The sequence below is a fragment of the Pongo pygmaeus genome, chromosome 8 (assembly GCF_028885625.2).
Source record: "Pongo pygmaeus isolate AG05252 chromosome 8, NHGRI_mPonPyg2-v2.0_pri, whole genome shotgun sequence".
In the NCBI taxonomy this organism is placed as follows: Eukaryota; Metazoa; Chordata; class Mammalia; order Primates; family Hominidae; genus Pongo; species Pongo pygmaeus.
The window spans coordinates 4,953,878-5,025,966 of record NC_072381.2 but is presented as its reverse complement, the minus strand read 5'-3'; the positions used below and the strand labels follow the sequence as shown (position 1 = coordinate 5,025,966).

At 38.2% G+C, this 72,089-nt stretch overlaps 1 protein-coding gene and 2 long non-coding RNA genes across 4 annotated transcripts in view; 1 reads left to right on the top strand and 2 right to left on the bottom strand.

The window, feature by feature from the left end:
- LOC129006871 (uncharacterized) overlaps positions 1 to 23,067 on the bottom strand; it is a 29,602-nt gene extending 6,535 nt beyond the window's left edge. The window contains exons 1-3 of one of the 2 annotated variants that reach the window (XR_008492106.2): positions 23,048 to 23,067; positions 17,781 to 17,850; positions 15,279 to 16,666 (exon numbers count right to left, since the gene is read on the bottom strand). This is a non-coding gene — a long non-coding RNA (uncharacterized LOC129006871). Of the gene's footprint in view, positions 1 to 15,278; positions 16,667 to 17,780; positions 17,851 to 23,047 lie in introns of those variants that run through there. The other variant, XR_008492105.1, reaches the window with a different exon arrangement.
- A 9,065-nt stretch (positions 23,068 to 32,132) lies between these two features.
- On the top strand, positions 32,133 to 50,902 carry LOC129006869 (aldo-keto reductase family 1 member C1-like). The gene is made up of 8 exons (XM_054437092.2): positions 32,133 to 32,219; positions 34,178 to 34,352; positions 35,985 to 36,100; positions 36,771 to 36,848; positions 38,670 to 38,792; positions 46,651 to 46,760; positions 47,414 to 47,579; positions 48,163 to 50,902. The coding sequence occupies exons 1-8, from the start codon at positions 32,133 to 32,135 to the stop codon at positions 48,235 to 48,237; spliced, it is 930 nt and encodes a 309-aa protein (XP_054293067.1). The 3' UTR covers positions 48,238 to 50,902.
- Positions 36,235 to 71,059, bottom strand: LOC129006870 (uncharacterized). Its single transcript, XR_008492104.2, has 6 exons — positions 70,940 to 71,059; positions 69,166 to 69,280; positions 64,351 to 64,433; positions 62,501 to 62,570; positions 50,882 to 50,975; positions 36,235 to 36,884 (listed from the first exon to the last, which is right to left on the bottom strand). It is a non-coding gene; the product is annotated as an uncharacterized LOC129006870 (long non-coding RNA).
- Positions 71,060 to 72,089: the final 1,030 nt, after the last annotated feature.

The window sequence follows — 72,089 nt, the reverse complement described above, 5'->3', positions numbered from 1 at the left end:
TTTGAATTATTTATCTGGTATTTCAAAATTTCATTTAAGTTAGGATCTATTGCTGGAGAGTTAATGTGTGATCCTAGAGGGTGTTAAACCGTCTGTTTTTTCATAGTTTCAGAGTTATTTCCTGTTTTTTTCTCAATTGCATAAACTATTTTACCCTGTTATGTTTTGCATTTGCTTTTGTTTGGATGACGAGCTTATCAGGGAGCTTATCTTATTCCCCAGTGCAGTGGGCTTGCATCAGCAGATGTCTTTTTGTGTTGAGTGATTCAAGTTCCAGGCCAGTAGGTGGTTCTATGGGAAAGAACTGGCTATGGCTGATACAGAGGTGTATATATGGGATCCTTGTTAACTGAGAGAAGCTATCTGTGTAAGACACTGATCTGACCTGTGGAAGGCACAGCCCTCTAATCTTCCTGCTTAGCCAAGTAGAAGGCCCACCTACAGGTTACACAATGGCAGACACAAGCACCAGCAGGAGGAAGAAGTTTCAGTGGGCAGATATCAAGTTCCTAGAGATATGCCGAAGCATGAAGCTGGGAGACCTCTGCTCTTCACCCAGTTTAACAGAGGTTATTTGGGTTATTGTTGTTGTTGAGTTTTTTAGAATTTTTTTTTTTCCTTTTGAGACAGAGTCTTGCTCTGTCGCCCAGGCTGGAGTGCAGTGGCACAATCTCAGCTCATTGCAGGCTCCACGTCCCAGGTACAAGCGATTCTCTTGCCTCAGGCTGCCAAGTACCTGGGATTATAGCCATGAGCCACCCCCCTGGCTAATTTTTGTATGTTTAGTAGCGATGAGATCTCGCCATGTTGACCAGGTTGGTCTTGAACTCCTGACCTCAGGTGATCCACAAACATCAGCCTCCCAAAGTGTTGGGATTACAGGCATGAGCCACCACGCCTGGCCATAAATTTTTGATATGAGTTTTCTTTCGGATTTACAGTTTGTAAATATTTTCTTCCATTTTGTAGGTTGTCTGTTCACCCTTTTGATTATTTCTTTTGATTTACAGAAGCTTATTTGTTTTATTAAGCCATATACGTCTGTTTTTATGCTCTTGTTTGTGTTCTTGAGGTCATACTCTTGAATTATTTCCCTAAATTTAGTTATTATTTTTTTCCCCAAAGAATTTAGAATTTTCCTTACATTTTCTTATAGCAGTTTATAGTTTCAGTTCTTACATTTAAAACTTTATTTTGAGTTGTTTTAAAACCTTGCAAAGCAATTTGGAAATAAAGGCAATATTGGAAATGTCTAACTTTTTTGAAAAACATCAATTTCATATTATGATTTTAGGGGTCAGGATTGTAATCTCATCAACATGTGATTTACTGCAAAAGGTCTGTTTAGGTCACTCATGTTAATTTCCTTGCCCTTGGCATGTGGTTGCAGTGGGAAGAGAGCTGCTGTGATCCAGTCCTAGCCAATGCCACATAAGAGGGACCATGCTAGGGGCTTCTAGGAAGGATTCCTCACTTCTAGGAAGAAATTTTTAAAATAAGGTGGCCTTTCTTCTGCAAGTAGCTATTGTCCTGCTGCAGTGTGAGTTCAAAAATTGCTTCAGCAGCCTCCACCCACCCTGAAGATAACATCAATACACAGAATAAGAAGAGTTGGAGAAGATGAGAGTGTCTGTGTGTGTGTGCCTGTGTGTATGTGTGTGCACCTGTGTGTATGTGTGCCTGTGTGTATGTGTGTGTGCCTGTGTGTATATGTGTTTGTGTGCTAGTTTGTATGTGTATGCAAGTGTGTGCACGTGTGTGTGCCTGTGTGCATGACTCCATATAAGTGTGTGTACCTGTGTGTGTGTGTGTGTGCGTGTGTATGCCCTAGGATTGCTGGAATGGTAAATGAGCATCATATCTAGGAATAAGATAACCACAGAGGGGAAATATCACTTCCATGAGAATTACAATTACAAAACACTGCTCAAAGGAAATCAGAGATGAGAAAAACAAATGGAAAAACATTCCATGCTCATGGATAAGAAGAATTAATATTGTTAAAATGGCCATACTGCCCAAAGCAATTTACAGATTCAATGCTATTCCCATCAAACTATCAATGACATTCTTCACAGAACTAGAAAAAAACACTCTGTTAAAATTTACAAGGAACCAAAAAGACTCTAACAGTCAAGGCAGAACAAATATGGAGGCATTACATTACCCAACTTCAAACTATATTGAAACAGTATACCAAAACAGCATGAGACAGTAACCAAAACAGCATGAGACTTGTACAGAAACAGACACATGGATCAATGGAACAAAATAGAGAGCCCAGAAGTAATGCTGCACAACTACAATCATCTGATTTCTGTCAATTAATAAAAACAAGCACTGGGGAAGGGACTCTCTATTCAACTGATTGGTACCTGGGTGACAAAATAATCTCTACACCAAACCCCCATGACATGCAATTTACAAACCTGCACATGTACCCTGAACCTAAAACAAAAGATAAAAAAAAGACTGCAATCCAGCATTGATGGACAGTGAGGCAATGTAACTACTGTCTTTACCGATTCCAAGTGTTTCTATCTATCAGGAGACTGCCTTTCAAATGCTTTAAGGTTTTAGGAGTCATGGATGGTCACTGATGTAATGAGGGAAAAGAGAAGTTATGTAACTGCTGGCAGTGGAGATTTTAAGAAGTAATAGAGATGATGCGATAATGTGTGAAAAACATAACCACAATGGCATATCATAAGAACTCAAAAACTGGTAGCTACCATTGTTGATATTTTATTAATATAGAGGAAAATAAAAAATAAAAAAGGAAATTATTAAATAAAAGGAAGAATAGCAAGGATCTGTAATTCTTACCACCAATGAATTGGTAGTATTTACCACAAATAAATGCTTATCTAATGATAAGCAGGCATTTATTTGTCCCTTTATTTTTTGTGTTATGTCTACACAGACATTTTTAGTGCATTGTATTTTCTTGGATATTGGACCCTGGATCATATACAACAATTTACATTTCTGAAACTAACCAAATATGTTGTATATGGTAGACAGGCAGTAAATAATAAATAAAGTGATAAAAGAAGCCTAACTGCTACCAGTAGCCTTTCACACTCAAAATTATTTATTAGTGATGAGCGTATAACTTGTTTCTTCTTCAAAGTAGGGCAGAAAGAGTTCCTACTTCCATTGAGAATTTGAAATAGAATGACTCTTTGCTCTGTAGGCAGATGTACAGGAATATGTTTGAACATTTGACTTTGTGTGTGTTTTGTTTGTTTGTTTGTTTTGAGACAGAGTTTCACTCTTGTTGCCCAGGCTGGGGTGCAATGGCATGGTGTCAGCTAACTGCAACCTCCTCCTCCTGCGTTCAAATGATTCTCCTGCCTCGGCCTCCCAAATAGCTGCGATTACAGGTGCCCGCCACCATACCCGGCTAATTTTTGTATTTTTTAGTAGAGACGAGGTTTCACCATGTTGGTCAGACTGGTCTCAAACTCCTGACTTCAGGTGATACAACCACCTACCTCAGCCTCCCAAAGTGCTGGGATTACAGGCGTGAGCCACTGGGCCCGGTGGAATTTGTGTTTTATGTATTAAGTTCTGGGCAGGGGAGTAGAATTGAGTAATTTATTATTTTGATAATACAGATACTATAAAGTCGTGTTCATAAAAGTAAAAAATGCATACACTCCAGCAATCAGAAAATGAACTTCTTAATATCCACACTAATGGCAGCTTCCTAGAAATCACTGTGCTACCCCCGCCCAATAATGGAATCATTGCAGTTCTTATCATGCATTATCCTTTCTTCTTCAGTCTTGCTGGCCACCCTGATTATCCACTTTCAGATGAATATTAACATGGAGGACTTTGTATGAGTTCTATCAGAGGCCCTGTGTGTGGATGGTGACACAGAGGACGTCTTTATGCTGGTGATTGGACACATCTCCTTTGGCTAAATCTACCCTGCTTAGCGACTTCAGTCAGCCAAATGTAAGTGCACAGGCCAGAAGGGAAAGACAATATTTTTTTTTCTTTCTCTTTGAAAAAATTGAGTGCTCTCTTCCAAAGATTCTTTACCTACTTTGGTCTCCATTACTTGTATGTTTTCTTTCTTTCTGACTCATTAGCTCAAAAACGGTGATTTGCTTATAATTTAGGATCAGAGGGTGGGAGATGATGACAACCATTTTATAGACATTTTTAGGTGGGCATGGGTGATTTCCAGCTTCTGAAGAAGGAGCTGGTGACAGGTATATATCAGTGCATCTTTAGCTATTTGAGGAACAAGAACACACACAGCATGGAGTCTGGAGGGTGAGGGCTATTGACAGGATGACCAGGAATCCATGGACTTCCTCCAGCAGTGCGGGGATCAGATTCCTAGGCTCCTTCCCAGAGCCTAGGAATGAGGCATCCCTGTGGGAGGGGTGTTCAGTGAAGAGGGAGGGCACCCACCCAGGAGAAATGATTAGCAGTCAGATATTGAAGAGGTTTAGAAGAAGGGGGTTGAGTACATGTATGCTGGGAAAAACACACTGGCACCATTTTTTGGATAATTATATGTTGTGCACAAAAGGAAATTCTCTCCACAAGGTTTTAAGAAACCCTAGAGCTGAGAGTCAGGCCTGGACCTCTGATGTGTGCCCAGTTACAGCACTGACCCTACTGGGCTGTGGTGGGAAAGGACATCGAGGACATCATTGACTGATCAGATTCCCCTAAATACCAACCCCATCTTTAGAGAATGTTCTTAGATTCCAAAATATACTACTAATTTATGATACTTGATCTTTTTAAATGTTTCATACATAAAATAAGTGATGGTTTTAGGGGTCAGGATTGTAATCTCATCAACATGTGTTTTACTGCAAAAGGTCTGTTTAGGTCACTCATGTTAATTTCCTTGCTCTTGGCATGCGGTTACGGTGGGAAGAGAGCTGTAAGGCATGCTTACAAGTATAAAAGACAAAATGTTCTAAAGCCATTATATACTACTCTCAAAGTAAGATCAAAATGGTAAATAATACATCTAATAAAGCAAATTTTCCAAAATCCCAAAAATCTTTTGGAAACAGTATCTGCAAAATTGCACAATGTTTTCAAACTTTAGTAAATGTTAGGAACAACTCTTACAAAGACATGTAATTCTTTTACACAGTTTTTAGGGGTACGAAGTAAATCAGTTAATCATGAGGACATAAATTTTCATTTCAGGCAACTCTTTTGAAAACTTGGGATACCCTGGTGAAAGCATTTTGAGGACAGTGGTTTTTGACCTGGGCACACTAACACTTTCACTCTCAATTGTTCTTACTCTGGTGGCCACCTTAACCCCATCAAAGAGGCTTTCTCAAGCCAGGTCTCCCAGCACATTTTGCAGCCCACGATCTTTCCTTAAACTATTTATTCCTTAAAATTGAGGGAGGCTATAAACTTCGGAGTGCCCTAGGCCAATTTCTTGGACTGTTTTCTGTCTACTATCATTCCCTTGATGATCTCTGGCTTTACATACCACCTCTAGGTTGAGAAACACTCCCAAAATATTTCTAACTGAGCTTTTCCCTCCAAACTCCAGGACGGAACATAACAATGTGTGCTCTACATCTCCGTGTTAGTGTCTAATGGACATTCACCCTTAGCATGTCTCAAACAAACCATGTAAACAACTGCCTCCTGTTCCACCTCAACTTTCTTATTTTAAGTAATAATTATTTCACATCTCATAAGGTTGATTGATGTAATTACTAAAAAAAGAGTGACATTTTCTTAAAACTTACAGGTCAAGTGTGTAGTTCCTAAGAAATATTTTAAATTTCAAATTTCTTTAGCATGCACAACATGTTTTTCCAGATGTGAAATAATCATTAGGGCAGTCATTTGTAAATACTAAATCTGCTACAGGCTTATTCCAGTTCTTCACCCTCTATTTCCACAAAATTTTTAGTTAAAAACAAACAAACAAAAACTTACTCAGAATTCTTAAAGCTCAACACTTGGTTTCAGGAACACTTGGGATGTAAGAAAATTGTATAGGGACCTCCAATCCCTGATTTCATTATTTTTTCTCTACCAGAAATGCTGAAGGGAATTGTTCAGGTTGAATAAAAGGAAATAAATAGTAACTTACAGCCATTTAGACCTATAAAGACGTCTAGTCAATGTGAATAGGTGGCAAAATATGAAAACATGTATTTTTGAAATTTTGGAATTGTACTCTATTTTTCTTCAAGATTTAAAATACAAATGTATAGAAATAAATATAATTCTAAGTTAATATGTACAGAATGTAGAAAGCTGTAATTAGTGACAAAACAATGTGAAGTGGAGTAAAAACCTGGGGAAAGGGAGAGTTTTAATACAAAATTAAAGTTAAATTGGTATTGATTCAAAATAAATTGTTATAATTTTATAAAATCATATGTCATACCCACAGCAATCACAGAGAATATACTCAACAGGAAATGAGAAGGGAATCCAAATGTCATTTAAAAAAAATCACACAACCTTACAAAATGATAGTAACAGTGAATATGAGGGACAAAAAGCTATAGAGAGTGGTAAAACATTGAAAACGGCACAAGTAGCCAGGAGCAGTGGTTCATACCTGTTATCCCAGCACTTTGGGAGGCTGAGGCAGGCAGATCACTTGAGGCCAGGAAGGCCAGCCTGGTGAAACCCCATCTCTACTAAAAACACAAAATTAAGCAAGGTGTGGTGGTACAAGCCTGTAACCCCAACTATGCAGAAGCCGTGGAGGCAGAGGTTGCAGCGAGCCAAGATTGCGCCACTGCAATCCAGCCTGGAAAACAGAGGTAGTCTCTGTCTCAGGAAAAAAAAATAATAATAAAGGAAAAGAAAATGGCACAAGTAACTCCCTGTCATTAATGACAGTCATGTGTCGTGTAATGCCTGGGCTATCTTCTGAGAAAGGCTCTGTGAGGCAGCTCTGTCACTGTGGGGACATGAAAGCATGAAGAGAAAATTCTCTCAATGTCATTGCCTCGCCAACTATGTTTATGTCATATTCTAAATCCTTTGCTGTCATTTCAGGAAGGTTTACAGCATCTTTATCAGAAGTGGAATCTATTTCACCAAACCACATTCTTTGCTCATCCATAAAAGTAGCTTCTCATTTGGTAAAATTATGAGATTGCAACCATTCAGTAATATTCAAGCTCCAATTTTAACTATAGTTCTCTTACTATTTCCACTACATCTGCAATTATTTTCTCCACTGAAGTCCTGAATTCCTCAAAGTCATCCATGAGGGTACTAGTACAAAAGCAGGCCCATGGACCAAGGGAACAGTAGAGAAGTCCCAGAAATAATGCTGCACACCTGCAATCATTCAATGAGTGATGCTGTGATAACTAGCTGGCCATGTGCAGAAGATTGAAACTGGAAAGCCTTCCTTACACCGTATTACAAAATCAACTCAAAATATACTAAAACCTTAAGTTTTAAACCTAAAACTATGAAAAACCCTTGAAGATAACCTAGGAAATACCATTCTGAAATAGACCCTGGTAAAGATTTCATGATGAAGGCACCAAAAGCAATTGCAACAAAAACAGAAAGACAAGTGGGACGTAATAAACTAAACGGCTTCTACACAACAAAAGACACTATCAACAGAATAAACAGACAACCTAAAGAATGGAAGAAAATGCCTACACGCTCTGCATCTGATGAAGGTCTAATATCCAGAATCAACAAGAAACTGTTTAAGTTGTCTTCATCCTTATCCTTATCCTTACTCTTAATGGCAGTTAGATGTACTTCTTTAGTGGGGGAATGATAGATGCAGGAAGCAGATGAGGGAGGGCCCCAGAGAATCTCCAACCCACCCCACAAGTGTTTACATCAGATGCTTTTGTGTAAATGAGGGAACCTGCCCAGGGTCCTGTCTGCACATGCCCACAACGTACTGGGGACATGCCTACCTGCTGGAAGAGTGGAGTGGAGCCATGGAAGTTCATGCCATGTGCAAGAGGGAGGGGCCTGGCCTCTTGAGCTCCTGTGTGGTGGCCTGGTACTCAATCTGTGAGGTGGTAGCCTGTTAGCAGGGCCCCCCTCTCACTTTTTTTCTCTTTTTTCCTTTTTGTCCCAAAAATTCTGCCCTGTCCACCCTTCAATGCGTCCACGTGCCTAGTTTTTCCTGGTCACGACACAACAACCTGGATTTAGCTGAACTAAGGGGCAAAAATTCAGCATCAGTGTATGACATTGCAACGGATGAATGCAGAAGCAGAAATGAAATTCTGGCTGTCCTCTATGACACTACTCATGAGATTTTCAAAAACACAAAACCACATCATTTTTCTTTCTGAATGATTTTTGTCTGGTGAAATATTGTATTTTGTTATAAAATATATTATTTATGCTAATATGTGATAGGTTTATTTTTAAATAAATTGATGAATAAATATTTTAAATTTTTTTAGTTTAAATTTCTAATTTGGTGCATATCAATGGATGTAGCACATATAAACTCAAGCTTTGGAGGTCCTCAATAATTTTTAAGAGTGTAAAGTGTTCCTAAGACTAAACATTTTGAGAAAATAGAGTTTCAAATTTATGTAAGGTACTTCAGGCTGTGGGAAAAATACAGAAAACTCTCAATTTATGAGGCTAGCATAACTGATAATAAACCTAAAAAATAAAAAAGGAAAACTATAACTATAGCTCAATTACACTGATGAACCTAAATGCATAATTCTAAATAAAAATATTACCTAATAGAATCCAAGACTGATGGAACAATCTTGATGGGCAATCACTGAGTAACTGTGGTTCACCAACTCCAGTAACACTGGAGTCTAAAATAGTCTAAGTCCTCTACCTATTTCCCTAAAGACAGCCTTGCAAGGCCTGAGGAGTCCGACAATGCTTCATCCCAGCCTTCCACACCCATTGCCATATTTATGGAGGGAGGGAAGAAAGAGAAAAAGAGAGTCAACACTCTTCAGAGGACTCGCTCCTCTTAGAGGTCAGGGATGAAAAATTAGCCAATAAAATAACATTTTCCCACCATTTATGCACTTGATTCATATTAAGATACACGTTTTTAATTCTAGAAATGACAACCTATTGTATCTATATTAAGATAATTCTTTTTTTAACTTTCATTTTAAGTTCACGGGTACAAGTGCAGGTTTGCTACATAGGTAAACTTGTGTCATGGAGGTTTGTTGTACAGATTATTCCATCACCCAGGTATTAAGCCTAGTACCCATTAGTTATTTTTCCTGATTCCCTCCCTCCTCCCATCCTCCACCCTCCGAAAGGCCCCAATGTGTGTTACTCCCCTCTGTGGGTCCATGAGTTCTCATCATTTAGCTCCCACTTATAAGTGCGGACATGCGGTACTTGGTTTTCTGTCCCTGTGTTAATTTTCTAAAGATAACGGCCTCCAGTTCCATCCATGTCCCTGCAGAGGACATGATCTTGTTCTTTTTTATGGCTGCACAGCATTTCTTGGTGTACATGGACCAGATTTTCTTTATCCAGTCTGTCACGCACGGGCATTTAGGTGGATTCTATGGCTTTGCTATTGTGAATGTGCTGCAATAAACATACACATGCATACATCTTTATAACAGAATGATTTATATTCTTTTGGGTGTATAGCCAGTAATGGGATTGTTGGGCCAAATGGTTCAAGTTTTCCAACGTGAATATATTGTATGAATAACTTCTGAATTTTCATATCAGATTCAGACCTTTTTCTGAAAGACAAGCACATGGCCAGGTTCTCACATTTCTGGAAGGGCTACTGTTTGCCTGAGGGTCCTTAGGGATATGTTATTGTTATTATTTTTCTATTAAATAGTCTATTAAATTGATATTAAATTTAAATTTAATATCTATTAAATCAATATTAAATTCTATTAAATAGTTATTAAATCTGTGCTTGACCCACTTCTGCTTTGATTATGATAAATAATTTGGTCTGTGACTTTAACTGTAGCATCGGAGGGAGGGTTAAATATAAAAGAGCAAGTAACAGCCAAGATCAATTTATTTTGCAAGTTTCGCAATAAAAGATCACAAGGCAAGCAAGAATATAAGAACTTTTCCAATGTCTAAAGGGCAATGGTTTCTCCCTTTACACCCGCTGTGAAGTTTAGTGTTTTTCTATTCATGATTGGACATGCCCTAGACATCACTTAGGGGTAAGCACCAAAATCTTTATTTATAGAAAGCAATTCTCTGGATGTCAGGAAATATTCCTGTCTCAATATGGGACCATTCCCAGTTACTAAGCTGTAAATTATCATGCATACTTTTTGGTCTTTTAAGTGATTATATTGAGCGCTTTCTTAGGGCTTTCTTTGTAATTTGAAATTACTTGCTAAACTTGTTTAATTATTTGTATATAAAGGATATAAATTATAATTATGTAATTTTAAATAAATGCATAAATACAACCATGTTCTGCTTTTTACTTTTTCTTTCAATTATTTGTCCTCAGTCACATGGATATATACATGCTGTGTAGCTGAACTTTTTTCTTTTTGTTCAGATCTCCTTATGCCCTTTCCTTTCCATGTCACTCTTTTCAGCAGCTCCTCACAATAATTTATTAACAGCTTAATATGTACTTCCATATTTTCTCCATGCTTATATAATACAGAACTATTTCTTTAAAAAAAAATATATATGTGTAGGCTGGGTGCAGTGGCTCACACCTGTAATCCCAGCACATTAGGAGGCTGAGGCAGGCAGATCACCTGAGGCCAGGAGTTCGAGACTAGCCTGACCAACATGGAGAAACCCCATCTCTACTAAAAATACAAAAAATTAGCCGGGCATGGTGGCAGGGCATGCCTGTGATCCCAGCTACTTGGGAGGCTGAGGTAGGAGAATTGCTTGAACCTGAAAGACGGAGGTTGCAGTGAGCCAAGATCACACCATTGCACTCCTGGGAAAAAAGAGCGAACTTCCATCTCAAAAAATATATATATATATTTTTTATATATAATTATATGTATATTATATGTATACGTATAATTATATAGTATATATATACGTATACATATAATTATATACTATATAATTATACATATTTAATTATGTAATATTAGTATATAAATATAATTATATAATAAAGTTATATGTATAATATATACATATTTTATATAAAAATATATGAAATATATATAACATATTTTATATCTAAAATATTTATATATTTTATATCTATAAATGGCTCCCACTTATAAGTGCAGACATGTGGTATTTGGTTTTCTGTCCCTGTGTGAATTTATAATATATATTAGATATTATATACTTTACATATTTATATATTATATATTTATATATTTTATATATTATTTATATATATTTTTTCTCAAATATATAATTACATATTATATATTTATATATGAAGTATTTACATATTTCACATATAATTTTATAATATATAAATATTTCATATATAAAATATGTATTATATATATGTATGTATAAATACAACATACAGAAAGTATTTGGTCATGGCTTAACAAAACTGGATCCTAATACACCGTCCTGTGAGGTCTAGCACATAGAAATTCCTCTAAGTGCACCAGTGTTATTTTATTGGTTAATTTTTCATTCCTGACCTCTGAGAGAAGTGAATCCTCTGAAGAGTCTTGACTCTCTTTTTCTCTTTCTTCCCTCCCTCCATAAATATGGCAATGGGTGTGGAAGGCTGGGATGACACATTTTTGGACTCCTCTAGACCTTGCAAGACTCTCTTTAGGAAAATAAATAGGAGGCTATATTAATTAGCCTCCGGTGTTACTGGAGTCGGTGCACCACAGTTACTCAGTGATTGCCCATGGGTGAGTGTTCATGTGGGTACAGTGATAGCACTAAACACGTTTGTGTAAAATATGCTGGCATGCATGCCACTACATGGGAGCTTTCATTTCTGTGCAATCAGGATTTATGGCTTAAAAGGTCTGTAAAATTTTACTTTCAGTAGCTGTTACCAGATTGCTTTTAAAATTCAGTTTTACATTTCTATCAGCAACATAGGAGAGTACATTTTAAAAAAAATTATTACTTTCTTATCCACACTTCTGCCCACAATAGGTAATATGAGTCATTTAAATGTTTGCCAATTAAATGGCTGTATAGTGAAAAAAATCTCCTTATTGTTTTAATTTGCTTTTCTCAAATAACTAGTGAAACTATACATCTTTGACTATGCTTGTGACCATTTGGACCTCTTTTCCTTGAAACATCTCAGAGTTTAGTCAATCTTTTATAAATTATGTGTCCTTTTCTTGACAATTTTTAACAGCTCTCTCAGGTTATTAATATCACCCTCAGTTCGCCTGATTTATAAAAGTTTTCCAAATCTACCATTTACTTATTAACTGTGTTAATAGTAAATTTTGCCATGCAAAAGTTTAATTTTTTTATATAACGAAATATCTCTGTCTCTTGCAAGGATTTTGCTGTTGTTGTTTATCAAACAAGGTCTTCTCTCACACAAGATGGCACGTTGGACATTCCTTGTAAGTTTTTTCTCCTCCTTTTTTATACTTTGTGTCATATATCTGGAATTTTTTGGATATATATGATGTCAGAAGGCATACAATTCTATTTGTAAGGTCAATAACATTTTTCAGGCATTATTTATTAAATAACTTATTATCTCCCCTGAATTGCACTATCTTTTGAATCATATCTTAAATTCTTATATAAATAAAAACTAATTCTGAATTTCCTAGTCTAGCTAACCGATATTTCTGTGTAAACTTATACCAATGTGATTGTTATTGCTTAGAATATATTGGCTTTGCAATACGATGTGAATTCCATTAAAGCAAGTTTCCCTCACTGTTCTACTTTTCACAAATTTTCTCTCTCACATTAATTTTTATATACACTTAAAGAAAATTGTATCCAATTAAAAACAAGTCAGCTAGAATTTGAAATAGAATTTCTTGGAGAGAGATATATATATATATATATAATTTTATGAGATTTACATTTTAATAGATTGTCTTCTCATCCAAAAATGTTACATTTTGTTTGTTCAGAACTTATTATATGCCTTCAATGATATCATATAGTTTTATTCTGTGGAAGCTCTAGTAGTCCTGTCAACTTTATTCCTAAGTATTTTGAAGTTGTTATCTGAGTGAATGCAACTTTTTTTTCATTTCCAATTCTAGATGCTTTGGCTCAAGTTTTGTGCATTAGTTTTGTATACAGTCACTACAAAAGTTTCCAGTTTATTCTACTGAGTGTTTTTTACTAGGATCTCTCGACTTTTCTAGTTGTATTATAATAATACCCAATATTTCACCAGTTGTTCTCTTTTGATACTGTATTTGCAGCATCCAAGACAATTTTACTATAGTTAGCCAATTCTAAAGTATATATATTTTCACAGTTTAACATGTCTAATTCATGGCACCTTAAAATAATAATTAGCATTTTTCTTTCTTAGAGGTACACAAAATAATGCTCTGTAATTAATAGTGTCTGGTTCTTGATAAAAATGGCAATAAAAATTTTAAAGCTGGACACGATGGCTTACACCTGCAATCTCAGCACTTTGGGAGGCTGAGGTGGGCAGATTGCTTGAGCTCAGGAATTCAAGACCAGCCTAGAAAACATAGTGAAACACTGTCTCTACAAAAAATACAAAAATTAGCTGGGTGTGCTGGTGTGCAGCTGTAGCCTCAGCTACTGAGGAGGCTGAGGCTGGAGAATCACTTGAGTCCTGGAGATTGAGGCTGCAGTAAGCCATGATCACGCCACTGCATTCCAGTCTGGGTGATAGATGAGACCTTTTCTCAAAAAAAAAAACTAAATAAAAATTAAAATGGTGATGTGATCTCTTTATTTTTAAATTTTAATTAAATATCTTGCAATAGGAAAATTTACTGGGTGTTTTGGTAAATTATTTTTATTTCCATTTAAATAATTACTCAATTTATATTTTAGTTATAGTTTTATTTGCCTAAAATATCATTAAGCATCTATAGATACAAATTTGTTTTTATTCTTTTAAAATTTATTGATGTAATAAATTATGTTACTAGATCTCCAGATATAAAAAATAATTATAACACTGACATTAAAACTTACAAATTGGCATATTATTTTATTTTATACAGTCTTGGATTCTATTAAGTAATATTTTTATTTAGAATTATGCATTTAGGCTCATCAGTGTAATTGAGCTATACTTATATTTTTTCATTTGTTATTTTTTAGGTTTATTATAAGTTATGCTAGCCTCATAAAATAGAGTTTTCCATATCTTTTCCCACAACCTGAAGTGCCTTAAATAAATTTGAAACTATATTTTTGAAAATTTTGGTCTTAGGAACACTTTATACTCTTAAAAATTATTGAGGACCCCCAAAGCTTTAGTTTATATGTGCTACATCCATTGATAGGCACCAAATTAGAAATTTAATCTAAAAAAAAATTTAAATATTTATTTAAGAAATAAACCTATTACATATTAGCATAAATAATACATTTTATAACAAAATACAATATTTCACCAAACAAAAATCATTGAGAGAAAAATGATGTGGTTTTATATTTTTGAAAATCTCATGAGTAGCTTCATAGAGGACAGCCAGAATCTCAAATCTGCTTCTGCCTTAATCTGTTGCAATGTCATACACGGATGCAGAATTTCTGCTCCTTAGCTCAGATAAATCCAGGTTCTTGTATTATGATCAGAAAAATTTAGGCACATGGACAAACTGAAGGCTGAAGAGAGCAGAATTTTTTGGACAAAAAGGAAAAAAGAGAAAAAAAGTGAGAGGGGGTCCTGCTAACAGGCTAGTATCTCACAGATCGAGTACCAGGCCACCACACAGGAGCTGAAGAGGCCAGGCCTCTCCCCCTTGCACATGGCATGAACTTCCATGGCTCCACTCCACTCTCCCAGCAGGCAGGCAAGTCCCCAGTCCGTTGTGGGCATGTGCAGACAAGACCCTCGGCAAGTTCCCTCATCTACACAAAAGCATCTGATGTAAACACTCGTGGGGTGGCTTGGAGATTCTCTGGGGACCCTCCCTCATCTGCCTCCTGCATCTATCATTCCCCACCTAAAGAAATACATCTAACAGAGCTGTTAGAGTAAGGATAAGGGTAAGGCGAAGACAAATCTGAAGTGTGTCCTGCTGACAAGAGGCACTGTTTTGGGAAAACAGCAGTCAGATCTCCCTCAGAGGTTGATCTAAGGGTTCCCAGTAGAAGAGGGCATTGTCCAGGGCTCTGGTTGCATGACTGGTTGGAGTTTGTTGGCCTGAAGGTGAGAAGAGACAAACTGGGTTATTAGAAAACATGTATCAAAAGAAAACAGGGTGGGATAAGAAGAGCTCAAAAATCCTGAGGCCTTTTACTGGTTTGCACTGTAAGTGGAAGCCTTAAGAGCAAAGCTAGGAAAACATGCACTTTCTAGGGCCTAATAAACAGGTATGGCTGGAAGACTAAACAGATTTTGAGAGGGCTCCATCCACCTCTAATTCCTGGGGCTGCATGAGGAAATCCGAGGTCTCTGCCCACTCATGAGTATATTATGAGTGGCAAGGCAAAATGGAGAAAAATAATTCAGTCAAATGAGAAAAAAACCTTTTTCCAGGAAAGCAAGAGCCAAGAAGAGAAAACATAAAGGCCTTTTAAATATACCTATGACTTGGATACTCACTTTTAATTAAGCTGAGCGCTCTTTAAGAAAACCCTTTATATCCCTGTTACCCCACTTTAGCTGTGCCAAGAAGCCAATATTTCTGGCTTTCAAACTTTACTAAAGGCTCAGGAAAAGGAAAATCCAAGGCAGTTTGTGGAATGGAAGACAATCAACAAATGGCAAAAGTCACACAGATATCAAACCAGAAAAGACTCATTCCCTAAGCCAGGACTGAACGTAGGCTGCCATTGCAAAATGGCAGAAGCTAAAACAAAGCACTACCATGTGGTTACCGGTCACACTTCCAAGGATGTAAAACAAGATGAGGCCTGCAGCAAAGTTTGCTACTGACCATACAGAAAGACATGCAGAGCACACCAGACTGGCTGCAGCTTACGACCAACCTCACAAATCCTTTTTTATAATTAAAACTTTACAGAGAACATAAACAGTGACAGCTGGGGTCCTGGCCTAGTAAAACGTTTTCTAAAAGGGGGAAAAAAGCTCTCACTTAAAAGTTAACTCCTGACCTGGTGGAGAAAAGAAAAAAAAGCTTAAAGTGCAGGGGTGGGAAGATGTTTTATTCTTATGCAAATGGGTTCCTACAACAGAGAGAGAAAGTTAATTACTGTCTGATGGAGCTGGACCCCTTGGCCAGGGGTGGGGAAGACTCCATAGATGCATGGCAGGGAACACTGGCCAGCTTGCCACATGGGGCCTGGGTCCCCGAGGCCACTTTGGGGCCCAGGCAGTGGCTGTGGCTCATTTCTGCCCCGCATGGCCATTAGACACCACACGCACCTGTGGCAGTTATGGCCATGCGTCCAAGTCAGGAGTGAAGTGGGGCAGGGAGCACCTGCGGCCATTGGAGTGGGGGGTGGGGTGGTACGCAGTTTCCAGTACAAAAAGGCTTATAAACAAAAGGGAAAATGATTTTTTTGGTTCACATCTTACTCACTCTTCCTCATGTCGCCGTATAGGCCACCAAAATGATGCAGAATTTTTGCTTCTTAGTTCAGCTAAATCCCGGTTCTTGTGTCATGACCAGGATAAATTAGGCATGTGGACACATTGAAGGGTGAAAAGAGCAGAATGTATGGGCAAAAAGGAAAAAGGAGAAAAAAAAAACTGTCAGTAAATTGAGAGGGACTCCTGCTAACATGCTACCACCTCACAGATCGAGTACCAGGCCAACACACAGCACCAGAAGAGGCCAGGCTCCTCCTGGCTGCACAGGCCATGAACTTCCTGTGGCTCCACCTCATTCTCCCAGTGCACAGGCGGGTCCCCAGTCCATTGTGAGCATGTGCAGACAATACCCTGGGCAGGTTCCCTCATCTGCACGAAAGCATCTGATGTAAACACTTGTGGAGTAGGTTGGAGATTCTCTGGGGACCCCCTCAACCCCCACCTTATCTGTGTTCTGCATCTATCAATACCACATAAGCCTCTGGGAAACTCCACTGTACGTTCACAAAAGAATGAGAGTAAAAAAGAAAATAGGTTCTTAGTATTACCATAAAAATAATTTTTACATCATGCCCCCAAAATGATTCTAGGGACCCCATAGGTTCTGGTACCAAACTTTGAAAACCACTGCTTTAAACTTTAGATAAAACTAAATCCCTATAGTCCTTTGTCACTAGAGAACCTGCCTCTTTAATATTTGAAATTAGACAGATGTACTACAGTGAATATAAGTAGTCCCAGAAGAGAAAAATGGTAGGGAAAAGCAACACAATACCAAATTTGAATTACTGTAGGGAAAAGAAAGTCTGCACTCTTGGTATAGGTAAGTGTTCATGAAGGAAGCCTGGTTTTGACACAGTATGAGGTTGAGATTGAAGGAGTCGCTGTGGGTAATACTGGATCTTGAGTGAATTAATTCTTCAGTCACAGTTGTGTCTAGAGAAGTAGCTCTTTAATAAGGTAGGCATATTTAAAGCCCCTAATGACAGAACAGGTGATATTTCTCATATAGAATCAATACATATAATTATCTTGCTCTCTGAACACGTTTTCTTGCTATAGGAAAACTAGAAAGATGAGCTGAAAGATAGGGAACAGAATGCTGAAAGGGAAGGGAAGGTTGATATTGGAGGCAATTTTGAAAAACTTCAAAAAGACACCAAGCATTAGATCTTACCTTGTCAGAGAATCACTTAACACAACCTTTTGACAGTTGGTTAGAGTAGGTTCAAAACACATTTTTGTGCCTGGAGAGAAATAATATCTACAATTAATTTTGCTTAGTTTTACACCAAGTTGATTGACTGTATCCTACCAATTAAAACACAGAAAGTAGTTTTTCCTGAATATTTACACATTGATTAAAATTTTGAAAAATCAAGTTTTCTTAAACAGTTTGTGGTGAAATCAAGAATTTTATATACCTGTAATTGCCCAGTGGGTTAACCTTGCCCACTCCCTAGACAGAGCCTATTTATCAAGACGGGAGAATTGCAATGGAGAAAGAGTAATTCCCGCAGAGCCCACTGTGTGGGGGACTGGAGTTTTATTGTTTATTATTAGATCAGAGTTTGTAAAGATAATCTAGCAGATAGAGGCTGGGGAAGTGGGGAGTGCTGCTGATTGGTCAGGTTGGAGATGGAATCATAGGGGGTTGAAGGGTGGTCTTCTTGATATCTTTTGTCCCTGGGTGGGATGGCAGACTGGCTGAGCAGCTGGATTATTGGTCTGGGTGGTGTCAGCTGATCCACGGAGTACAGAGTCTGCAAAATATCTCAAGCGCTGATCTTCAGTTTTACAATAGTGATGTTATCCCCAGGAGCAATTTGGGTAGGTTCAGACTCTTGGAGCCAGAGGCTGGATGACCCCTAAACCATAACTTCTAATATTGTAACTAATTTGTTAGTCCTGGAAAGGCAGACTGGTCCCCAGGCAAAAAGGGGGTCTTTTCAGGAAAGGACTGTTATCAATTTTGTTTCAGAGTCAAACCATGAACTGAATTCCTTCCCAAAGTTAGTTTGCCCAGAAATGAGCAAGGATAGCTTAAAGGTTAGAAGCAAGATGGAATCAATTAGGTCTGATCTCTTTCACTGTCATAGTTTCCTGCTATAATTTTTGCAAAGGCGGGTTCATAGCTGATAAAACTGGTTGCAGATAAAACATACAAATGCAGTGATTGTAAAATATGTTACTATATTGACACTTAATCCTTTTTTAAAAGACCGTAATTTTTAAGATTATTTCTAGATTAGTTTTGTAACCTTCTAGGGGTATGGCTATTATAAAGAACTCCAACTATGATAAACTCAAAGAAACTTACACCAAAACACATTATAATCAAATTATTTAAAAATAATAAAAAGAGAGAGAGAACTTTAAAGGCAGTAAGACAGAAGCAACCAGAAACCTTGGAGGCCAGAAGGCAGTATTTTGATATATTCAAAATACTGAAAGAAGTAGAGAAGAAGAAAAAAAAAAGTCAACTGAGGATTCTGTATCTGACAAAACTGCCATTCAAAAATGAGGGAGAAATTAAGATATTTCCAGATAAACAAAAGCTGAGGGAGCTCATTACCTCTAAACCTGCTCTGCAAGAAATACAAAAAAGGGTCCTTCAGGTTGAAATAAGAGAAGCTACACAGTAACTTAAAGCCACTTGAAGAAATCAAATCTCCAGTAGACATAAATACATGGGCAATTATAAAAGCTACTATTATTTTCATTTTGGTTTGTGCATCTTCTTTTTATTTTCTACTAGATTTAAAATACAAATTTGTTAAAATAACTTGTATGTTATTGGGCACACAATGTATAAAGATGTAATCTATTATATTTTAACAAAATAGTGGACGGAGCTGTTACGAGCAGAACTTCTGTAAGCTTTTGAAGTTGTTGGCATAAGTTTATATTAGATTGTTATAACTTTAGGAGACTAAATGTAATTTCCATGGTAACAAAGAATGTATCTACAGAAGCTACACAAAAGGAATTGAGAAGGGAATCATAATGTTTCATTAAAAAATTAACTACACACAAAGGAACATAGGGACAAAAGAAATGAGGAAGAAGAGAGCATAAGATATATAAGAAACAGAGAAAAGTGGCAGATGTAAGCCCTTTCTTATTAATAATTAACTTTAAATAGACTACACACTCCAATCAAAAGACAGAGATTGGCAGGATGGATAAAAAATTGAAACCACCCCAACTATATTATACCAAAAAAGAGACTCATTTTAGATCTAAAGACACAAATAGCTTGAAGGTGAAAACATAAAGATATTCCATAGAAATAATAACCACAAAAGAGATGGACTGGCTATATTAATATCAGATAGAATTGCTTTTAAATCAAATTTACAAGAAACAAAGAATAAATTATATTTTAATAAAAGATTACAGCAAGAATATATAATTCTAAACATTTATAGATCTAATAATAAACCCTCAAAATATATATAGCAAGAAAGTGACAAAATAGAAGGGAAAAATATACAGTTCTACAATAATAACTGGAGACTTCAATACCCCACCATCAATAGATGATCGAGCAACCAGACAGAAATGAAGAAATAGAGAACTTGAACAATACAATAAACCAACCAATTACACCTAATTAATATATAAAGAACACTCCGCCCAACAAGCACAGAATACACATTCTTCTCAACTGCACATGGAACATTCTCTAGGATAAACCCTATGCTGGGTCACAAAACACATCTCAATAGATTTTAAGAGATAGCTATTATATTAACTACCTTCTCTAACCACAATGAGATAAGGTAGATGTCAATAACAGAAGGAAAACTGGAAAATTCACTCTTATATGGAAATTAGATGAAATAGTCTTGAACAATCAATAGGTCAAAGAAGAAATTACAAGGGAAATTACAAAGTACTTGGAATACAAATGAAATCACAACATTCCAAAACCTATTAGATGCAGTAAAAGTAATGCTCAGAGGGAAACTTATAGTTGTAAATACGTACATTCAAAAGAAGAAAGATCTCATATCAATAACTTAATTTTACATCATAAGAAGCTAAAAAAAAAGAACAAGCTAAATTCAAAGCTAGGAGATGGCAGGAAATAATAAAGATTAGAGGGAAAACAATAAAATAGATACTTGAGAAACAATACAGAAAATTCATGAAAAGAAAAGTTTGTACTTGAAAAAACCAGCAAATTGACAAAGCTTTAGCTAGACTGACAAAAAATATAAAGAGAGTGAATGCAAATAATTAAAATCATAAATGAAAGTGAGAATGTTACCTTATAAAATAAAAAGAATTATAGGAAAATGCTATCACAATTGCATGTCAATTAATAAGGTAACCTAGAAGAAATGGACAAATTCCCTAAAATACACAAATTATTTAAACTAATTGAAGAATAAATAGAAAATCTCAACAGAACTGTAACAAGTAAAGAGATTTAATCAGTAATCAGAACCTCCCAATGGGGAAAAGTTCTGGACCAGATGGCTTCACTGGTGAATTCTACCATACATTTAAAGAGAAATAACACCTATCCTGAAATGCTTCCAAAAACTTGAAAAGAACACTTCCAAACTCATTCTATGAGGCTATCATTACTCTGATACAAAACTCAGATAAAGTTATTGCAAGAGAACTGTAGACCTTTATTCCCTGTGAATATTTATTCAAAAATGTGCAGTAAAATATTAGAAAATCCAATCCCATCACATATTAAAAGGATTATACATCATGATCCAATGGGACTTTAGGAACACAAGGATGGTTCAAAGAAGAAAATCAATTAATGTAATAAACCAATTAATATAATAAAGGGAAAAAACACACATAAAAGCCATATGTCAAAAATTCAAAGGTGAAAGACTGGAAGTGTTCCCCTTAAGGTGAGGAACAAGACAAGGATGCCTGCCTTCATCACTACTATTTAACATTGTAATGGATATTCTGGCTGGAGCTATCAGACAAGAAAGAGAAGTAAAAGGAATCCTCTATTCACAGACGATATGACCCTACATGTAGAAAATCTCAAATAATTCATAAGAAATCTTCTAGAGTTAATAAATAAATTCTGCAGAGTTGCAGAGTATAAGATCAACACACAAAAAAATCAGTTGTGTTTCCATACACCAACAACGAACAACTCAAAAGGAAATTTTTTAATAGGTACAGAGTTTTTGCTAAGAATGACAAAAATGTTTTGGGTATAGAAATGGTGATGGTCACACAACATTGTGAATGCATTTAATGCCACTGGATTATATGTTTATGAATAGTTACAATGATAAACATTACATTGTATGTATGTGATCATAATTTTAAAATAATAATTTATAGAAAAATAACTACAGATATAATAATACCCACTAACTATACAGAACTATGGCCCACAAGTCTAACGTGCTGCCCAGTTTTGTATAGCCCATGAGCCAAAAATGGTTTGTATATTTTTTAGTGATTGAAAATGTAAGAGATTTATATTATTTCATGCCATGTAAAATTATATGAATTAAAACTTTCAGTGTTCATGAATAAAGCTTTATTGAAATATCCCCAAAAAGATCAGCTGAAATTGCTGAACTTGGATAATTGATTAATTGATATTGTTTCTCAGCAGGTCCTATGTGGGGAAAAGAAAGAGAGATCAGATTGTTACTGTGTTTATGTAGAAAAGGAAGACATAAGAAACTCCATTTTGATCTGTTCTAAGAAAAATTGATTCTGCTTTGAAATGCTGTTAACCTGTAACTTTAGCCCCAACCCTGTATTCACAGAAACATGTGCTGTATTGAATCAAAGTTTAACGGGTTTAGGGCTGTGCAGGATGTGCCTTGTTAACAATATGTTTGCAGGCAGTATGCTTGGTAAAAGTCATCGCCATTCTCCATTCTCGATTAACCAGGGACACCATGCACTGCAGAAAGCCTCAGGGACCTCTGCCCAAGAAAGCCTGGGTATTGTCCAAGGTTTCCCCGCACTGAGACAGACTGAGACATGGCCTCACGGGAAAGGAAAGACCTGACAGTCCCCCAGCCCGACACCCATAAAGGGTCTGTGCTGAGGAGGAGTAGTGAAAGAGGAGGCCTCTTTGCAGTTGAGATAAGAGGAAGGCTTCTGTCTCCTGCTCATCCCTGGGAATGGAATGTCTCGGTGTAAAGCCTAACATTCCCATTCGTTCTATTCTGAGATAGGAGAAAACCACCCTGTGGCTAGGAGTCGAGATATGCTGGCAGCAAAACTGCTCTGTTACTCTTTGCTACACTGAGATGCTTGGGTAAAGGGAAACATAAATCTAGCCTACGTGCACATCCGGGCACAGTACCTTTCCTTGAACTTATTCATGATACAGATTCCTTTGCTCACATGTTGCCCTGCTGACCTTCTCCCCACCTGTTGCCCTGTTACACTCCCCTCGCTAAGATAGTAAAAATAATGATCAGTACATACTGAGGGAACTCAGAGACTGGTGCCGGTGCGGGTCCTTCGTATGCTGAGCGCCGGTTCCCTGGGCCCACAGTTCTTTCTCTGTACTTTGTCTCTGTGTCTTATTTCTTTTCTCAGTCTCTCCTCCCACCTGAAGCGAAATACCCACAGGTGTGGAGGGGCTGGCCCCCCTTCAGTCCTAAGCGTGAGTCCCTCTCCCAGGATGAGTCAAACCCAAGGCCACAATCATCAGGCCCAGTGAGCTCTCTTTCACACAAAAGCACTTCTTTCTACACAGTTAAAGAAATGTCTGTGCCTTTTGACTTTCTCATAAGCTTTAGTAGTTTCTCAGACTTGTGTGTCCTGAGTTGATACGCATTTTAGAGTTTCCATTTATTGGTGTTTGAAAACCGGTACTTTCCACTGGAGTGCTTAACCATTATTTTGTATGATGACTGATTGAACTGATTATTCTTGTACTTGTCACACTTTCAACACTGCTTGGCTTGCTTTCAAGTTTCTGCTTCCAAAACCAGAAAGAAGTACATGTTGTTCATTCTCTAATCTGAAACTCATATGAAAGAAAAAAAAGTGCTCGTACATATAATCTTCCCTAACTTATTAAAATCAGTAAGAAATTAAACATTTTGTTCACCTCTTTTTATATTCTAGCTACCTTCTCCAAACTTTATATGAATTTGCTTTTTTCAGCATAATTATTAATTCATGGCTTTTTATAGACTCCACTTTTCCAAATAACAATGTTAACATTATTTTCATTTTTAAATGTCACAGTGAGTCTAATAGGATTCCTTCAGTGAGCAGCTTTGCCCTTTCAGAATCATTGCTAGCAGCCTTCAAAACCAAGCTTGCTTTCTGGACATAACACAAGATTCTGATTTGTCCTTATTTTGTCTGTTGTAAGACAAAAAACAGTTATACTACAAGAAGACAGAATTCTTTTAGAGGGAAATAGATGAAACAAATTTTGGTCATTAGTGTTGCACATGAAAATAACTGGTGGGGGGGCAGGTGTGGTGGCTCACGCCCGTAATCCCAGCACTTTGGGAGGCTGAGGCGGGTGGATCCTGAGGTCAGGAGTTCGAGACCAGCCTGGCCAAGATGGTGAAACCCCGTCTCTACTGAAAACACAAAAATTAGCTGGGCATGATGGCACGTGCCTGTAATCCCAGCTACTCCGGAGGCTGAGGCAGGAGAATCACTTGAACCCGGGAAGCGGAGGTTGCGGTGAGCCAAGATCACGCCACTGCACTCTAGCCAGGGTGACAGGGCAAGACTCCATCTCAACACACAAAAAAGAACTGGTGGGGTAAAAGTACTACTGGGCTGGAAGATGTGTTTATTATTATTATTATTATTATTATTATTATTATGTTTTTGGGACAGAGTCTCCCTCTGTCAGCAGGCTGGAGTACAGTGGCAAGATCTCGACTCAGTGCAACCTCTGCCTCCTGGGTTCAAGCGATCCTTCTGCCTCAGCCTCCCAAGTAGCTGGGGTTACAGGCACATGTCACCACACTTTGCTAATTTCTATTTTTAGTGGAGATGAGGTTTCACGTTATTGGCCAGGCTGGTCTTGAACTCCTGACCTCAAATGATCCACCTGTCTTGGCCTGCCAAAGTGCTGGGATTACAGGCGTGAGCCACTACACCCAGCCTGGAAGATGTTATTTTAAAGATATGAGTTCACATCATTTTTTGAATTTAACATATGCTGTTTTTTAGAATGTGAGGTGTTATGTGCCACTAATACTTTCTACTATGTTGATAGTTACTTGATTAAGACAGTTGTCTAAAAAAAAGTAAAATCAATGGAAGGAATCAGCAGGCAAATCTAAGAGTTACTGGGCTTAAAGATGAGGTAGAGAAAGAAAGAGATAAAAAGTTTATTCAAAGGGATGGCAGAGGACTTCCCAAACCCAGAGAAAGATATCAATATCCAAATACAAGAAGGTGATAGAACACCAAGGAGATTTAACCCGAATAAGAGTACTTCAGGCCATTTAATAACCAAACTTTCAAAGATCGAAGATAAAGAAAGGATCCTAAAAGCAGCAAAAGAGAGACAGAGAAAAAAAAACACATAGAATAGAGCTCCAATACATCTGGCAGCAGACTTTTCAACAGAAACTTTACAGGCCAGGAGAGAGTGGCATGACGTATTTAAAGTGCTGAAGAAAAATCTCTTTTAGCCTGGAATAGCACATCTAGTGAAAATATCCTTCAAACATGAAGGAAAAATAAAGACTTTCCCAGATAAACAAAAGCTGAGGGATTTCATCAATGCCAGGCCTGTCCTACAAGAAATGCTAAAGGGAGCAGTTCAATCAGAAAGGAAAGGACATTAATGAGAGATAAGAAATCATCTGAATGTACAGAACTCGCTGGTAACAGTAAGTACACAGGAAAACACAGAATATTATAAGACTGTACAGTGGCGTCTAAACTACTCTACTCCTAAGTAGATAAACTAAATGATGAACCAATCAAAATAATAACAACTTTTCAAGACATACACAGTACAATATAATATAAATAGAAACAACAAAAAGTTTAAAAGCTGGGGTACGAGTACGAACTTAAGGTGTAAAGTTTTTATTAGTTTTATTTTTGCCAGTTTGTTTGTTTATACAAACACTGTTGTTATCAGCCTAATATAACCAAAATAACCCAAGCTATCCTAAGCAAAAAATACAAAACTGGAGGAATCACATTATCTGACCTCAAATTTTTTTTTAAATTATACTTTCAGGTTTGATACATAGGTATACGTGTGCCAGCTTGGTTTCCTGCACCCATCAACTCATCATTTACATTAGGTATTTCTCCTAATGCTATCCCTCCGCCAGCCCCCCACCCACCCACCAACAGGCCCAGGTGTGTGATGTTCCCCACCCTGTGTCCAAGTGTTCTCATTGTTCAATTCCCACCTATGAGTGAGAACATGCGGTGTTTGGTTTTCTGTACTTGTGATAGTTTGCTGAGAATGATGGTTTCTAGCTTCATCCATGTCCCTGCAAAGGACGTGAATTCATCCTTTTTATGGCTACATAGTATTCCATGGTGTATATGTGCCACATTTTCTTAATCCAGTCTCTCATTGATGGACATTTGGGTTGGTTCCAAGTCTTTGCTATTGTGAATAGTGCCGCAATAAACATATGTGTGCATGTGTCTTTACAGTGGCATGATTTATAATCCTTTGGGTATATACCCAGTAATGGGATTGCTGGGTCAAATGGTAATTCTAGTTCTGGATCCTTGAGGAACTGCCACACTGTCTTCCACAATGGTTGAACTAATTTACACTCCCACCAACAGTGTAAAAGCATTCCTATTTTTCCACATCCTCTCCAGCATCTGTTGCTTCCAGAATTTTTAATGATTGACATTCTAACTGGATGAGATGGTTATCTCACTGTGGTTTTGATTTGCATTTCTATAATGACCAGTAATGATGAGCATATTTTCATGTGTCTGTTGGCTGCATAGATGTCTTCTTTTGAGAATTGTCCATTCGTATCCTTTGTCCACTTTTTGATCGGGTTGTTTTTCTCTTGTAAATTTGTTTCAGTTCTTTGTAGATTCTGGATATTAGCCCTTTGTCAGATGGGTAGATTGCAAAAATTTTCTCCCATTCTGTAGGTTGCCTGTTCACTCTGATGATAGTTTCTTTTGCTGTGCAGAAGCTCTTTAGTGTAATTAGATCCCATTTGTCTATTTTGGCTTTTGTCGCCATTGCTTGTGGTGTTTTGGTCATGAAGTCCTCGCCCATGCCTATGTCCTGAATGGTATTGCCTAGGTTTTCTTCTAGGGTTTTTATGGTTTTAGGGCTAACATTTAAGTCTTTAATACATCTTGAATTAATTTTTGTATAAGGTATAAGGAAAGGATCCAGTTTCAGCTTTCTACACATGGCTAGCCAGTTTTCCCAGCACCATTTATTAAATAGGGAATCCTTTCCCCATTTCTTGTTTTTGTCAGGTGTGTCAAAGATCAGATAGTTGCAGATATGTGGCATTATTTCTGAGGGCTCTGTTCTGTTCCATTGGTCTATATCTCTGTTTTAGTACCAGTACCATGCTGTTTTGGTGACTGTAGCCTTGTAGTATAGTTTGAAGTCAGGTAGCATGATGCCAATATCTCTGATGAACATCGATGCAAAAATCCTCAATAAAATATGGGCAAAACCAAATCTAGCAGCACATCAAAAAACTTATCCACCATAATCAAGTGGACTTCATCCCTGGGATGCAAGGCTGGTTCAACATATGCAAATCAATAAACATAATCCAGCATTTAAACAGAACCAATGACAAAAACCACATGATTATCTCAATAGATGCAGAAAAGGCCTTTGACAAAATTCAACAGCCCTTCATGCTAAAAACTCTCAATAAATTAGGTATTGATGGGACATATCTCAAAATAATAAGAGCTATCTATGACAAACCCACAGCCAATATCATACTGAATGGGCAAAAACTGGAAGCATTCCCTTTGAAAACTGGCACAAGACAGGGATGCCCTCTCTCACCACTCCTATTCAACATAGTGTTGGAAGTTCTGGCCAGGGCAGTTAGGCAGGAGAAGGAAATAAAGGGTATTCAATCAGGAAAAGAGGAAGTCAAATTGTCCCTGTGTGCAGATGACATGATTGTATATCCAGAAAACCCCATCGTCTCAGCCCAAAATCTCCTTAAGCTGATAGGCAACTGTAGCAAAGTCTCAGGATACAAAATCTATGTGCAAAAATCACAAGCATTCTTATACACCAATAACAGACAAACAGAGAGCCAAATCATGAGTGAACTCCCATTCACAATTGCTTCAAAGAGAATAAAATACCTAGGAATCCAACTTACAAGGGATGTGAAGGACCTTTTCAAGGAGAACTACAAACCACTGCTCAATGAAATAAAAGAGGATACAAACAAATGGAAGAACATTCCACGCACATGGGTAGGAAGAATCAATATTGTGAAAATGTCCATACTGCCCAAGGTAATTTATAGATTCAATGCCATCCCCATCAAGCTACCAATGACTTTCTTCACAGAATTGGAAAAAAACTATTTTAAAGTTCATATGGAACCAAAAAAGAGCCTGCATTGCCAAGTCAATTCTAAGCCAATAGATATTTCTTAAAACAAGACATACCCATGCCAAACAGATATATGAAAAGATGCTCAGCATCACTGATCATCAGAGAAATGCAAATCAAAACTGCAATGAGATATTATCTCAACCTAGTTAAAATGGCTTATATCCAAAAGACAAGCAAGAGCAAATGCTGGAGAGGATGTGGAGAAAAAGGGAAGCCTCGTACACTGTGGTGAAAATGTAAATTAGTACAACCATTATGGAAAACAGTTTGGAGGTTCATCAAAAAACGGAAAAGAGAGTTACCATATAATTCATCAACCCCACTGCTGGGTATGTACCCAAAAGAAAGGAAATCAGTATATAGAAGAAATATCTGCCCTCCTGTGTTTCTTGCAGCACCGTTGACAATAGCTAAGATTTGGAAGCAACCTAAGTGTCCATCAACAGATGAACTGATAAAGAAAATATGGTACATATACACAATGGAGTATTATTCAACCGTAAAAAAGAGTGAGATCCTGTCATTTGCAAGAACATGGATGGAATTGGAGATCATTATGTTAAGTGAAGTAAGCCAGGGACATAAAGACAAACATCACATATTCTCACTTATTTTTGGAATCTAAAAATCTAAACAAGTGAACTCATGGACATAGAGAGTGGAAGGATGGTTACCAGAGGCTGGGAAGTGTAGCTGGGGAGGGGGGTTGGAGGGGAGGGAAGTGGAGATTGTTAATGGGTACAAAAAAAGTAGAAAGAATAAATAAGACCTAAATATTTGATAGCATAACAGGGTGACTATAGTCAATAATAACTTCATTGTACATTTTTAAATAATTAAAAGAGTATAATTGGATTGTTTTAACACAAACGATAAATGCTTGAGGGAATGGATACCCCATTCTACATTATGTGATTATTACATGTTGCATGCCTGTATCAAAACATCTCATGTACAACATAAATATATATACCTACTATGTACCCACAAAAATTTTTAAAAAATTAAAAAGTGGAATCGAATCAAGTCTTGAAATCCAATATCTATTTACAGAAAGAGATAGAGAAACTAACACCACAAAAGAACCGATAAGACAAATCCAGAATGCACAATATTAGAATATCCTCTCCAGACAGGCAAGACAGCTGGCCCAGTTCTTCCAGCAAACCAAATGCATGCGTGTGTGTGTATGTGTGTGTGTGTGTGTGTGTGTGTCTATGTGTGATGGGTCTCCCACCAGGTTACTTAAGGGTGAATGTCTGCTGCTTAAACCTTGAAGGCCACGTGGTGAGCCAAGGTCATGGTGTCCAGCTGAGGAGCAGGTGTTGCTGAGAACCCAAACATCCCCAAACGGATCTGAGAACCTACCAAGAGAAAAAGCCCCATCACAGGCACACAGCAGGCAAAGTGCCAGAAAATTAGCTTAAAAGCAGCTTAGAGACAGGAGGAGGCGCAGATCTCTGGAGCTGTTCTGCCACTATCCAGGAGTGCCCCATGTAAAGTCTTAATAAACTCATCTACTCACCAAGCTAGACTTGTTACAGTCATTCTTTGGCCTCTTAGCTCCCTCCCAGTTTGGGGGAAGGTTTTTCTACCTAATTTTGAGTTTTTCTCATCACAACTGGAGTCATGAACAGGATCCTAGATACCAAATGATGTGTGAGGGAGGGGCATCTGCAGGGGAAATACTGGGATGGCCGGTAACATGTATGTGGGGTGGAGCTGCCCAAGTGCTCAAGCTTTATGGGCCATCACATGAGTACCAGGATGCTCAGAAAACATAAACAAAGCCTGAGCACATATTGCAAGAAGCTAATATATTAAAAGTGTGATAAGGAGAGCAAACGTGCTGTTTCTGCAAAAAGGCTGGTTACTGAGGGATCATTAGAGCAGGAAAGGAAGAAAGGGTAGCAACACCCGCAGAAGTTCAGAGGAATGCCAGGTTTGCTAGGAATCCAGCTGATTACATAGTATGGTCTATTCCTGTGCATATTTTAAAACTGATGGGCAAATTGAAAATAAAAATTCAGAGCTTAAATGGTTAACACATAACTACAGAGTTAATGAGAGTCTTCTATAACTATTTATCCTTTATTTCCTTTCCTGCCTGCTTTGTATCTGCTGTTATTTAGCTACTGGTGTTGAGATAAAACTTACTATTTGTATTAATGTCAATTTAAGGTCACTTAGAGATTTGTCTGGTACAATAAGCCTTTAGTTAGACTGATCAAGCAAACAATAGAAAAGATGCAAATTATTAAAATCAAAAGTGAAAGAGGAGACACTGCAATCTCTTTTAAAGATAACTCAGATGAAATGACAAATTCTTAGAAAAATATAAAATACTAACACTGAAAAAATGGATAATATAAATACTCCCATAACAAGTAAAGCGATGTAAATACTAATATATATTTTTATAAATTCACAAAGAAAAGCCCAGATACAGTTGGCATCATGGATGAATTCTACCAAACATTTAAAAATTAACACTAACCTTTCTCAAACTCTTCCAAAAATAGAGGAGGAAAGAACACTTTTAAGGACTCACTTTTAGAGACCAGTATTACCCGATACCAAAGCCAGACAGACACCACAAGAAAAAAAATTATAGAACAAAATCCCTGATGAATACAGCTATAAAAATACAAATAAAATGCCAGCAAATCGAACCCAGTAGCACATCAAAGCATTATATACCATGACCAAGTGAAGCTTATTCCAGGAATGCAATATTGTTTGAACATACAAAAATCAATCGATATAATACATTGTACTAATAGAATGAAGAACAAAACTACATGATCATCTCAACAAACTCAGAAAAAGCATTTTAAAAACTCCAACATCCTTTCATGATTTAAAAAAAAAAAATCAAAAAACTAGGAATAAAAGAGATTTTATTTTATAAAGAGCAACTATTAAAAAAAAAACCCAAACTTCATACTTATTGGTAAAAGACTGAATGCTTTCCTGCTAAGATCAGGAACAACATAAGAATGTCTACTCTTGCCACTGCTATTAAACATTGTACTGGAGGTTCTAGCTAGGAAAATTAGGCAAGGGAAGAAAAGCATCCAGATTGGAAAATGTTTTAGATTTAGAGCTGCCATAACCTATTATTCACAAATTGGATGGTTTAGAACAACAAAAGAGGATTGTATTCTCTTCCAGTTCTGGAGACTTGAGTCAAAAATCCAGTTGTTTATAGGGCCACACTCCCCCTGAAAGCTCTCGGGGAGATGCTCCCCTTGCCTTTGACTAACTTTTGGTGGCTCCCAGTAGTAGTTGGCATGCCTTGGCTTATAGTTGAATCACTTCAATCTCTGCCTTCATGGTTACATGGCCTTCTTTTCTATGTGTATTTGTATTCTCTGTTCTTATTCTAAAGACTTTAGTCATTGATTTAGAACCCACCTTAATCCAGTATGACCTCATATTAACTAATTATATCTGTAAAAACTTTATTTCCATAAAAGATCATATTCTGAAGTTCTAGTTAACATGAATTTTAGAGGGACACCAGTCAAGCCATTATAAAAAAGAAGTAAAACTATTTTTACCTGCAGATTACATAATCATGCCTGCAGAAAATCTGATGGGCTAGGCACAGTGGCTCAAATCTGTGATCTTAATATTTTGGGAGGCTGAGGTAGGAGGACTGCTTGAGACCAAGTGTTTGAGACCAGCCTTGTCAACATAGTGAGGCCCCATTTCTATTTAATAAAAAAGAAAAAATCTTAAAGAATCTACTAGAATACTATTAGAGGTGATAAAGAAGTTCAGTCAAGTTGTGGGATATAAGATCAATATAAATAGAAGATACAAGATCAATATAGAGGTCAATGCAACAGGGAGAGACTCCGTCTCAAAAGAAAAAAAAAGGTTGTTATAAAAATAGTCATTGTATTTTCTTTTCTCTACAGATTTCTCTTAATAAAGGAAAAAAAAACCTCTGCTTCACAGGAAAAGTAAAAGAAGATGAGTTTTAACAGACTCCTTTCTGTAAAACTGAATGATGGAAACTTCATGCCTATTCTGGGGTTTGGCACTTCCGCTGCTAGGAAGGTAACCATAATGGCACTGCGGATGGAGGAGTAGCAGGTGGTTCCTGACCAGAATTAGTCACTACGTGAGTTTGGGAAATTCAGGTGGGCCTCACTTTTCTCATTTGTAAGACACTTCTCACCAAGTTAGGTTACTTTGTGGATTAAGTAAGGGCTTTTCACGTTTTAGTAGTGATATAAACACTTCAGGATCTTGTTAAAAATGCAGATTTGGAGGCCCTATCCCTGAAGGTTCTGATTGAGTAGATTTTGGATGAGGCTCTAAAATTCACATTTATAATAAGCTCCCAAGGGATTTTGATGCTGCTTGTCCAAAACCACACTTGGAGTGGCAGTCCATCAAGAGAGATGGAAGTGTGAATGCGATTGTTCAGAATTCAGGGGTGGGTAAGTCTGCTGCTGTTACTCTCCCTTGTTGTACAGTTATAGCCATTTTCACAATATATTAGAGGAAATAAAACCCTATTGACATGATTACCATGTGCCAGAAACTTCACAGCAAACTTTAAAGTTGTGCTGTAATTTTTAGTACCCAAGTCCTCCCTGTTCACCACTAATAAGAGTATCCAGAGAAAGTTCTGTGGCGATGGAACTTGGGGAAAGAGAGACAGGCTTGGAGGTAGCTGTGTGGTCTGAGGTGGCCACAGTCTCTGAGAAGCCAGGTTGGTAAGATGATGCCATGAAAGAGTTATGTGGTACTTGGAAAATTCTCTTCTCTTTGGCTCCATGCATGTTTCTGGATCAAACACTCCAAACTTACAAGGGCACATCTCAGTGGTTCTTACTGAAGAATGTTATAAAAGTTGTAGGATTGTTTCCCAACATGAGAGAAACATAGTGTGTACCCTTGAGGACTGCAAAGAAGACTCTCATGAAGTATTGCTTTTGCCATGCCTTGGCTCTTTAACCTGGGGATAGTTTATCTTTACGGACTCAGTTGACTCAACGGTAGTTGGAAATGAAACAAATATACCCAAAAGGCATTATAATTACTCAGTGAGGTGCAGGGGGTGCTAATATAAACAGAAAAATTATGGATGACTTCAAGAGTCCAGGCTGGTGGGCCAGGAGAATAAAAAAATGTAAGAAAGATGTGAAGGAGAAAGTGTTGCCTAACAACCAGCAAAGCAACCAAAAGAATTAATTATGAGTTTTTTTTAAGTGAAAAAAGTTTTTCTTTTAAAATAATTTATTTTAAAATATTTTAAAAGAAATAGCTTATTTTCTTTTAAAAGCTATTTCTTTTAAAATTTTCTTTTAAAATAATTTTTTAAAACTATTGAGAAAATAGCTTATTTTCTTTTAAAAGCTATTTCTTTTAAAATTTTCTTTTAAAATAATTTTTTAAAACTATTGAGAAAATAGCTTATTTTCTTTTAAAAGGTATTTCTTTTAAAATTTTCTTTTAAAATAATCTTTAAAACTATTCCTATTTTTGTTCTTCCTCAAATGTTCTTTGTTTCTCCAAGTTTAGATAGGTAAATTAATAATTTATTGTGTCTAAAGTTATATCTTTACGTGGATAGATAATTATTAGCATTAAATTATTGGATCAAACCAATTTTATAATCTCTTATAGAGCAAATTCAGTTAGGAATGTAAATCTATAGATTGTGCAAATCTATAGATCATATACATAGTATAAATACATAGATAGAGGTTTAAAGACTGTGATGTGCTCATGAGGACTCAAAAGAGTGTATTGTGAGCATCTTTGCCCAATTTGGCAAGCTTGAACTTATCCATGGGGGGAGTATTTACATTATAGAAACTGGCAAATACTTCCTCAGAGCTAGTTGTTAAACATTTACCATTGATTTTTACTCAACATTTAGCTTTGCCACCTGTAGCTCTTAGCCCTTAGTAGGGGAAAAAAAGGTTCTTTTGAATATCTCTGCTAAGAGAATTGATCATCTGTTCCTGAGTCAAACAAATCTTTATCCCTTTATGCTCTTCCAGGTTGCTATGAGTAATGTAGAAGAAGCCGTCCAGGTAGCAACTGATGTAGGCTACCGCCATATTGACTCAGCTTATTCGTACCTGAATGAAGAAGCCATCAGGCAGGCCATCCGAAAGAAGATTGCCAACGGCACTGTGAAGAGAAAAGATATATTCTATACCACAAAGGTGCTGTGTACCAATGCATCTGTTTCTGTGGAGAGCTCACTCGTAGCTGTAGAGCTCCTTGGCAAATTTCTCTTCATTGGTTTAATCTTCATTTACTTAGACCTTGCCTCATGAGAAGTCTGGTTAGGAACGTGGATTCTGTAATGAGACTTTAATATTTGAATTCAGGCTCTGCCACTATCTAAATGTGTGACCTTCCCTAGTCTATAGCAAGTGTAAAAATAAATGAATATGTGCACCCTTGGACAAACTACTAAAATACTATCCTTCAGTTTCCCAAGTTGTAAAATGGAGACAGTATTATTTATCTCACAGGATTTTCATGAGTGTTACGCTTTTAAAAATACATGTAAATCTTGCTGAAAAGTATTTGATACATTTCAGATGCTCAAAAATGCTGTTATTATTATCATATGTTTTAACTCAGAAATGAATTGACTCTTCTTACTCTACTACAGTCAAGTTTTGACAAAGTGACTTAATCTTTCTTAGCTAAAGTATGAGGTAATGTGATTTAGTCCGAAAGTGTAGGCTTTGGAAACAGATGAACTAGGATCAAATTTTAGTTGAATATTCCATTTGACTTGATGAAATTTCTTAACCAAAAAACAAGTTTTTCAACCTCTCTGAGCCTTCATCCTGACATCTCAACCTATTTTGTGGTCAATAGATGTTTATTTCTCTGAAGATTAAGTTAATGTTTATAAATGTACTTATGTACTTTTTAAACCCTTGAGCCATTTTCTTCTATGAATAATATTCTTCATATTCACTAGCATTATATCTAAAACAAGTAAAAGAACTTAGGTGTTTAAGTCAGATAGGAGAAGGAACCCCAAAGCAATTTTTACCCTAGTGTTCACTGAACTGACTACTGCTAGAAAAAACAAAAAACAAAACAAAACAAAAAACATTTAAACGTGAGGGGAAGTAATCCACAGAGATAGCACTTAGGCCCGTGCAAGTGAATCCCACGCAAGTTGATAAAAATAGGTTTCTTCCTTCCAGCCCAGCATGTGACATATGACTGCCTTTAGCTGTGCAGTAGCCTTCTCAGTCTCATCTTTTAATTCTCCTGTCGTACTAAATGTGTGACCCTTTGTACAAAACATCGTACGAAACATTGGTTTCCTTAGTTTCAGTCATTTTGATGATTTCTTCCCCTAGATTACTGCTGCTTAGAATGAGGTAACTGAAGCACCCCCAGAAGATTTCCCCTATGGGTCTAACTTTCTTTCGGAAACCTAACCATTTAATACAGTCAAGCCAGAGCCTACTGAATCACCATCACTTCGGGCTCTTATCTGGCAGGCAATTTCCCAGTCCACTCTCCAGATGTTGTGATTTATTACGTTCGGAGTAGAACCCAGGCATACGTTTTGCACAAGCAAATCAGATTATTCTTTTACATTCTAAAGTTTGAGAATCTCTGCTGAAACCTGTATTTTTTTTCTACATTTATCATCTTCATTCCATATGAAAATCTGCTATGAGGATTAAGAACTTATGCATTCACTGGGAGTAACCTGTCCCTTGTCTAAGAGGGTTTGGCTGCTGATGTTTATTTGCCATTTCACTAAGCTCTCTCGAAGACTTTTGAAGAAATAATCTCACACAACTTCTCTTTCAACCATTGCAGGTATGGGCACCTCTTCCCACACAGAATTGGTCCAAAGAGGCCTTGAAATGTCACCGAAGAAACTTCAGCTGAGCTACATGGATCTTTACCTTTCTCATTTCCCAGTACCTTTGCAGGTTAGCTCAAGTTGTTTTACTTTAGTGATCAACATAAATATTAGTAACTGAATGCAAGAGAGGAATCAGTTTGTGAGGATGAGAAGATAAATAATACTTTAAGATTCTCTCTTGTGCTTTTTATTTTTATTTTTCTGAAACTGTTCCAAAGTCAGTTCACAATTCTAGCCCCAGAGTGACAGGAGTTCACTGGTATCCACAGCTTTGCCTCAGTGTTGTGGATGTACTGCCGACATTTTCAAGTTCTTATCCCCTGGAGTCTCAAACCCATGTTGCCGACAGTGGAGTTCAGTTGAGGAACAGGAAGTTCAGTGAGGACGAGACTCAGCTTTGAATGCTGACAAATCACTGGCAAGGGAGAGAGCTCTTTGCAAGGATCCAGGACCAGGCAGCCTGCTGGGCATCATACCACCCTAGAGTCTGCCTAGGATGGGATCCTAGGTGCCTCAGCTTAGCCTTGACACAGACAAGATTTATTGAATCTGTAACGCTTGAAAGCATTTCTAGGGTGCATATTTCCTGCATGTACTTCCTTTGCCGTTAGCCTAATTTTACAATTCTGTTCAAGAATAAGGACAGATGGTTCTATCAGTCTCAAGGTTTATGGGCCCCAAGCTTGGCTGAGGCCAGACAGAGCTTTGTGCAAACTCTCTTTCTTTCTGTGTTCCAGCCTGGGGAGGAGCTTTTGCTGATGGATGCACAGGGAAAGATCATGTTTGACACAGTGGATCTCTGCAGCACATGGGAGGTGAGTGCAGCTTCAGTGAGCACAACATCTCTGCACCTTGGGGGAGAGAGGAAAAATGTATAAGGAATTCAGGAAACTGGACCTGGTCTAATTCTTCCCAGTGTTCAGACTGGGGAGAGTCCCGAATGTCTCTCTGCCTCTGTTTTCACATTTCATTCACTTAATCATCCAGCAAGTATGTATTGAGTGCCTACAGCGTATCAAGTTCTATTCTTCTTACCCAGGCAACATCAGTGAACAGAACCAGGGTGTTGGCCCAGGCATGGATAGGTGCTGTGGTAGGTGGAGGTGAGAAATAAAGCTGAGCGCTGGAGTTGGTTTGGGGCACAGACTGGCAATGAAAAACAGAGTGGCAGGGTAGGCCTTTTTGAAAGCAGAGGCAGGTGAATCACAATATCAGGAGATCGAGACCATCCTGGCCAACATGGTGAAACCCCATCTCTACTAAAAATACAAAAATTAGCTGGGTGTGGTGGCGCACGCCTGTAATCGGGAAGCTGAGGCACGAGAATTGCTTGAACCCAGGAGGCGGAGGTGGCAGTGAGCAGAGATCGCGCCACTGCACTCCAGCCTGGTGACAGAGTGAGACTTCATCTCAAAAAAAAAAAAAAAAGAGTGACATTTGAGCAAAGACTTGTAGTAGATGCAGGAACTGATTGTGTGGGTATCTGGGGAGAGTGATGCAGGCAGAAAGACAAGGCAGTTTGGCTCTTGTTTTTGTTGTTTTAGATGGAGTCTCACTCTGTCACCCGAGCTGGAGTACAATGGTGTGATCTTGGCTCACTACAAGGTCTGCCTCCTGAGTTCATGCAATTCTCCTGCCCTCAGGCTCCTGAGTATCTGGGGTTATAGGCACGTGTCACCACGCCCAGCTAATTTTTGTATTTTTGGTAGAGATGGGGTTTCACCATGTTGGCCAGGCTGGTCTAGAACCCCTAACCTCAGGTGATCCACCCACCTCAGCCTCCCAAAGTGCTAGGATTACAGGTGTAAGCCACCGTGCCGGGTCACGGCAATGTTTTTAAGAGGGGAGAGACACTAGCGTGTCCAAGAACAGCAAGAGGACATGTGAGACTGGACACTGTGAGTGAGTGGACAGTGCAGGGAATTAGGTCAGAAAGTAGAAGCTGGTGGTCCTGTAGGTGGAAGGCCTGCCTCTCAGGCCACACCTGCTACACTTCCTTGTTGGTACTTATTTTGCCATTGCTCCATCAAACTTTTCTAGGTATTCACTAAAGACCATGCTGGTTTCTTTAACTCTGTCCTGGCCACTCATATTCTATTTTTTTTTTTTTTTTTTTTTTTTGAGACAGAGTCTAGCTCTGTCGCCCAGGCTGGAGTGCAGTGGCACAATCTTGGGTCACTGCAATCTCTGCCTTCCAGGTTCAAGAGATTCTCCTGCCTCAGCCTCCTGAGTAGCTGGGATTACAGGTGCCCGCCACCACACCCAGCACATTTTTGTATTTTTAGTAAGGAGGGGGTGTCACTGCGTTGGCAAGGCTGGTCTCGAATTCCTGACCTCATGATCCACCTGCCTCTGCCTCTCAAAGTGCTGGGATTATAGGCACGAGCCACCGTGCCCGGCCTCACATTCTTTTTTTATTTCATCTTTGTGCCCATTTATTTTACCTGTTTACTTTTCGTTTTTCTCTTACTCAGTCCATTCATGCCTTATTGATTGACATCTGCACTTTGCAAGACTGTGTCTCTCCCACTGTCTTATACACTCTCCCACCCTTCGCCTACTCCTAGCGTGTGTATGTTTATTATTTGCCTCTAGCCTGCTACACAGATTACTCCTCACAACACCTTCCTCTCCAGGCCCTGGAGAAGTATAAGGATGCAGGATTGGCCAAGTCCATCGGGGTGTCCAACTTCAACCGCAGGCAGCTGGAAATGATCCTCAACAAGCCAGGGCTCGAGCACAAGCCCGTCTGCAACCAGGTGAGCCCCAAACATCCGCCGCACCAACTGCTTCCTCTGCTCTTTGGCTTCCTCTATTCTCGATTTGACAAGGCTACTTATGACATGCTTCTCACATGTACTTTACCTTTGAACATCAGACGCTTCAAGGGAAGAGAACACATTCTGAGTTGTTGAAAGCAGTGCATGAGGCCATGTCACTTTATCAAAAAAACTAAGGTTTTTTTAAAAAATACTAAGAGTATAATCTATTAGGTGTTATAGTAGTTGGTTCTAGAAGTTAGAGCTAGCGAATGACTGACAGCCCCTTTTTTTTTTTTTTTTTTGTGACAGAGTTTTACTCCTGTTGCCCAGGCTGGAGTAGAGTGGCACAATCTCGGCTCACTGCAACCTCCGCCTCCCAGGTTCAAGCATGTACCTCAGCCTCCCGCACAGCTGGGATTACAGGTGCCCGCCACCACGCCCAGCTAATTTTTTGTATTTTTAGTAGAGACAGGGTTTCACCATGTTGGCCAGGCTGGTCTCGATCACCTGACCTCAGATGATCCACTCGCTTTGGCCTCCCAAAGTGCTGAGATTACAGACATGAGCCACACTGCGCCTGGCTGACAACCACTTCTTATAACAGAAAAGTTCAGCAAATTTGGCAAACAATTTCAAATCAATTTGTATGTAAAAGAAAATGAATGATTCATTTTTATGTCTGACAACTCCTTTAAGGGCTGTGCCATGAGATAACCATTGAGCCTTTCCACAGTACAAAATCTCTCCCAAACTTATAAAAGGGACTGCTTGGATTCAGACTAGTCTTTTAAAAACAGCCACTTTTCATAAGTCTGGGAGAGATTTGGATTACGGTGAGGTTGCCTAACAATGTGAATGCACTGAATGTCACTAAACTAGGCACTTAAAAATCATTGAAATGATAAAGTTTAAGCACGAGATCATCAAAATCAGTTGTGTTTATCTCCTGATTGTGGTGGCTGTGATTATGCTATTAGGAGACTATCCTTGTTCGTAGGAAATATACATTAAAATATTGAGAGATGATGGGACAACCTGTTAGCGACTTACTCTGTAATAATTATGTCATTTAAAAAAAAGTTATTCGAACTACTTGTAACAATTCTGTAAGTCTGAGAGTATTTTCAAAGAAACAACTAAAAATCAATATCAAACTGAACCCTTTGATTTAAAAAAAAAAGGTAAAATTTATGTTATGGATGTTTAACCACAATAAAAAATATAAAGATGTTTTTAAAGTCTACTCAATAAGATAAAGCCACTTGAATGGGCAACATATAAACTGCAGTATCCTGGAGGATTGTGAAGGAAGTCACATGACTGTAGGAAAAACTGGCAATCCGTCTGTGCTGGGGAAGGCTCACACTTCACCCAGGTGGTCATGTCTCCGTGTAAACATCTTACGTGCTGACTGAGTGAGGATGATTATCAATTTACAATTGAGTATTAGTAAATCTTCATTTGTTTCATCTTTTTGGATTAAAAATACAAATAGGAGTTCTAAAAAGTTTTCTTTTGTGACCCCTAGGAGATTTACCTCCACTTTGGACATAATCAATTTAGAGAAATAAAAAAAAATGGTTTTGAGTTCAGTAGTTGATGGAGACCCAAAGGGGAACTTGGACATTACCTTGAACTCTAAAGGGTGAAAGGAATTTGGCCAAGTGAAGGCTGATTGGCTGGGAGGGACTTTACATGGCCTAGAAAGCTTGAGCAAAAGTACAACTGGTTAATTATGTGCAGCGAACTGATCATAGTGAGAAATTAGCTCAGGTGAGGGGTTACAGGGTCCAGGTAGGTTTTAAGCCCTGAGTCTACCCTTCCTTCCCATTCAGTGCTCATGACCATGACCAAGCAACCACACGCAACAGTTCCATAGAAAGTTGATGTGCGCCTGATGACTAACCCAGCCCCTGTAACCCAGTGCAGGACCTTGCCTGCAGGCTGCGTGGGAGAGCACACTTCAAGTGAACCTTAATGAGGTCTCTTGCTTTTCTTTGGATCTCAGTCGATTCCTCTTATCAAATCACTGGAGTCAGGGAACAAACAGTAAGAAAAATATGCAGCGAAAAGTTCATTTGCCAAACTTTTGGTTTCTGGGCTGGTGGATCACAAGCTGGAAAGTCATTACTCATGTCCTCAAATAATGTAAGCAATTCATCAGATGGAAAACTAACAATTAGACTCAGCAGAGAACTGAGGTCACAGGGCAAAATGCTGCCTCCAAAACTTGGAGGGATAGGCTGATAGAGATATGATCAGTGTCTTGCAGAAGCTGGGAAGCAAAAACCACAGCTGCGGCCAGTGCTGAGTAGGCAAACCTACACTGTTATTAATGAATTGCTGGGAGCTCAATGTGAACAAGTCTGACAGAGAAAAACTCCAGGGATATCCATTCTTAGGGAGGCCTCCACGCTTTTGTGAATTTTACCTCTAGAGCCTACCAAGTTTTCTCAGTGAATACCAGAGAAAATTCCCCTCATGCTTCCGGCTGGAGGAGCCCAGAGTAGCCATGTTTTCTTAAAAGGGCCTGACCTCAGCAGAAGATATTTTACTAGAGCCTATGCCTGAGGTTTTACTTGAATCTAACCTGAGGGAAAAGAAATACTCAATTCCAGCTGAAAGAATCAACAAAATCTCCTGGAACTCATAAGTGATGATAGAAAGGTTGCAGTATATGAGGTTAATGTACAAAAATCAATTGCTTTTCTATATGTCAGCAATGAAAAAGTGGAGTTTACAATTAAAAATACAATGCCATTTATATTAGCATGATACAAAGAAACATTTTGGTATAAATCTAACAAAGTAGGCTGGGTGTGGTGGCTCATGCCTGTAATCCCAGCACTTTGGGAGACTGAGGCAGGCAGATCCCTTGAGGTCAGGAGTTCAAGACCAGCTTGGCCAACATGGTGAAGCCCAATTTCTACTAAAACTACAAAAATTAGCTGAGCGTAGTGGCACATACTTGTAGTCCCTGCTACTCAGGAGGCTGAGGCAGGAGAATCGCTTGAACCCAGGAAGCAGGGGTTGCAGTGAGCCGACATCATGCCACTACACTCCAGCCTGGGCAATAGAGCGAGACCCTGTCTCAAAAAAACAAAACAAAACAAAACAAAAAACCAAAGTATGGACAAGATCTATATGAGGAAAACTTCAAAACGCTGAAGAAGAAATCAAAGAAGATTTAAATAAATGAAGAGATACTATATTTAAATGTGTAGGAAGAATCTATATGAAGGTGTAAGTTCTTTACAATTTGACCTATAGATTCAATGCAATCCCAATGAAATTACCAGTAAGTTATTTTTGGGAATACCAATGATCTAATCTTAAAGTTCACACTGAAAATTAAGAAACCAAGAATAGCCAAAACAATACTGAAGAACAAAGTCAGATAACTAAAACTACCCACCTTTAAGAGATACTATAAAGACAGCGTGGTATTGGTGAAAGAACAGACATATAGATCAATGGGACAGAACAGAGAGAGCCCAGAAATAGGCCCACACAGATACAGTCATCTGATCTTGACAAAGGAGCAAAGCAATTCAATGGAGAAAATAACCTTTTTGACAAATGATGCTGGAAATACTGGACATCCACATTCAAAAATTTTAAAAAGGAATTAGACACAGACTTTCCATCCTTCATGAAAATTAACTCAAAATGGATCACAGACCTAAATGTAAAATACAAAACTATAAAACTCCTAGAATATATAAACGAAAAACTAGAAAACCTTGTGTATGGTGATACAGTAATAAGGGTATGATCCAAGAAAGAAAGAACGGATAAACTGGATTTCATTAAAGTTAACAAATTCTGCTTTGTGAAAGACACTGCCAAGAGAATGAAGAGACAAACCATTTATGGTAGAAAATATTTGCAAAACATATATCTGATAAAAAATTGATTTCCAAATTATACAAAGAAATCTTAAGACTCAAGGTTAAGAAACCATAAACAACCCAATGAAGAAATGAGCAAAAGATCTGAACAGTTTAACAAAGATATATAGATGGCAAATAATCCAATAAAGTTGCTAAACATCATATATCACTAGACAATCATAAATTAATTACTGCACACTTATTAGAATGGGCAAACTCCAAAACACTGACAACACCAACCACTGGTGAGAACATAGGGAAACTGAAACTCTTCTTAATTGCTGGTGAAAATGATGTAGGATTTTTCTTTTTGGTCGCTTTACAAGTCAAAGATCCCCAGCTGGTGATGCCCCACCTGGGCCTCACTCGGCCATGCTGGTGTGCCCTAGCTTGCCTATATTATAGCTGGTACCTGTGTCTGGTGGTTGAGCTCTTGTACCACACCCAAGAAGAATGAGAATATGCTGGACATTGAAGGGTGAGGAGGGAGGAGAAGAATTTCATTGAGCGAGGAAAACGGCTTTCAGCAGAGAGGGGATGCAGTGTTGGTCCCCCTACCCAAAGGCAGGAAAGTCCCCCCATGTGGTTGGGTCTGGGGCTTTTATGGACTCAGAAGGGGGAGTGCATGCTGATTGGTTTGTGAGTATGCAAAAAAGGTTAAAGTGAAGATACCACTCAAAGGTGGACATGACAGTGTAGAAAACCAATTAGGAAAGGCTAGGTATATGTGAAATAGGTGAAGGATGGGATCAATCAGAGGAAAGTGCGACAAACAGGAAGACAAGTTCTCAATCTGGTTAGAGGATTTAACTTGTAGTTTGGCTTTCAAGCTTTAAACTGTGCTGGGCTTGGAGGTGGGGTTTCACCGGGGACTCACCCCTATCTGCCTAGGCATTTGGCTGCATCCTGCCACTCTCAAAAATACAAAATGATACAGCCACTTTGGAAGACAGTTTGGCAGTTTCTTACAAAACTATACCTACTCTCACCACATGATCCAGCAGTCAGCAGTCATGCTTTCTGACATTTGCCTAAATGAGTTGAAAACATATGCCCACACATAAACCTGCCCAAGGATGCTTATAGCAGATTTATTCATCGTTGCCAAAACTTTGAAGCAACCAATCTATCCTTCAGCAGGTAAATGGATAAACTGTGGTACATCCAAACAATGGAATATTATTCAGCATGAAAAATAAATGGAGCTATCAAGCCATGGAGAAACCTTAAATGCACATTACTAAGTAAAAGAAGCCAATCTAGAAAGGCTCAATACTATCTAATCCAAACTCTATAACATTCTGGAAAATGCAAAACAATGGATACAGTAAAAAGATCAGTGGTTGTCAGGTCAGCGGTTGGGGGAGAAATGGATGAGTAGGTGGAGCACAGGGGATTTTTAGGAGTGTGTAATTATTATTTCATAGACTCTGTAATGGTGAATGCATGTCATTATCCATTTGTCAAGACCCGTAGAACATTATCACAAGTAATACTCCCTAATGTAAACTATGGACTTTACTTAATAATAATGTATCAATATTGGCTGGTCAATTATAAGAAATATACCACATTATTGTAAGATAATAACTGGGGCGATTGGGGAGAGAGGTATGGAGGTATATATGAGAACTCTGCATTTTTTTTCTCATTTTTTTCTGTAAACCTAAAACTGCTCAAAATAAAAGATCAGTGGATTCCAGGATTCAGGGAGAGGGAAGGAGGAATGAATAGGTAAAATACAGAGGTTTTAGGGCAGTGAAACCATATTGTATGATCTAGTAGTGGTGGATACATGTTGCAATGGTTAATATTGAGTGTCAACCTGACTGGATTAAAGGATGCAAAGTATTGTTTCTGGGAATGTCTGTGAGGGTGTTGCCAAAGGAAATTAACATTTGAGTCAATGGACTGGGAAAGTCAGACCCACCCTCAATCTGAGTGGGCACCATCTAATCAGCTGCCAGCATGGCCAGAACAAAAGCAGGCAGAGAAAAATGGAAGGACTAGAATGTGCTGAGTCTTCTGGCCTCCATCCTTCTCATGTGCTGGATGCTTCCTGGTGTCAAACATCGGACTCCAGGTTCTTCAGCTTTGGGACTCTTGGACCTACACCAGTGGGTTGTCAGGGGTTCTCAGGCCTTTGGCCACAGACTGAAGGCTGCACTATCGACTTCCCTACTTCTGAGTTTTTGGGACTCAGTCTGGCTTCCTTGCTTCTCAGCTTGCAGACGGCCTATTGTGGGACTTCTCCTTGTGATCATGTGAGTCAGTGCTCCTCAATAAGCTCCCCTTATATATACATCTATCCTATGAGTTCTGTCCCTCTAGAGAACCCTGACTAATACAGATGACATACATTTGCCAAAACCCATAGAATGTACAATGGAGAGTGAACCCTGTGATAATATATCAATATTGTTTCATCAATTGTAGCAAATGTTTCACACTAATGCAACTTAAATAAGAGGAGAGAGTAGGGTTAAGGGTGGGTGGGAGAGGTGATATGGTGAACTCTCTGTGCTTTCCGATCAATGTTTCTCTTAACTTAAAACTGCTCTAAAAATTGTCTGCTAATTGTATTTTTTTAAGTACACTTGCCCCTTTTGTCTAGTGCTGAGCATGTCCCTAGACTACCCATCCCATGGTGAAGGCACTGGTCTTGGCTCACATGTCACCCAGACAAGGGGACAGAAAAAAGTGGTTAAAACTCAGTGATGGATCCTGGCTTCTTACTTTCCATGTGCATGGAAGTGAGAAAAATGGAAACGTGGGATTATAGTGCCACTAAATACCTTCTGCAGCACAGAAACCTCTCTCACTAGTAATGTGTAAATGTAATAACACCAGTAACTTTTTTCTGACTGAAAACAAGTAGCAATTTATTTCCCCTTGATGATAAAAGGGCCAGAAGCCTTTCCAAATCCCTTTCCCCATGGGACAAGACCGGAGCTTGGGGAAGCGTATGGGCACCGTAAATCTGAGTGGGGCCATTTGTTGGGGGAGGTAAGGAGCAAACAAAGATGTCACAATGTCCTGTGCTAGGAAAGAAGAAAACATTCTCAGCCCTGCAGCCAAGGAATCACCTGATGAAAAACTGTCTCAAATTGGAGCGATGACTTCTTTGGAGAAATGCTTATGCAAGTTTCTTTTTCCCCCATTTTCAACTGGGTTATTTGTTTTGTTTTTTTGCTATTGCATTGTAGGAGATTTTTACATAGTTTAGATATTAACCCCTTATATCTGTTATTAACAGTATGCATACTTTAAAATATGTTTAAGAGAGTTGATCTCATGTCAAGTGTTCTTGCAAAAAAAAAAAAAATCCAAAAACTAAAATCAAAACCACACACAAAAGGTCATAAGAAAATGTTTGGAGGTGATGGGCATGTTTAATGCATCATTTGCAGTGATGGTATCACAGGTATATGCACATGCCCAAATTCATCCAGATGTATCCATTAAGTGTGTGCATGTTTTCATATAACAATTATATATTCCTAAAGCTAAAAAATGTTGAGGGATGATTTATTGGATAACGGGGTCGCAGCAATGAACAAAATGGGAATACTCCTTAAAAATAAAGAATACTGATATTAAATAACTAAGAAAGGCAGAAATTGCTGCTTGCTATACGTCAACAATAAATGAGCAAGAACCAAAGATGTCACCATGGTTTTCAGTCTGGAAGACTGAAATTCTCTTTTGGCCTTGTGCACAACCTGCCATCTAAGAGCACTGAGTTAATTATTTAATCATACTGCTATGCCCTCCATGGGCTGTCATCCCAAGTAAAGCCCTTGGGAGCTTCATGCGTACAGCTGTGGATGACAATCATGGCTTGACCTGTGTTGCTGGTATTCTAAAAGATGTTTGATACCATGCAGTGCAGCACTGCATGTCCCTGGTAAGCTTGGTGTTGGTGGTTCTGTAACCTAATTCTCCTGCTTGGCATTCTGCAGGTGGAATGTCACCCTTACCTCAACCAAAGCAAACTCCTGGAGTACTGTAAGTCCAAGGACGTTGTCATGACTGCATATTCTGCCTTGGGGTCTGACTCAGACAAAGACTGGTAATAATCTTCATAAAGTTATTTTGTTTTTTTTTTTAGATGGGGGTCTCACTCTGTCATCCAGGCTGGAGTGCAGGGGCACAATCACAGCTTGTTGCAGGCTTGACCTTCCAGGCTCAAGTCAGGATCTTCCCTCCTAGACCTCCTGAGTAGCTGGGACTACAGGAGTGCACCACCATGCCTGGCTAATTGTTTGTTTTTATTTTTGTAGAGACAGGGTCTCACTACGTTACCCAGGTTAGTCTTGAATTCCTGGGCTCAAGTGATCCTCCCACCTTGGCCTCCCAAAGTGCTGGGATTAGAGGTGTAAGCCACGGTGCCTGGCCTATAAAGTTATTTTAATCAGAGATACTGTACCTTCTTAAGTAATCTCTCAATTAGCTGGTGAAATTAAAAATAGACAGCAGGAATAAATTCATCTGTAAACCTTTTACCTAATCCAGACCTACATTATAAGAACTAAATAGAACTGCCGCCTTCCATTCCTTTGTCCTTCTTCTTTGGTATAACAAAAGAAGCAAAACAGATATTAACACAGCCAGAAGGTAATGAGGAAGGTTCTGGAGGATTAGCATCCCTGGCCAAAATGAGCAGCCCGCAAGTAAAATGGATATTCAGCCTCAGACTTGCAGCATCTCTGCCTCTCCTCTCAGGGTGAAAAAAGGCAACCCAGTTCTCCAGGAGGATCCAATACTCAATGCCATTGCTGAAAAGCACAGGCGAACTCCAACCCAGGTTGCCTTGCGCTACCAGCTGCAGCGCGGGGTGGTGGTCCTGGTGAGGAGCTTCAATGAGAAGAGAATCAAAGAAAACTTCCAGGTACAGGGCATGGTGGTGGTAGCAGGGGATTGACAGGGGCACATCATTTCCCCACGGTATCTGGGTTTTTGCAAAACTCTCAAGGTGTATTTGGGCAAAGCTTATCTCCTTTTACATTCTATGCATATAAGCATATAAGCACCATATTTAATTGCTTTGTCTCCCCTTGCTGCAAGGGAGAGTGTGATGGTTGGAAAGAACACTAAAGAGAAGGTCAGGAGAGGGTCCTAATCCTGGTTTTTCCCCTACAGTATGGCACTGGGTAAGTCATCCCTTGATTTCTATAGCTGTAAAATAAAGGAATTAGATCACGTGAGGTTTGGCTTAAAATTCCCTAGGATTTCTTTGCTATAATGATGGCTCCCCAATAAAATTATCTGAGGGAAGATTAGCCATGCCAATCTCAACTTTATAAATGGACAAATTCCCATGACATGCCACTGAATGAATCCTTGGTCCATGAAAACTCACTCATAAAACCTACACAAAGTCCTACATGGATTTGTGTGTTTGTGGAGAGGGGAGAAGAGGAAACAGCAATTGCCTCAACGATATTAAATTGATCTTCTCACATTTCTGACAGGTTTCTGACTTCCAGCTGACACCAGCGGACATGAAAACCATAGATGGCTTGAACAAGAATATACGCTATTTGTAAATGTCTATGTGAGTAGCTTGTTTCGTTGTTGACACTAGCGAGCAGGACAGTGGGGGAATTCAGTTGATTTCAGTCCACAGAAGGCAGGGTTTGTTGCTTAGGAAAGTTGTTGGAAAATATTTTTTCTTCAGACTTCAGATCAGACATTTTTTTTTTTCTCCAAGCCTCACAGTTCTGCCCAGACAAGAGTGTGAGCAGAACTCAATATAGACTGAAGCTCCCCGTTGGGCTTTCCTAGCTCCACACTGCCTCTGTGTGTCCCTCATCAGTAGGCTTCCCTCCAATCTACATGCTAATAATTCCATGGTTTCTATCTCTAACCTAGACATTTTTCTTGGTCTCTTGTAGCCCACTGATTTTCTTTTAAATTAAAATTCCCTAGAGATAGTTCTATTTATTCCCACAGTTCAAACTTAATACACTTAAAATGAAAGCCTTCAATGTTTTCTCTATATATACTCTTTATGGTAATACTACACACATCACCATTATGGCACAAACTTACCCCCTACATCTAAATAACCACCTAGTCCTGTTGACTCTATATTTCAACATTTCTCATGTTGATTCTAAATTTCAACATTTCTCATGTTTCCCTAATTTCCATCACAAAGCCCACCCCCTCTGATTCAGGTTTTGAACCTGAATCGGCTCTCTTGCAAGGCTGGCCACAGGGGTGGATCTTCAGCTGTGGTTTCTGAACAATGTTCAGAACTTTGCTCAGGTCTGGGGGGGTTTTCAATAGTAAAGAGTAAGCAGGTTCGGAAAATCAAGAAGAAAAAAGGGAACAGGCTGAGTATCAAGCAAATGGAGGTGATAATGAAAATCCAATGGCAGGAAAAAAGTTATTTCCAAAGATAGACTTTTAATGACCCTTCAAACTTTTAGACTCTATGATTTTCAGAAGGCTGTAGAGAAAAATCTGTGAGCTATTTTTTTTCTGTTCAGTGACATTTAGTACATATATGTATGTAAACATCTCCAAACACGGGAAGAGCAAGCAATCCAGTAGCTCCTGGACAGACTCCCATCCTCCCCTGCCAACCAGCCCCTTAACTCCCTTGAGGCTATCATGGTCTTTGTCACTGTTAGTTCAGTCACTACAGGAGCCTAAAATTCCTGGTTCCCAAATAGCTCTGTGTACACCACCTCAACATTTTTTCACTATGCTTTCTGAAACTCCTACTAAACCACTGACAAAACTGTTTTATCTTTGTTGTCTCCCCTAAATGTTCTTTTCACCTTTCCCAATAGCTGAAACCCTATTTCTCTTGGTAGCACTGATTCCCGTCAGCCCTCTCCAGTTGGGGCTGTTATCCTTCCCAAGACCTTAGTAGTGCTAAGCCTGAATATTGAGTAGGAACTCTCTTTCTAAAAGCATTCAGCTCTGGACTTTGTGTCATCAGACGAACCCAGGACTACCCCTGTCCTTTGCAGTCATCAGGGCTGCATTCCCAGGTCTTCTCTCATCCACCGAAGATTTTAGTTCCTAGTGTTCATCCTCTCCAACAGTAGACTTGTCATAATTTCTTTTGATTTCAACACTACAGAGATAGTCCTTGTAATAAGTCTGATCTTTCAGTTTTGTGACTTTCCTCTTCCAATGTGTTTATCCTTCAGTCTAACTCAGCCTATCAATCTAATGGTCTCATTCTAGACCTTGTCATTATGAGTTACTATAACCATGCCTGGATGTCAATTTTAAATTCTTACACTACAGTCATCACCTCCTACATGTCCCGCTCCTTCTCTACATGGCCAACTTCAACAATCCTTTGATTACCGCATGAGCTATAATTCACTGACCGTACCACATTTTCACTGTTACTTGACCCTCTAATGTGCCCTCTGTCCTTCTTTGCCTACTTAAATTCTGGGGTCAATCAATATACTAACATCCTTGCAAATACCCTCAACCCTTGCCATTTCTTCTAATGTTCTTTGCTGGTTTCTCCTCATTAGCTTGACCGCTCAGTTTTGGAATGACTTAGAGCTCAACCTAGACCTCTTCTCCTTTCTCTATCTACTTTAACATTGTTATTGATTTCATCTAGTCTCATGCTTCAAATATCATCTAAGTATAGATTCCCCAAATCATATCCAGCCCAGTTCAAGGCTCTGGAGCAAGGTTTGTATATGTGTCTACTTGCCTCTACTTGGATATCTACTATGCATCTCCAACTTATCATGTCTGCAATTGGGCTCATAATGGTATCTGCAATCCCTTCCCCAATACACACAGACACACACACACACACACACACACCCTACGCTCATACCAATGTCTTTATGATAAAGTAACTGGCTCCTGGTAGTGCTCCCTCTTCTGTACTTCAGCCTCAGGCATAGTAGCCACAGTGAACAGGTTAAAAAGGGTGTACACAGGAACTCCTCAATATGTGGGAGCCTGCCATCTCACTCAGAGTTGAGACCAAATTCCTTACACAGACCTACAAGGGCCAATAGACACTCCCTCCCTTAACTCTCTGTGTCCCTGTCCTGCTATTCTCCCCACTCTTGACTCCAATGGAGCACCAGTGACCTTCATGCTGTTCCTGACTGTATTAGTCCATTTTCACACTGCAATAAAGACATACTCAAGACTGGGCAATTTACAAAAGACGGAGAGGTTTAATGGACTTACAGTTCCAAGTGTCTGGGGAAGCCTCACAATCATGGCAGAAGGCAAGGAGAAACAAGTCACGTCTTACATGGATGGCAGCAGGCAAAAAGAGAGCCTGTGTAGAGAAACCCTGTTGTTAAAACCATCAGATCTCGTGAGACTCATTCACTATCACAAGAACAGCACAGGAAAAACCCACCCTCATAATTCAATCACCTCCCACTGGGTTCCTCCCACGCACATGGGAATTGTGGGAGTTACAATTCAAGATGAGATTTGGGTGGGGACACAGCCAAACCATGTCACTGACATATGTGAGGCCTGTCTTAGGGCCTTTCCACTGGCCATTCCCCCTGCCTAGAAAGCTCTTTCCCCATAGAGCAGGATTGCTCACTCCTTTACATCCTTCAGGTCTTCACTCATATATCACTCGATGATGCCTTCTCTGTCACTGATCTAAAAATGCAACTCGTCCTAGAAGAGCCTTTCTCTCTACTCTGCTTTATTTTTGTCCTTGACACATATCCCTAACTTACATACCATATATTTTACTAGTTTATTTAGCTTATTTTATTTTTACCACATTAGAGTGTTAGATTCCAAGGGCAGGGTTTTTGTTTCGTTTTTGTTCTTAAACTAATCTCTCCCTGGGTACTCAATACATATTGGTTGAATAAATAACATAATAAAATGATAAACAGGGTAAGGGTAACAGAGAGTGGAGATGCAGGCAGGAACCCCTAACAATAAATATCAGTAATATTAATCAACAATTGGCATTTTCTATGTCAAAAATTATTACTTCATATACAGAAAGAATTTGTATCCCCCTTGCTAAAATGGAATTACCCCATTGAAGTGACTTCATCTTCTAACCACTGTATCTATCTCTAGGTATAATATAAAATTTTCTCCCAAGAAAAGTCATAGACAAATCGTTTCTGAATGTTTGACATACATTGAACAGTAATAATTTTATCACCTTTCTCATTATCACCTTAAAATATTTATTAACTTTATATATTAAATCAGACTAAGCATTGTTTTAAAAAAGAGAGAATTTGTTTCTGCCCTCCTGGAGGTTCAAAATATAAACACAAATAGTTTATCTCCTCAAGTTGTAGAATGACATATTGCAAAAATGGAATGCACTGGTATATTTGTGAATGTGTGCCCATGTGTGTAGGTATATTTATTTTCCACAATGTATTCAAGACAGCATCATGCAATAGTACGTTATCATCATAAAACTAGTTGGGTTTGTACTTAACTCACAAAGAAAACTGTGTTAATTGTAGGCTCACACCAGTTTAACAGAAATCTGTCTTTATGAGCCCAGAAACAATGAATTGACTAAGACTTTCCCTTTCCCTTTTAGCTTTTCTCATCACTCAGATTATCCATTTCTTGATGAATATTAAGAAAAGAGTCTGTGGTTGTTCCAGAGTTTATTGATTTGGGTTGAGATGAATAGAGAATATCTCACGGATAGGAAGTTTTCTAGTTTATTCCAGATTGATCAGCCTGCTCAGTCACAAGTTGGCCTAAGACCCCGGATCAGAAAATAAAAGTATCTAAACCTAGTTTTCTCTTGATTCCTGCCCCCACTCCACCCCACCCCCACAACTGCCAAAATAAAGATGTATTTGAAATAACCTAACCTGCTGCAGCTTTGGCATTTGCTTTTTTGTTTCTTTCCCATCTCACTGAGGCTAAAATGCTGACATCCCTGGAAGGGGTGATCACAAGGGATGTGAATCTCTCAAAAAAATGCTAATAATTTGGTATACCTTCAAATTTGCAAAATCTACTTTTTTTACTTGTTTGTAGTTCTTGAGCATTTTTTCTTTTCTGTGAATTATCCACACTATACAATTATATTAGATATTATAAATAAATGTAAAACTTAATATATAATACCCAAAATGTCCAGGTTTTAATTTTAAAAGTTAGTTATCATACCAAGAACAAGGATGGTCTCAAGCTGAATAAATAAAGATAAGCAACAGATGGTACACCCAGATGATCAAGATATTATAATTATCTAACCAAGATTTTAAAGCAACCATTGTAAAAATGTTTCAACAAACAATTATAAACACACTTGCAACAAATGAAAAAACAAAAAGTTTCAACAAAAAATTAGAAAGGTTTAGAAAAGAAATAGAAGGTAAATGAATAACCAGATTTGGAAATTTTAGAGCTGAAAAACACAATACACAAAATTAAAATTTTAATCAATGGAATCAATAGCGTAACATAAGAAATAGAGGAGATAATTATTGATCTGGAAGATAAAGCAGTATAAATCATCCAATAGGAGCAACAGGGAGAAAACAAACAGAAGAAAAGGAACAGAGCTTCAAGGACCTGTGGAACTGTAACAAAAGACTTAACGTTCATGCCATCAAAGTCCTGAAAAGAAAGCAAGCAAAGGGTGGGCTGGAAAAGTGCTTAGAGAAATAATGGCTACTTTAATTGCTGAAAGCTTTTCAAATTTAGAAATACACATAAACCTACAGAGTCAAGAAGATAAGTGATCTTCAAACAATATAAACCAAAAGAAATGCACACCAAGACACACCATAATTAAATGTATGAAAACTAAAAGAAAAGCTTGTGAAAAAGCAAGAGAAAAATGTCACCTAACCTATAGAAAAAAAAAAGAATTCAAATAATTGTGAATTTATCATCAAACAACCATGGAGGCAAGTGGCAGTAATTTTCAAATGCTGAAAGAAAATAATTTTCAATCCAGAATCTTGTATCCAGCAAAAATATCTTTCAAAATAAAAGAGACATCAAGGCATTTGCAGATGAAGGTAAAATAAAAGATTTTTTTTCCAGAAGACCTAAACTAAAATAATGGCTAAAGTAAGTTCTCTAAACAGAAAGAAAATGGAAAAAAAATAGAACCTTGTAACATCAGGAAGAAAAAAAGAACAAATATGCAAGCAAAAATATGGGTAAACGCAGTAGATTGTTCTTGCCCTCTTGAGTTTTCTAAATGATGTTTAGCAATTGAAACAAAAACTAACTGTCTTATATGGTTTTAAATGGATGTGGTAGAAATATGTAATGAAATTCTATTATAAATGTGGGAGGGTAAAGGAACATGAAGGGAGGTAAGGATTTTGTACTTCTTTCAAAGTGATAAGATAATGACACCAATACACTGTGATAATTGTGTATATGTAATGTTATACCAATAGCAACCAATGCTATACAAAGAGAAACACCAAAAAATGCTATGTATTAATCAAATTGCATTCAACAGGATCTAACTGGGATTTGTAGAACATTCTACCTAACAATAGCACAAAACAGATTCTTTTCAAATTCCCAACTTGCATAATCAAGCAGACCATATTCTGGCCATAAAACCACAACATCTAGAAAATAACCAAAATTATAAAAACCTGAACAAATAGAAATTAATTGAAATTATACAGACTATGTTATCCAACCAAAAATGAATCAAATTAGAAACCAAAAACAGAACAGTAACATGAAAGTCACCAAACTCTTGGAAATTAAACAACACACTCCTAAATAATCCAAGGGTAAAACAGGAAGTCTTGAGGGAAATAAAAAAGTATATTGAAGTGAATGAAAATAAAAACGCAACATATCAAATTGTGTAGAACACAGCTAAAGTAGTGCCAAGAGGAGGCTTTATAGAAAAAAGGGGAAAAGTCTTAAATCAACTATCTAAGCTCTTATCTCAAGAACCTAGAAAAGGCAGAGCAAAATAACCCAAAGCAAGCAGAACTATGGAAATAATAAATAGAGGAGCTGAAATCAATGAAATTGAAAAGAAAAAAACAGAGAAAAAAAATGAAGCAAAGAATTGGTTGTTTGAAAAGATAAAGTTCAAGCAAGCTTCTAGCAAGACTGACATAAAAAAAGGGAGAAAATACAGACTACCAACATAAGGAATGCAACGGGGAATTATGCTATAGATCCTGTAGAAATAAACAGGATGGTAATGGAGTACCACAAACAAATCTACACATACACTTCACAAGTTATATAATGGACCAATTCCCCTGAAAAATACCCAAGCTACCACAACTCACCCAACATAAAATAGATCATTTGAATAGCCCTATTACTAAATTGAGTTTATAATTTTAAAACTCCCAAATAGAAGTCTCCATGTCCAATTTCACTGGGGATTGCTTATAAATGTTTATAGAAGAATTAACACCAATTCTATACAATCGCTTCAGAAAACAAAAGAGGAGGGAACACTTCCCAGTTCATTTTATAGAGCTAGCATTACCCCAATATGAAAATGAGACAAAAACAGAAAGGAAGAAAGAAATAAAACTAAGAACAATATCTCTCAAAAATATACATGTAAACATCCTTAACAAAGTATTAGCAAATAGAATTTAACAAAATATAAAAAGAATTATACACAAAAACCAAGTATAGCTTATATCAAGGATACAGGGCTGGTTCAATGTTCAAAAATCAGTTAATATAATCCATCATACTAAAAAACTAAAGAAGAAAGTCACATGATCATATCAATTGATGCAGTGAAAGCATTTGACAAAATTTAACATCCATCCATAATCAAAACTTTCAGAAAATAGGACTACAGGATAACTTTCTAAACTTGATAAAGAACACCCGCAATAACCTACAGCTAAGCTGAATTCTTTGTCTGTAAGACTGGGAAAAAAGCAAGGATGTCCACTCTCAGCACTCTTTTTAAACACAGTGCTAAAAGTTTTAGCCAATACAGTAAGACAAGAAAAGTAGATAAAAGGCATACATATCACAAGAAAGAAAACTGTTTCCATTTGCAGGTGATGTGACTACACAGAAAATTCCAAGGGCTCATGTCAGCAAGATAACTGACTAGAGGTTCCTACACTTATCCCCACGCACAAAAACAGACCAAAGCAATGAACAAACAACTACATTTTGACCAGAGCAACTAAAGGAGAGCTGTAGAGTCTTTAGATAATGGATGAGAGAAACTCTGTGGGGCAAAGAGACTCAGGATGGCCATATAGAGAAAGGAATAAAACATGCTGCCTCTGCCACTCTGTCGTACAGTCAGGATCAGCTCAGAACCACGAAGAACTTCTCTCTGTGGGAAAAAAGTAAGCAACAGGAACCCAGAAGCTCCCATTGCCACCACAGACCGCTGTAGTCTTTGATAGTGGAGAATCTTACAGTACTTACAGGCCTGACCCCAGTTTAGGAAGCTGCGTGGAGTTTATACAGCTGCATTACTCCATAGAAAGAGCCCACATTATTTCCCAAACCCCCAACGATGCAGTCTCCTACTAAGCAGCACCATCTTAAAACTGGAGCCATTATTAGAGTGTGCCTGCTCTGGGGGCAGTATATACATCACAGTGAGGTTTCAAGAGTCACCAAAATAGGAAAGCTGGAAACTTGAAATGCTTCAAGGTTTTCGTTAGAAAGATAAGAAACACCGACCCTGAGGATGCTGCCTCTTGCTTTGACAAAGCCCAGACAATGAGTCACATCAAGTAACATATGGCTTGGAAAAGGAAGGAAAAACACTGGAAGGCCAACGCTGTTTTTATCACTGCTACACAGAGCTGAAAGCAATGCTAGAACTGTGGGTTAAAAAGAAACTAGTCAAGTTCTTCAATGGATGAATGGCATATCTTTGCCATGCAATCCTACTCAGCAATGAAAATAAACTGACTATTGGCACATCCAACACCTTGGCTCAATCACAAGGTAATTGTGGTGACAGAGGAATGCCAGTCCAAAAAAGTTACATAGTGTGTAATTCCACTTATACTGAACTTATAAAATAACAAAATTATAGGAATGAAGAACATACTAGTTGCCAGGGGTTAAGGAGGCGGCAGAGGCAGAAGACAGCTGAGTGCAATTAGAAAATGGTGACAGGGAGGGCCCTCATGGTGACGGAAATGTTTTGTACCTTGACTGTGGAGATGGAACCGTGAATGTGTGAAAAATTGTACAACAGTGAACACACACACAGGACACCAACGAATGCAACCAAAACTGGAGAAGTCTAAGACAATATCAATATCAATATCCTGGATGTGAATCCACCTTTGCAAAATTATGACTGAGACAGTGAAAGAGATCTAACTTAGCTGACTCCATCTTGCTTCTAACCTCCAAGTTGTCCTTGTTCATTCCTGAGGGTAGGCTGAACTAACTTTGGGAGTAACTTAGTTTATAGTTTAAACAAAGACGGTAACAGCCCTTTCCCACAGCTGACCTCCTTCTTGCCTGGGGACTAGATTGCCTTTGTAGGATTAACATTAGCCACAAGATTAGAAATTATGGTTGAGGAGTCATGCAGCTGGAGGCTACAAGATTCTGACCCTCCGTGAACTGCTCCTAAGTGCCTGGGATATTTTGCAGACCCTGCACTTGATGGATCAGCTGGCCCCACTCAGATCAGTAAACCGACTCATCTGATATTGTGGCTCCCACCCAGGAAATGACTGAGCACACGAAGGTAGCTCTGACTCCCTATGATTTCATCTCTAACTACTCAGCACTCCTGGCTCACTGGCTTCCCCCCACCCACCAAGTTATCCTTAAAAACTCTGCTCCCGGAGCCTGCAGTGAGCCGAGATCGCGCCACTGCACTCCAGCCTGGGCGACCGCGAGACTCCGTCTCAAAAAAACAAAAAAACAAAAAACAAACAAACAAAAAAAACTCTGCTCCCTGAATGCTCCGAGAGACTTATTTGAGTAATAATAAAACACCGGTCTCCTGCACAGCTGGCTCTGCGTGAATTACTCATTCTCTATTGCAATTTCCCTGTCTTGATGAATTGGCTCTGTCTAGGCAGCAGGCAAGGTGAAGCCCTTGGGCGGCTACATTTGTGATAATGTACTATATAGGTTTGCAAGATGGTAACACTGGGGGAATTTGAATAAAGGGTGCACTCTGAATTATTTTTTGCAACTTCCTGTGTATCTATAATCATCTCAAAATGCAGTTTCTTCACTTGTCAATGTTTTACTTTTGCTAGTTTGAGTGGGGAAAAGGGAAATTCATAGTCAGATTCACTTTTATTTCTATTATCATTAATTTGCTTACTGACTTTTGGAATTTTCTTCTTCTGAAAATTACCTGTTCATTTACTTTATGGCCCAGGTTCAAATGCTAGCTTTAATGTTTACTACCTATTGTAATCTTTGACAAATTACTTGACTTCTACCTATCTACTAAAATTTGTTATTGGTATCAACAGTACCCAGTGCAAAGGATTATTCTGAGGAATAAACATAGAGTACGGGGTACTAACTATAATCAATAATTATTAGTTACTAGTATTACTGCAATACCGTCTTTTTAAGTTTTTCATTTTCTTAATGATTTATAAGATCTGTTTTATGTATTATTTTTGTTTTGTCTTTTAAATGAGATAGATGTGTTTTTCTTGGAGTATGGTTATTTGACTTTTAATTTGTTTAAAGTGAAGTTTGGACATATCTGTTTTTAATTTGTTAGAGAGTAACTTTATTCACCCTTTTTACACCCCATGGTTCCTTCCTTTACTTTTAGGCCAAATAACAAATATTCATTTATATTCCTTTCTAATTTTTCTGTAGTTTTACTCATAGTTAACTCTTTATTCAAATTGGGATTTTGGTACATAGATATGTAGGAATATTTCATTTTTCACTCATAAACTTATTACTGTATCTCTGCAAAAAGAAAGGTAGTTATTACAAGAAGGATCGCCTTGTTGGAAGACTGGCCCACACAAGGGACTCAACGTGAACACACTATAATTCACTTACTCTGTTATTGGTGTATAAGAATGCTTGTGATTTTTGTACATTGATTTTGTATCCTGAGACTTTGCTGAAGTTGCTTATCAGCTTAAGGAGATTTTGGGCTGAGACAATGGGGTTTTCTAGATATACAATCATGTCATCTGCAAACAGGGACAATTTGACTTCCTCTTTTCCTAATTGAATACCTTCTATTTCTGTCTCCTGCCTGACTGCCCTGGCCAGAACTTCCAACACTATGTTGAATAGGAGTGGTGAGAGAGGGCATCCCTGTCTTGTGCCAGTTTTCAAAGGGAATGCTTCCAGTTTTTGCCCATTCAGTATGATATTGGCTGTGGGATTGTCATAAATAGCTCTTATTATTTTTAGATACGTCCCATCAATACCTAATTTATTGAGAGTTTTTAGCATGAAGGGCTGTTGAATTTTGTCAAAGGCCTTTTCTGCATCTATTGAGATAATCATGTGATTTTTGTCTTTGATTCTGTTTATATGCTGCATTACGTTTATTGATTTGCATATGTTGAAACAGCCTTGCATCCCAGGGATGAAGCCCACTTGATCATGGTGGATAAGCTTTTTGATGTGCTGCTGGATTCAGTTTGCCAGTATTTTACTGAGGATTTTTGCATCGATTTCATCAGGGATATTGGTCTAAAATTCTCTTTTTTTGTTGTGTCTCTGCCAGGCTTTGGTATCAGGATGATGCTGGCCTCATAAAATGAGTTAGGGAGGATTCCCTCTTTTTCTATTGATTGGAATAGTTTCAGAAGGAATGGTACCAGCTCCTCCTTGTACCTCTGGTAGAATTCAGCTGTGAATCCGTCTGGTCCTGGGCTTTTTTTGGTTGGTAAGCTATTAATTATTGCCTCAATTTCAGAGCCTGTTATTGGTCTATTCAGAGATCCAACTTCTTCCTGGTTTAGTCTTGGGAGAGTTTATATGTCGAGGAATTTATCCATTTCTTCTAGATTTTCTAGTTTATTTGCGTAGAGGTGTTTACAGTATTCTCTGATAGTAGTTTGTATTTCTGTGGGATCGGTGGTGATATCCCCTTTATCATTTATTATTGCGTCTATTTGATTCTTCTCTCTTTTCTTCTTTATTAGTCTTGCTAGCGGTCTATCAATTTTGTTGATCTTTTTAAAAAACCAGCTCCCGGATACATTGATTTTTTGAAGGGCTTTTTGTGACTCTATCTCCTTCAGTTCTGCTCTGATCTTAGTTATTTCTTGCCTTCTGCTAGCTTTTGAATGTGTTTGCTCTTGCTTCTCTAGTTCTTTTAATTGTGATGTTAGGATGTCAATTTCAGATCTTTCCTGCTTTCTCTTGTGGGCATTTAGTGCTATAAATTTCCCTCTACACATTGCTTTAAATGTGTCCCAGAGATTCTGGTATGTTGTGTCTTTGTTCTCGTTGGTTTCAAAGAACATCTTTATTTCTGCCTTCATTTTGTTATGCACCCAGTAGTCATTCAGGAGCAGGTTATTCAGTTTCCACGTAGTTGAGCAGTTTTGAGTGAGTTTCTCAATCCTGAGTTCTAGTTTGATTGCACTATGGTCTGAGAGACAGTTTGTTATAATTTCTGTTCTTTTGCATTTGCTGAGGAGAGCTTTACTTCCAACTATGCGGTCAGTTTTGGAATAAGTGTAGTGTGGTGCAGAGAAGAATGTATATTCTGTTGATTTGGGGTGGAGAGTTCTGTAGCTGTCTATTAGGTCAGCTTGGTGCAGAGCTGAGTTCAATTCCTGGATATCCTTGCTAACTTTCTGTCTCATTGATCTGTCTAATGTTGACAGTGGGGTGTTAAAGTCTCCCATTATTATTGTGTGGGAGTCTAAGTCTCTTTGTAGGTCTCTAAGGACTTGTTTTATGAATCTGGGTGCCCCTATATTGGGTGCATATATATTTAGGATAGTTAGCTCTTCTTGTTGAATTGATCCCTTTACCATTATGTAATGGCCTTCTTTGTCTCTTTTGATCTTTGTTGGTTTAAAGTCCATTTTATCAGAGACTAGGATTGCAACGCCTGCCTTTTTTTTGTTTTCCATTTGCTTGGCAGATCTTCCTCCATCCCTTTATTTTGAGCCTATGTGTGTCTAATAGACAGCCAAATCATGAGTGAACTCCCATTCACAATTGCTTCAAAGAGAATAAAATACTTAGGAATCCAGCTTAACAGAGATGTGAAGGACCTCTTCAAGGAGAACTACAAACCACTGCTCAATGAAATGAAAGAGGATACAAACAAATGGAAGAACATTCCATGCGCATGGATAGGAAGAATCAATATCGTGAAAATGGCCATACTGCCCAAGGTAATTTATAGATTCAATGCCATCCTCATCAAGCTACCAATGACTTTCTTCACAGAATTGGAAAAAACTACTTTAAAGTTCATATGGAAGCAAAAAAGAGCCCGCATTGCCAAGTCAATCCTAAGCCAAAAGAACAAAGCTGGCGGCATCACACTACCTGACTTCAAATTATACTACAAGGCTACAGTAACCAAAACAGCATGGTACTGGTACCAAAACAGAGATATAGACCAATGGAACAGAACAGGGAAAGGATTCCCTATTCAACAAATGGTGCTGGGAAAACTGGCTAGCCATACCTAGAAAGCTGAAACTGGATCCCTTCCTTACACCTTATACAAAAATTAATTCAAGATGGATTAAAGACCTAAATGTTAGCCCTAAAACCATAAAAACCCTAGAAGAAAACCTAGGCAATACCATTCAGGAAATAGGCATGGGCAAGGACTTCATGTCTAAAACACCAAAAACAATGGTAACAAAAGCCAAAATTGACAAATGGGATCTAATTAAACTAAAGAGCTTCTGCACAGCAAAAGAAACTACCATCAGAGTGAACAGGCAACCTACAGAATGGGAGAAAATTTTTGCAATCTACTCATCTGACAAAGGGCTAATATCCAGAATCTACAAAGAACTCAAACAAATTTACAAGAAAAAAACAAACAACCCCATCAAAAAGTGGGCAAAGGATATGAACAGACACTTTTCAAAAGAAGACATTCATGCAGCCAAAAGACACATGAAAAAATGCTCATCATCACTGGCCATCAGAGAAATGCAAATCAAAACCACAATGAGATACCATCTCACACCAGTTAGAATGGCAATCATTAAAAAGTCAGGAAACAACAGGTGCTGGAGAGGATGTGGAGAAATAGGAACACTTTTACACTGTTGGTGGGACTGTAAACTAGTTCAACCATTGTGGAAGTCAGTGTGGTGATTCCTCAGGGATCTAGAATTAGAAATACCATTTGACCCAGCCATTCCATTACTGGGTAAATACCCAAGGGATTATAAATCATGCTGCTATAAAGACACATGCACACGTACGTTTATTGCAGCACTATTCACAATAGCAAAGACTTGGAAGCAACCCAAATGTCCAACAATGATAGACTGCATTAAGAAAATGTGGCACATATACACCATGGAATACTATGCAGCCATAAAAAATGATGAGTTCATGTCCTTCGTAGGGACATGGATGAAGCTGGAAACCACCATTCTCAGCAAACTGTCGCAAGGACAAGAAACCAAACACCACATGTTCTCACTCATAGGTGGGAATTGAACAATGAGAACACTTGGACACAGGAAGGGAAACATCACACACCAGGGCCTGTTGTGGGGTGGGGGGAGGGGGGAGGGATAGCATTAGGAGATATACCTAATGTAAATGACGAGTTAATGGGTGCAACACACCAACATGGCACATGTATACATATGTAACAAACCTGCACGTTGTACACATGTACCCTAGAACTTAAAGTATAATAAAAAATATATATATATTAAAAAAAAATTCACTTACTCATTCTCCAGTAGTGGGCTTTGGGGTTTAATTCACAGCTTTCTTCTTTTTAATTCTTTGGGATATCTTCCTGGAAAGAACAAGCAGTTTGTGGTCACACCTCTTTTGACACACCATTGCTAGTAAAAAATATGTTACCCACTTTTTCCTATGAATAAGTTTTATAAATACCTACACCATAGCTTTCATTTTTAATCTTGAATTAGGAGTACCAATATATACTTTTCGATTATTTGTTGATTAGCTATTTCATTTTCAATTATTGTTATTTATATCATTTTCTCATTTATCCATTGAGGTCCTAAAGTTTTTCCTTTAAACTTAAATACAATTTTTTTTGCAGTATGGCTGTTATATACTTGCCATCTTTCTCCTCTTTCAGTTTGTTTTCTTTATAAATACATTGTTAATGCTCATATATTCACACAAATTTTTAATTTTCCTTGTAATCTCATTTGTAGAATGTCAAAGATTTTAATATTTTTTCTCTGCAGATATAAGTGTTCCGCTTCTATGCCAACAATTAGGGATTTTAAGTCTTACTTTTTAAATTACTTAACCTAGCTTTAATTAATTTGAGAGTATTCACCTATTTTTTTCCCCAACTTCAGTCAATGAGATCTTATTAATAATCCTTTCATTCATATCCTTGTTTTACAGAAATCACACGAGCCATACAGTTTATATCATGGTTACCTTGGTAATGTCTTACTTTAAGAGTCTAATTTACAATTTGAAGTCTATTTTATTTAAATTAAAGTGAACTGCTTCTAGAAGAGTTTGGAAGCTATACTTATTGAGTAGACTTCATCATCCTTTTCTGTCTTCCCTTTCTCTTCCCTCTTCCCTCTGCCCGTCTCTATAAAGATTTTTAAAGGAGGCATTTAATTAAAAAGTAATACACAATGCAGCATTAATTTTTCATATTTTATAAGAGAATCTAAAAATGTCTCATAAACTCCATTAATCCTGGATGGATAATGTCTTCAGTGTGTTAATTTTATTAAAACAAGATCATTAAAATATAGTGGAATATTTGCTACTTTTAATGAGACGAGGAGTAACTAACCATGAAAATCTTTTAGGCCACACACAAAAAGTTCACTTATCTACGGTAAATTATTTCAAAGAATTTTTGACTATAAAGACATATTGGCCAGGCACGGTGGTTCATGCCTGTAATCCTAGCACTTTGGGAGACCGAGGCGGGAGGATTGCTTGAGGTCAGGAGTTTGAGACCAGCCTGGCCAACATGGTGAGACCCCATCGCTAATAAAAATACAAAAATTAGCTGGGCGTGGTGGTGCACCTGTAATCCCAGCTGCTTGGTAGGCCGAGGCACAAGAATCGCTTTAACCCAGGAGGCAGAGGTTGCAGTGAGCCAAGATCATGTCATTGCATTCCATCCTGGGCAATGGAGTGAGACTCCATCTCAAGAAAAAAAAAAAAGAAGAAGACATATTGCACATTTTTATTCCCCTCCCAAAAAAAATGTTCTATATTTGCTAATGTGCTCTGGGATGATGATTAGTTTTTAGAGTTTTTTTTTATTAAATAACACATTAATTCTTCTTTCTTAAGGTTGAAATAGATGTCCAAAAATATTTCTGTCACTGTGAGATTTTGTTGTTAAAATGATAGAAGTGTGGCACCTACAAAAATTTCCTGAACACTTTAAGTTTTGGATAGAGTGTTTTAATCTGTTTAAAAATCTTCCAAATAAAATGTTTAGTAAGTTTTGAGCCTGACTGATTACAATTACATATCGAGGGCATATCAGAGGAGATTATAACGTACTGGTCAAATTTCAAAAATTATACAATTGGTAAAGGGGACTGAAAAAACCATACCATGATTTATGAAGAGGACCCAAAGACGGACTTTCCCTATGTGCATCGAAGCATCTCTATGAGGCATCCTTAGCTGCAGCTGACTGCCATGAAAACCATATTTCAAATTAAACTGAATGTAGAATCCCAAAGTTCACATTTCTAGGTCAAAAAGCATTAAATCAAGAAGGAAGGACCAACAAAAAAAGCCAATAAAGCATATTCATACCATTGCTTTGAAAAGAATTTGGTATTAATCACAATATATTAGAGAGAGCACAGAGTTTGGGTTATTAATAAAGCTCTTATTTTTCAATTTTTAAATTTAATCTTCAGATGCTCTAAGAGTATTTAATAATGTATATATCGTATTAGTAAAGCAGTACATTCATATAGTAATAAATCAATAAATATGGATATATTTCTATGCAAATTCAAAAAGCTTTACTGATAGAAGTGCAATCAGAAAAGTTGGCAGCCACTATGAGGTTCCCCTTGTGTGAATCAGACAGGACAACAATGCTGTCCTTGGTCATAAAGGTTCCTCAAAGAGAGTATGAAGAGTCCATCACAACAGCTATCAAAACTGGCTCTTGCCACATAGATTCAGCTTCTGTCTATAAAAACGAAGAAGCCGTTGGATGGGCTATTTGTCAGAAGATTGCAAATGGCACCATGAAGAGAGAAGACATATTCTTGACCTCAAAGGTGCCTAGTGCCCTATGGACTCATCTTCTACCCCCAGCCTAACTCATTCTTTTAAAAACACAAATCCAATATCATGACTTATCTCTGTAAAGATTTCCTGTCAGTTAAAGTTTAAATTCACTGGCCTGGAACATGGGGGGATAGTGTAGGCCTTGCCAACTGTTAAGTCAGGAACTGGAAAGGATCTGAGGTTTTTGCCCCAGTAGAAATATAATAGTCAGCTCCTGACAGTCATACTTGCTGACAATAGATAGACAGACACCGGCAGAAGACACAAGGCCCCTGCCTCAGAAGCTAAGATGGCTCACTACTCTTCAAAAGCAGCAGCCAGAGCCCCATCTGGTGCCTCTATCCCCAATTCCCACAGGTCAACTCCATGAGGGCCAAATGGCACCTGCACATGCATGGAGTGCATTCTAAGGGAGACACCACAAAATTAGAAAATTCTGATCTTACACAGACCCACTGCTGACCTGTCTATTCTCCTTTCCAGAGAGAGATCACTCACTCATGTAATGTAAGCCATTCTTTTTCAGAGAAAGGAAGCACAGTCTTCCTCTTTTTACCTTAAGATATCTAAAGAGAGATCTGACCCTATTCTTCACTTTCCTGGAATTTCACCTCATACAATGGCTGCAAATGCCTTTGCTCAGAAAACCCAGAATTGGCAGAAATATGAGAAGTGCGGGCAGAACTGTATCCCCATACTTAGATCTTTAGCCTCACCTCTCCTTTTCCTATGCTAATTCTAGCCAGAGGGGAAAAACTGTTGCTTTTCAAGACCATAGTGTTCTTCCAGGCCTCATGATTTTGTTTGCATTTCTGACTGTTTTTCTTTCTCTGACATACCAAATAACTACTCAATGTCTTATCTTGTATCCAGTATATCCTGTGCCATGTCTTCCTCCCTGCCTCTTGGCCTCTGGTACCGAATGTAGTCATAGCACATATCACACTCAACGTTTCATTTTTCATTTGTTGTGCCTGATATTTGTTGTGTTTCAACTGACAGAGTTGAGAATAGAAACGATGCTTCATTCATATTTGTATCCTAAACCCAATACACAGACTAACACATTGGGATTCAATTTATGTGGGTGAAATAAATGAATAAAATTGTGAAAAAGCTTCAAAGACCATACATGATCTCGTTGATAAAATCCAATTTCCTGGCTGGGTGCAGTGGCTCACATCTGTAATCCCAGCAATTTGGGAGGCTGAGGCGGATGTCACCTGAGGTCAGGAGTTTAAGACCAGCCTGGCCAACATGAAGAAACCTCGTCTCTACTAAAAATACAAAAATTAGCTGGTCATGGTGGTGGATGCCTGTCCCAGCTACTCAGGAGGCTGAGGCAGGAGAATCACTTGAACCCAGGAGGTGGAGGTTGCAGTGAGCTGAGATCACGCCACTGTACTCCAGCCTGGGTGACAAAGTGAGACTCCGTCTCAAAAAAAAAAAAAAAATCCAAATTCCTTAGTATGTGTTTAAAGTGATCTGATTTTTACCCATCTTTTCAGCCTCATCTTCCACCACTCATCTCCATGCATTCTAGTCTCTGGTTGTGCCGATGAATTGCTACTCCCCTAGTGCATGCCTTCTTTCCACCTTGAAACACCATACAGAACATTGTAGAAGCTGCGTGAAATATTCCTCTCGTCTTGGGCAGTCTTTCTATTGAACCTTAGGCATTCATCTAAAATGTCTCCACCACCCTGGCCTGATCTTCCACACACTTTCTCTCTGTAGTTCTACGCTAACTTGTGTCACCTCAATTGAAGCACCAATTGCATTGAAATAATTATTCACTTACATGACTATCTCACCATTTAACACTGTGGTAAAGACCAAAGACAATTCATCTATTCATTGTTAATGGTGAATATAGGGTTCAGCCTGCTGTAGGCTCAATGAATGAATGAATGAATGAAGAAATAAATGAGTGGGTCTATATAAAAACAGTACCCAATTTTTCCTTTTTTTCTTCATATATGTAAGATCTACTCATATGCTTACTGACTCCAATTTTCAAATGGCCTAAAATTGATCTTCTCAAATTTGTTTCCCTGGAATAGTTAATACTATGAGCTACACCAAACAGAAGTCAAAGAATAAGTATGACTCGTTTTGTCTCGTTTTCCTGAAATGTCAATGAAAGAAATTGACAACATAGATAATATTTATATTAAAACTAACATGGTAAAATCAACAAACTCACTTTACATCCTAAGGAACTAGAAAAAGAACCAAACCGAATCTAACAGAACGAAGGAAATAATAAAGACAAGAGAAGAGATACATAAAATAGAATATTTACAAAGGTAGAAATAAACAACAATGAAACAATGAGTTGGTTCTTCAAAAAAGGTCAACAAAATTGAAAAACATTTAGCTACCTTTACTAAGAAAATTAAAAAAGTGATAAGACTCAACTGAAATCAGAAATTTAAAAATTTATTTAAATAAAAAACAGTATGGGAGAGTAGTGTAAAAAGTTGTATGCCAGCAAGTTAGATAACCTAGATAAAATGAACAAATCCATAGAAACACATAACCTACCAATACTGAATCATGGATGAATCTTTTTAAAAATTTTTATTTTTATTTTTAATTTCTGTGGGCATATAGTGGGTATATATATTTATGGAGTACATATTAGTCTGTTCTTGCATTGCTATAAAGAAATACCTGAGACTGGGTAATTTACAAAGAAAAGAGGTTTAACTGGCTCACAGTTCCACAGGCTGTATAGAAAGCATGATGCTGGCATCTGCTCAACTTCTGGGGAAGCTTCAGGAAACTTACAGTCATAGCAGACAGGAAAGGGGGAGGGGCACTTCACATAGTTGGAGCATGAGGAAGAGAGAGAAGATGTGTGTGTGTGGGTGGGTACTACACACTTTTAGATAACTAGATCTTATGAGAACTCATTCACTATACAGTATCAAGTGGGGGATGGTGCTAAACCATTCATGAGAACTCCAACCCCATGATCCAATCACCTCCCACCAGGTTTTACCTCCAACACTGGGGATTACAATTGAACATGAGATTTGGGTGGGGAAACAGATCCAAACCATATTAGGATACATAAGACGTTTTGATACAGGCATGCAATGTGAACTAATGAATTATGGATGAATCTTGAAAACAGTATGGTAAGTGAAATAAGCCAGGCATAAAAAGGCAAATATTGTGTGATTCTACCTATATGAGGTCCCTAGAGGAGTCAAATGTATACATCAAGAAAGTAGACTGGTGGTTGCCAGGGGTTGGAGGAGGAGGGAATGGGGAGTTGTTGTTTAACAGGTAGAGAGTTTCAGCTGGAGAAGATGAAAATACTCTGGAAGCGGATGATGGTGATGGTTGCACAACAATGTGAATGTACTTAATACCACCGAACAGCAAACTTACAAATGGTTAAAATGGTATATTTTATCACAATAAAAACATTTGGCTATATTTTGCACTAATTTTCCAAGCCAAATCCAGGACTTCAGAGTCATATTGACCTATCTGGAAACTACCGACAGGCTACCACAGCTCCAGATTCCCCTGAGATAACTATTGACTTTCCTCTGCTGTTAGGTCCATTTCTGTATCAAAGTTTGAAAAGCCATGCGTACTAAGTAAAATCAATGGCTTAAAAGAAAGGGGGAGTGATAATTTTATTTCTCTGAGGTGTTTGATTTTGAGTTGACCCCAGATGACGTGAAAGCCACTGATGGCCTCAACAGAAATTTTCACTATCTTGACCCTCCATTGTAAGTACTTGTCTGTGTGTGTCTCCTGTTGCTTTCTGTGATGTATGGGGCAGAGGAACAGGTCCATGTACACCAATTCCAAGAGCAAGAAGCTGGTCTCAGGGTGAAGCATGGGAGACCTCCTCCAGGGCTCTGGGGTCAGACTGGGTAGGGGAGAACTAGACAAGGTTCATCTCCAACCCTTCTTGCTGAGGGGCTTTTATTGGCTCTACAAGTCAAATTTGATTCCTTAAAAGAAAGCATGTAATTCCAGTCAAAGCCTTGGTAAAATAACAAGGTTTTCCAATTGTGTCCTGTTACAAAAGAAAACAGATTCTTATTGCACTTATGCAAATAACTACATTGCCATAAGTTAAGAATACTCACAAATAGTTTCCAAATTCTGGAGAAATCAGGTAGACAGAAACAAATATGCTCCAAATTTTTTTCACAGAAGTATACTTAACTCTATTGTTAAAAGTTATAAAAAGTTTTCTTAATGCTGAAAAAACAAAGAAAATGATTAGCAACGTTTTAAGCAAAAAACGTTAAAAAAGATTATTTCTATTTTCATTGGTTCAGTCAATTTAATTAACTCCTGTTCTGCTTAATATTCATGAACATTTCAGCTCTCCATGAGAGCCCTGGAAGGTTTTTCTCTATTCTAATGTCATAATCTCCAAACTTATCAGAAACCTGCATTTAAGAACACCTGTTAGAGTTCTACAGATGATTATAAACCATCTTCTAAAGAGGACCAAAACAAGGCAAAAATTGTCCATGGATGACAAAAGTCTCAGGACAGTTACAGTCAAAAACATAATTGACAAAGAAATTTGGTTACTTCTGTGCCATGGAATGATTTTATGTAACAACTAAAATTATTAATAACATACACTAAGTCATATAAGAATTATAGCAGTTTCCCATAATTTTGGAACATATATTAATAATACATTTATACAAATACACCTGAAAGAAAATCAAACACCATTTCATATTTGACAATGCTTCCTGTATGACTTTTATACCAAATAAGCCAATTGTCACTGTTGCATTAGTGCATTATTGATGTCAGACTTAATTCTTAACAAAACCTTATAGATAAATGTATCCAATCGTATTCACATTGACCATAAGGTAAGATTCTTATAAAGCTTTTATGACCCTTTATAATTTTTGTTAAAGAGCAGGTCATAAGCAGGTTTTTGCTCTAAGAAAAACCTGTTGTGCTTTTATTCCAATATTCAGTCTACAAAAAGCTAGATAATACCCCTTTCACCTCAGCCAATATGTTCACAACAGAACTTCTTTTACAGGATTAATTTTTCACAGACCTTCCACGGCTAGCTTAAACCTTCAGCTTTACTCTAACTTAAGACAATTCTTTAACTCTTTAGCATAAAAATCCACATTCCCATGACTTCTTATAATCTTTTACCAAAAACACATTCTACTTTCTTTACATGCCTGGCATGTAGAATGGTTTCTCCAGTAGTCTCAAATATATGTTACACTGTTAACTCTAAGCAACTTTTACTTTTGGTGAAAAACCTTGGTAAGTTTGGGATTCTAATTTTGTACTAGGTGTGCAGGCTAGGACAGCAGACAGAAGTTCAGATAAGGGCTGACTGTTCCCAGCACAGCTAGGGGGCATGGCTCTCCACATGTCCCCAGGCCTTATCTAGAATCGAATGCTCTGAACTAGGTAAACTGAACAATTTTCAAAAGCCTAAGAAGCAGTTTATGCCCTTAAAGCATTTAGCAAACCTAATATTTGACCTGCCTAATTTAGACCAAATGTATTTATTTTACCAATAATCTTTAAAACTGTCTTTATTTCCCAAAGATTACTTAAGTCACATGAACTAAAAGGCATTACACTTTTTATTTTTCTGACAAAATGTTTGATTTAAGCTCTTATTCTTTTTAAGCCAATAAATTAAATCTCTTTCATGTGTAAACATTACATGCACAACACATATAAATACAGACAGAGAGAAGATAAAGGACTCATTCTCTAAGCCAGGAATTGGACCCTGAACCCAGGCTGCCATTGTGATGGCAGAAACCAAGAGAAAGTATTGCCACATGGTTACAAGGTCAAGCTCCCAAGGACACACAAGACAAGGGGGAACCTCATCCAGTTTTTTTCCGGGACCTGCAGCAAAGTCTGCTTGGCCTTCTTGAACAGCAGGTGTATAGCTGCCCTAAGCCCATGTTCTAGTCTAAGATACTCCTCCTTATGACAGAACAATACAGAAAGACACACAAAGCACCATCAGATTTGCTCCAGCTTATGACTAGCCTCACAAATCCTTTTTTCCATTAATCAACACTTTACAGAGAAGGGAAGATAAACAGTTATTTTTACCATTCATTCAACCCGTTTGCAGGGATGGTGAAGCACTGCCTGAAGCAGGGTGGGAAAGGCAAGGTGCTCAGGAAAGACAGAGAAAGACCCACCCAAAGGCAGCTACACTGAAAAGTTCAGGTGGCAACTTGTGGTCATGAAGCGATCTTTTCCAGCAGTCCCATCAGCTCTCAAGTTTCCCACCTTAGGGAGGAAAAAGCTCCCCATGTCCCATGATCCTGTACATGTCTAATCCTGTCGCCCATAGCCATCAGCAAAGAGGACAAGGCAGATTATTCCAAAGACAATAGCAGTTAACATCCCATAGTGCCAAACCCATTCTTAGCCAAAAGATACTTTACCCAGAGGGGGCCTCTAACCCTCCTTAGTTGGGCCTCTAACCCAAGGTCAGTCAAGTGTCCTTGCCTTTTATGAATAGGGGCCTCTAACCTACTCTGTCTTAGGAGAGACCCTAACTCCCCTGAGTTAGGCCTGCTACCAAATCCCATTGTTTACCTGGGTATACACACCCCACTTACCCAAAGTCCGCTGATCACTGCTGCAGTCTATTTCCTTTGGGTGAGAGGTCTCCTCAGTATCAGCCCTTTTGTGGTTCATGAGAAAAATGTTACTGGACCCCACCACTTACCAAAAGTTAGCCTCCGAGTCGGGGGTGGGAGGTTCCTCACTATAGTCCCTTCAGTGGTCACAAGAAAGATGTTACAGCAAAAGGGTCTGGATGAAGATCCCAAGAGAGGGTTCTTAGATCTCGCACGAGTGAATTCAGGGCAAGTCCATAGAGTAAAGTGAAAGCAAGTTTATTAAGAAAGTAAAGGAGTAGGCCAGGCACGGTGGCTCACGCCTATAATCCCAGCACTCTGGGAGGCCAAGGTGGGCAGATCACGAGGTCAGGAGTTAAAGACCAGCCTGGTCAATATGGTGAAACCCCACCTCTACT

What these genes read in the sequence shown, in the direction of transcription:
- LOC129006869 (XM_054437092.2), top strand. Translation starts at nt 32,133, where the DNA reads ATGAGTTTTAACAGACTCCTTTCTGTAAAACTGAATGATGGAAACTTC. An exon ending in CTATACCACAAAGGTGCTGT is followed by an intron (nt 34,353 to 35,984) that starts GTACCAATGCAT and finishes CAACCATTGCAG; the next exon opens with GTATGGGCACCTCTTCCCAC. An exon ending in TCTGACTCAGACAAAGACTG is followed by an intron (nt 46,761 to 47,413) that starts GTAATAATCTTC and finishes CTCTCCTCTCAG; the next exon opens with GGTGAAAAAAGGCAACCCAG.